The sequence below is a fragment of the Coturnix japonica genome, chromosome 1 (genome assembly GCF_001577835.2).
Source record: "Coturnix japonica isolate 7356 chromosome 1, Coturnix japonica 2.1, whole genome shotgun sequence".
In the NCBI taxonomy this organism is placed as follows: Eukaryota; Metazoa; Chordata; class Aves; order Galliformes; family Phasianidae; genus Coturnix; species Coturnix japonica.
Genome location: NC_029516.1, coordinates 144,571,558 through 144,643,646, shown reverse-complemented (window position 1 = coordinate 144,643,646; position 72,089 = coordinate 144,571,558). Strand labels below are relative to the sequence as shown.

The 72,089-nt window shown below is 34.9% G+C and overlaps 1 long non-coding RNA gene across 1 annotated transcript; it reads right to left on the bottom strand.

The window, feature by feature from the left end:
• Positions 1 to 24,639: 24,639 nt before the first annotated feature.
• LOC107308093 lies at positions 24,640 to 51,811 on the bottom strand. Its single transcript, XR_001552636.1, has 3 exons — positions 51,707 to 51,811; positions 42,106 to 42,202; positions 24,640 to 24,739 (listed from the first exon to the last, which is right to left on the bottom strand). It is a non-coding gene; the product is annotated as an uncharacterized LOC107308093 (long non-coding RNA).
• Positions 51,812 to 72,089: the final 20,278 nt, after the last annotated feature.

Below are 72,089 nucleotides of genomic sequence, written 5' to 3'. Positions count from 1 at the left end.
AAGCTTGAGAACATAAATAATTTCCTGCACTACAGAAGACAATGTGGTGTTTAGCAATTGGCTGTAGGAAACTTGACATATGGGGAATATTTATTGAAACTCCTGGATTTAAGGTGTTTTCATTCTCATTGAATCTAGTGCTTGCAGTTCCTCCCTGAAGACTGATATAGGAAAATCACTCTTGTAAAGAAGTTCTTGACCGACAGTGCACAATAATTTAGTCCAGTGATTATAAGTTATGGCCCGGAAACTGCTGAAGGAGTGTAATTTCTCCTACATAGTCCAAGAAGGAATGACTGAAAAAAGCAAGATTATTGTCAGTAGCTAAAATTCATAGTGCAGGAGTCTGCACTTCCATGAGAATGGTTTAAGTATCTGTAAATTGTAGAAGATGAAGAAATATTAGCTTGTCAGTTGTGATATTTACTCGAGAAATTGAGGTCTTGGATTCTGTGCTTGTCTCAGGAATATTATATCGTGGACATTGGCTGTGGCTATTAACTATGGAATAAGCAGGAAAATTCTCTTGACTTTCTGTTCAAAATGGGCCATTCTATATCCAGGAATGAGAAAGTCAAGAAACCAGAAGGAAAACTAGCAGAAATTGTATGACTCTAAAATAGAGACTGAAGATATCACAGAACTAACGGGAGATTTAACAGCAGTAAGTCACTGACTAGTACATAGAGAAAGTCTGTTTTGCATTTGGGCATCTAGACAATATAATGCACTGTACATTAGTAAAAAAATTCTAAAACCTTTCAAGCCATATGAAAGAAAGAAATCAAAATGTAATAAGGTACATATTACAGAATCCTGGATGAATAAATACATTGTAGTATGGTAATATCCTATAAATCTTCCAGAATTGGAAAATTTGAAAAAAATAAAGGAAGAGAAATAAATAGCAAAATAGCAATTTGTATTTCTGGGCTTGTGGAGTGATTCACCATAATTTGCAGTATTTATTTATTTTATTTATTTACCGTAGAAAGAAAACCCTCTGCCCTGTCTTCATGATTTGGATAGGCAAAAGTTTTGACTGTGCACTTCTTGACTTCCTACAATGCACTGGAACATATTATGTCCTATTAAAGCATTGTCTTTCATGTGAAATATTTTTTAACATAATGTTCACAAGTATAAATATGTTTTTTTTAAGATAAAATTATTTTTTCCTGATTGGTAACACTTTATTCAATTAAGCATTTTACTCATGTTCAGTGAAAAACAGTAACTTTTGCTGGGTCAGGATTTTATGTAACCACATCAGCATGACAAATGAAATTACAGGATTGAAATCTAACTTGGAAAAATATTTTATCTTGTTAGAATGTTCTTTGTCCAGAATAAGTCTAAATCTGTAATGAATCATCCAAATTGCAGAGTGATACTTCAGCTATTTGTTGAATTTTACATATGTAGAAAAATTACAGCTCAAATACAAAGTGTAAGTAGTGAGATTGTTTACTTCTACATAGTTTTGCTTATGAAGCTGTCTATTTCACTTTTTTTATTATTTTCTTATAGGATCAGAATTACGAGCAAATTATGCTTTTCAAAACACAGTGTTTTCTTCCTATGTAAGTTATAGAATTATTTTTTTAAAGACTGTCATCTTCAATCAGACCTAGATAGAATAATGCCTCTCTAAAGAAAAATGCTTTATTGAATGATCAATCAAAAAATTAATAAAAGGTGACATTTTGTTTATGAGCAACAACATTCCACTGAGTAAGCAAATGACACTTCTCATAATCTCTCTGAAAAAGAAATACACATGAATTAAGAAGAGCGAATCTCATGAACCTTCATTGCATTTTCCTATTTTGCTGGTACATCTCCTCAGCCTAAAGCTCTCTCTTTTATGTAATAACTTTAAACACTTGCTTATCAGAATTTTAATTTAATTTAACTGACACTTATTGAAACAGTTTTTTCAGTCTGAGAACATTACATGAGAGGCTTTTAAAGAAGGATCTTACCTCTGTTAATAAATTCAGTTGCTAAAATACTGTTTGTTCCTACCTTCAAAGAGAAAATACAATTGAAAGGAATTAAGACCTTGCATGTAGAAGAAAATGCATTAGGAAGTATTGTGTTAGAACACAAGCTCACAAGTGTAGAATCAGGTTAGACACTGTTAGAACAAGGTCCTCTATTGCCATGTACACTGTCAACCTACGTAATCTGTTTTCTGCTGCTTTACCAGCAGGGACTCAGTTCTGATTCAGAAGGCCCACCTTCATCACAGAGAGAATTAAGCTGTTCCCGTTCATTCCCTGGTCTGCCCCTTGAGATTGTTAAGGAAGATGTCACTAAGTACTTAGAGTGGTAGGACTGTGAACACCTGGTATGAGATGGATTGATGCCTATAGCACATATTCACTTTGAGTGTATGCTGGCTGAACCATTGAGCTAGGACTGAAGTGATGACTAAATGATGTGATGACTAGATTACTAAATATCCGCAGCAGGTCATATAATTCAAAATTATTACCAGTCAAAATTAAGATAAAATGATGACTGAGGAAAAAAAAAAAAAAAAAAAAAAGTTAGAGAGGAAAAAAAAGACAAAGTATATATGATAGCTCACCTGCACAGCTGATGTTGGTGCAAACAAGGATGTAAAGATATCAAAGAAATTTTCCCCCAGAGCTGTAGCATGAACTTTTCAGAAAGGGTAGAAATCTTACATATTGAACTAATGCTCACATTTACATCCACATATTCTTCCTAACAGATTTCCTGTGATAGTGCAAGTAGAAAGTGAGGTCATTACCAGTGGGACTTAATTTACAGTGTATTGTGTATGAACACATATTTATCAAGCAATCATAAATTATAACCTCAAACCTTATAGTAAAAAATAAAGCATTATTTGAAGAAAAATAAAAATTGTGTATAAATACTTATATATTACATACCACTATAACCTAGTTTTTTTTATTTATTCTTTATTTTCAAATCCTGAAGATTTTAGACATGTCTACTCAAGCAAAATGAGGCAAATCTTATTTAGTCTTTGTTGTGCATGAATCCGAGTATGTTCTTTGTGTGAGCTAATAAACTGCAAAGTGGAAAGCTATCCAAGTTCCAATGTAATGCCTCCCTAATGTGGTGGTGAGTTTATAGGACAAAATTGTCTCACTCCAGAAGAATCCAGATGTATGTAGCCTAGTGGACAGATCTGAATACTGTTGGTCCAAATTCTGGATATCTGCAGCATTGCTATTATGTTCTCTCTTTTCTGTTATCCAGCATTTTAAAAATGCCTATTCAGCTGCTCTTTTATTGTGGATGTAATAATTAATGTACTTGTACAATATTAAATATTGTCTAGTTGCTTCTCAGTTCCATTCTACTTTGCTCAATTTTGTTCCAGAAATCAAATGAGATAATGTAATGTAATATTAAAAGAGTTAAGCTATTTTTTTTCTTTCTCAAGTAGGTGTTGATTTTTTTTAAAATTTTTGTTTACTTTGTTTCTTCCTTTTTTTCTTTTTCTTTCTTTTTGTTTTTCTTTTTTTTTTTCTTAATTTTTTTTTCTTTTTCTCCCTTTTCTTCTCTTTATTCCTCATTTTGTTTCTCACTTTCTCTTTTTCTTTTTCTTCTTATTTTTCAATTTCATTTTTATTTTTGGCTTTTTGTTTTTCTTATTTTTCCTTTCACTTTTGCTTTCTTTTTGTCTTAACTTTTACTTTTTATCTCATTTTATTACATATATATATATTTATTTATTTATTTGGAGTTTTTTTGTTTGTTTGTTTGATTGTTTGTTTTGAAAAAAACAAGGACAGGCTGAAATAATTGGGGCTGTTCAGCCTGGAGAAGAGAAGGCTCTAGGGAGACCTGATTGCAGACTTCTCAATCTCTAAAGTGGGTGCTATAAGTAAGAAAGGACAGACTCTTTGGCAGAGTCTGTTGTGTTAGGATAAGGGAAAAGTGTTTCAAACTAAAAGAGGGGAGACTTAGACTGGATAGAAGGGAAAAGTTTTTATGATAAGGGTAGTGATGTACTTGAACAGGTTGCCCACAGAAGTGGTGGACGTCCCATCCCTGGGGATATTCAAGGTCAGGATGGACCAATCTCTGAGCAACCTGATTTAGCTGCAGGTGTTACTCTCTGTTCATTGCAGGGGAGTTGGACTGCATGACCTTTGAAGATCCTTTCCAACTCAAATGATTCTGTTTTTCTGTGAAATAGAGTGAAGATGTCCATGGAATCTAGGAAGTCATCTTTTGGTTTTCTACATGACAATTTTGTGTTCCTGATTTCTATAATCTTACTGTTGCAAAAAGAATATTCATTATGCATGGCATTTAAAATAAATTCATCTTTTGTGTAAAATATTCACAAAGCATGTAAGAACTCTGAGAGTTTAATGACTGTGTATGCTTATTTCATGCAGTCTAATTAAATGAATCCTAGAAAATGCATCAGGGAAGTGTATTATCAGTGACAACTGAAAAACTACCACATGATGTGAATTATTTCTCAGAACATATTTCTGTGCTGACAGGTAACTCTTATAAGGAAGAAGATGATGTATTACGTGAAGTTGTCCTGAGAGCCTTTGTATATATTTCTTTTACCAGGGACAGTTGCAATTTAATAGTGCATTATAAGACCATGTGGTGTGCCATTTGTCATGTAGTGTGTTTATATAATCTAAGCTACAAGTTCCTGCGTGAGCCCTAATTAATCTAGCAGCCACCTCATTAACTTTTAGAAAAGCTTCACTCTAACTTGAGGTTAATTATTTAGCACTTTTGGCATCACTGTTACACTACCTACATATGTGCTTATTTTTCTCTGTTTATAAGGTCCACTTAAAAGTGAAAAGCTAATTCATGACTAATGAAAGTTTTGCAGAACAGAAAAGTTGAATAAGTAATTGATTTCATTCTTTTACAATACAAAACCAAATAAATAAATAAGACACACAGCTATGACAAGGAGGATTGATTTATCCCTATTTATACAGCTTGTCACCCCAGTCTCCTTTCTCAGCCAAAGGACAGAATAGACACTGCTAAGGACAGTCATTTTGTGGTGTACTCATCTGACAGATCAGTTGTGTTTTGCTTTCTCTGCAGCTTATAAAATGATACCTTGTAAAATCAGATGTAAATATCCACAGTGTAGAGTCTGAAGTCAAGCAAGATTAATCCTATTTAAGTTGTGTTTATTTATTATACACATAATTGATGCATATAACCATTAAACAATCATGTAATTACTTTTTGACATACTGAAATACTCTTGTAGATGATCAACTATTCATTAAATATATATATATAAAACATCTCTTAGTACTGTTACTTGAAAACAAACATTTTCTGTTTAAATGTGTCATTTATATTGATAACTACTTTGGAATCCTCTCTCCCTCTCTCCTGTCTTTCTTTTTTTCCTTCTCTCCATACCTTCTGACCACCTTCATTACTTCCCTTTTTTTAAATAAATAAATAAATAAAATTTCAGACTATTGGTATACTTCTGGCATTGTTTAGACTTGTCAAGTGAACAGAAACACTCTATTTCATTTCATTTTATTTTTTTATTTAATGAAAAAAACCTATACATAGAATAAGCCTATGTGAAAGGTCAATATCATTGATACATGAACCAGAAATTATTATTTTTATTTTAAGTCAAAGTTTTGCAATTAGTATGATAATAAGTGTTAAACCTACTTATTTTTTCCTGTTATGTGATCTGCTTTCTATAATTAAATTTCTTTATCTCAAACCTAAACTGAATCTACATGGATACAGTGCTTATTTGTATGTGAAATCCATTTTCAATTTTAAAACCTGGGTCTCTGAGTCATAGTGATTCTTGTACCCACTCACAGGCTGATGGAACTTACAAAGCGTGTCTTTTTTTATAGCTACTTTAACAGTACTGCCTGGCTTTTAAAAATTAATAAAATCACAAGAATGTTAGGTGTATATATATTGTGAGTAAGTCAGCAAAAGTGGGGCATGTGTGGTAGCTCTGGCTCTCTCCAAGCCATCTATCAAGTGGGTTTATGATTGATTTTCTCTAAAGTATTCTGCATTGCAGTGCTGTGGCAGCACTCTGCTTTTACAGCGGATTTTCTGCCTGTGCCCCAGCTGGACTCATAGGGCAATTCAGCAATCTGGTGCAGATTGTCATTCCTCCCCTTTACGGACGGTGAGAACAGATGCTGATACTTTGTCCTTCAGACTGAGATATGAAACTCAATCCTTCTATCTCAAATTCCTATGAACAACTATATCAGGATCTAATAATCCTTTTTTTTCTTTTTTTTTTTTTTTTTATTTCTCTACTTTTTCGTAGGAAACCAATTGAGATTACTTTTAGATTTTTAACTTGTCTTTCCTCTTTTAAATCTCAAGTTCCTATTAAAACAAAATATTACCAGGATTCACAAAGCTCAGTGTAACTATTTTAATTGATTTGAGAATCTCATACAAATATATCCATTTTATTTCATCCTAGATAAAACTAATTCCATGCTAATTAAGCAAAGTGTTCTTTTTTTTTTTCATTTTCAATATTAATCCTCATATAAATTCCACCAATACTGATATGAAAAAAAAAAAAAAAAAAAAAAAGGACAAAGAAAAAAAATATATATTTTTATTATCTCAAAGGAAACCAAGTATGTACTCAGAAACTTACAGTGCTCTGTGCTATAAAATATATCTTTTTTCAGATATGGTATTCTGTACTCTGTATTCATATTTTATTCGTTTCTACAAGTAAGAACCTTAAAGGGGAAAGAAAGCAGGGAAGAAAACCTGGCATGTATCCTACCTTCTGGACCATTGTCTTAAGCAATGTTTTACCTAGATGCTGGCCTTACAAGGAAGAAGTTATTAATGTGACAAAACTTCCATTCTCAGCAAGTCGATAGAGACATTATAGAACTTTGGAGTAAATTAAAATTAATGAATCAGGTAAAATAGTCCATGTACAGATCACTAAAGTTCTGTAATTGCTTTAGAATGCATGGGACACGTGCATGTCTCTGATAGAAGTTATATAATACCTAGAGATAGCCATGTTCCCTCAAAAGTCAGGCAATGACAAGTTTTGAAAGGAAATCTAAATGTGTAGTATTTGTCTGTGTCTAAGCAGTCTGTAGGACTTCTGACTGAAAAATAAATGAATGACTTAGATAAGCTACCAAGATAGGGAGTCTTCTAATATTGCTATATCTATTTGGGGTGCTTTTATTTCTATATGGATGACAAGTAGGTGGATTAAATTTTACCTGCAGTTATTTGATTATTCTGAGTATCTGGGCATCATTTGATTATTTACCAGTTAAATCTGTTTAAGTGGTATTAACATTTTTTATGTTTAAATTTACAGTATGACTAGCATGTATAGATGTATGGAAATTACTGGTAATATTCTTCATGAAATAATTTGGTCAGTACATGCTATCTTATCTTAAATAAAGTAATTTTTTTGTTTTGTATTAGTTTTTGTTGCTGCTGTTTTGTATTCATAGGGAAAAAATCTAATTCTGTTTAAATAAATTTAAGCATGTTATTGACTCAGAGAAAGTAAAAGGAAAAAAAAAACCTTGTGAGTATACATGTTTTTTTTTTTTTGTTTTTTTTTTTTTTTTCTTTTTTTCTCTCTCTATGTTTTTCTTGGAGAAGTAGATATCTCATGTTCTTACAGATGCATTAAATAATGCTTTACATGTTTTATACAGACACACAAATATTAGAGTTTTAAGAACCTTAAGAAGAAACTAATGATTTGTATCCATGACTACTTTGAGCCTTGTTTGGTTTTTTTTGGTTTATTTGTTTGTTTTTGTTTGTTTTTAATTCTCCTGTTAGACTGCATAATTTTATGAGCAAAAGCAAACATTTTTCTTCTTTCCATCAGTGTCCTCCTCCTCCCCCCCAGTCAACTGCAATTATTATTTATTATTACTTTCTTCTCTTGAAGATGTAGAACAGGCTACATATTAGGTTGTTTAAACAATCAACTATTTTAAAGCAGGCTATAAGTGTACATCACAACAGATGGCAGAAGTGAAGAAAACTAAGTTGTGTAATGGAATATGCAGCTCCTAGCAACAACAACTTGAATGTTTTGACACTACACAAATTATTAATTAATTAGGTTACATTGGTAAAATTTCAAAATATCGATAGTACTTGATTACCCCCTACTAATATCTTCTGATTTCATTCTGAACTCCAATATATTTCCCCAAATTTATGTAAAGAAAATACCAAACTAATAACATCTACCAGTGCTCAGAGCTGTAGACTGTAATAACCACAAATTATCCTATACGTTACTTTATGCTGTTGTCTAATGCTGTCAGAATGTCAGCTGCCAGTCTGACTATGATGCATCCATTGTAACATCAGTAAAGATTCAGTGCAGGAACTATCTGCACTATGTAGTTTCTGAGCCTACAGAAAGCTGTGATCAGTAAATACACTTGCCTTTGGATTATCTTATTAAAATAATAATAATTAAAAAGCAAACAAAACAAACAAAAAAACCCAACAACAAAAAACAACAACAACAACAAAAAAAAAAACAAAACAAAACAAAAAAAAACAAAAAACTGATCTATGACTGGGAATGGATTATAAGAAAAGAAGGGCCAGCACAGTTCTGAAACTGCCAGAAGTTTCCCTGAAGCACTATAACCCTACTCCAGCACTGTAAGTTCCTGTTCTGTGGTTAGTGGGTAGCAACAAAGAGGAAAAACACCCATCTCGGGTGCATGAGTGTGCTGTTAGGAACAATTGCTCAATAGCAAGTGCATTAATGGATATTGTTTAATATGATACTGTTAATTAATCAACATCACACTTTGATCTAAACTAAAGGAACTGATCAGTTGGTTTTTTTTTCCTGGAACAAGGTCACTGTCTTAATGCAGTGATATATAGAATTTAACAATTAAACCGATTCTGTATTACTGCTATGGAAAATGCCACATTCAAAAAAACTGCAAAACAAACAAACAAACCAACAAAAAACCCAAACCTCATATTTATCAAATTATAAGGTTTTCCAAAATCTCAGTGTGTGGATTTGCAATAAAAATGGGTATAAGTTGACTCTGAAGCCACAGTTTAGCACTGCAAGTTCTGTATTAGAGGCTTGCAATCCTGCAGTTGCAGGTGACAAAACTGCTGAGAGTCCAGACAGAAAAACTAAGGGAATTAAGCATATTGGATTTCTCTTCAGGCATGTTAAAGATGAGCAAACAGCCAGCAACAGCCAGCATGTATTACTGTGTAAAGATCACGCTTTACCAGCCTGATTGCTTTTTACTGGCAGGCCATGTGACTCAGCAATACTTTTGCAATTTTTATTGTTATCACTCTCTCTTGAAAACTGACAAATTATGAGCTGGATCGATGTACTGTCAAATGGGCTGAAAATTGTCTGGACTCCATTTGGTAGCTGGTAACAAGAAGAATAACTTCAAATCAAATCTTGTTTTGTTATTGTACAATAACATAATGAACAACCCTGAAAATGACATGCACAGCAAACCTAAGGACAGTACCAAATATGAATGCTTTAACAATAAAAGAGAGCACAAATATGAATCTCACAAAACTATTTTTTTCTCATAAAAGAAATCTGTTGTCAAATGTTAGGAATCCTGGAGTATATCACAGAGGAGATATGGGAGCTTTAAGACTGCAAAACCCTCTACTGTGGCTTTGGAAGATTCTAAATGAATGGACAGAATGTAAGGGCTCTTTTTTACTCTACTTTGAGTTACTCCTTTAAAAATAATTCCCCAGATGTTGTTAAAATATTTTGGGGGTTTGTTTTTGCTTTTCATGCTTATTCATATTGGAAAATCCAAGGCCCAGAAATGAATTGATACAAAAATAAATAAATAAAAATATAAATAAAATTAAATAAATAAAATGAGCCACTGTTTCTTAATCTGCATGTCATATTCCTTTGTTTCATTGTTGTTGTTAATTTTGTTTTGTTTTGTTTTGTTTTGTTTGTCTCAGAAGCAGAGAAAAGCTATTTTAATTCAAACAAGAGAAAAAATCACATTCAGTGATGTCAGTGAAGGTAATTAATTGAAATGGAGTTAGCATGCTCAGGTAAGGTAAGATTTTTTTTAATAATAAGCATATCTAGGCTGCCTATTTGTAGTCATATAGAAACACTCGTTTGCTGTACATTACACTAAATTCCCTTCTTCTTTCTTTCAGCCACTTTTATCTGAATCTAACTTACATGGCTACAATCACACTAGAACTCTGGAACACTTGAAGTATTTCTCCCTCTCTTAAAAACTATGAAGAGGGGGCTTGCTCAAGATGAATTCTACATTCACACTACCCTGACTATACCTCTGTAAAGGATGGTGATGATTCCCATCTGTCAGAAACATACATATATTAACAGAATAACAGTTTTTTGCTTTTGCATACAGTGTAAAAAATATCTGCCCATTTTGTGACCCTTGTAGTTCCTTGATACAATATGCAAATATAACTTTCTGGCTTCTCCGTGGAAATATTCAGTAAAAAACATGACTATAAAAACAAGTCACCAATATAACCGATTGAGTAGTACAAAATTACTCTAATCCATTTGCTTAAGTTATTTTACTATAGGAACAAGTACTCTTCAGAAATTACACCATGTCTTCTGACACTGATTTCTAGCAACTCAGTGGCAATTATTGAAAACAGTTCTGTTGGCCAGCTTGGTAAGCCACTAAAGATCAAACTGTATTTATAGCAAACAAGCCATTAAATAAATAAATAAATAAATAAAAAGAGAAAAAAAAAAGAAAAGAAAGGAAAGGAAAGAGAAAAAAGAAAAGAAAGAAAAGAGAAGAGAGAAGAGAGAAGAGAGAAGAGAGAAGAGAGAAGAGAGAAGAGAGAAGAGAGAAGAGAGGGGAAGGGAAGGGAAGGGAAGGGAAGGGAAGGGAAGGGAAGGGAAGGGAAGGGAAGGGAAGCGAGGGAAGGGAAGGGAAGGGAAGGGAAGGGAAGGAGGAAGGGATAAGGGAAGGGAATGCAAAGGAAAGGAAAAGAAGGAAAAGGAAAGGGAAAGGAAAGGAAAGGAAAGGAAAGGAAGGAAAGGAAAGGAAAAGGAAAGGAAAGAAAGGAAAGGAAAGGAAAAGGAAAGGAGGAAAAGAAAGGAAAGCAAAGGTAAGTATGAAAGGAAAGGAAAGGAAAGGACAGGGAAAGGAAAGGAAAGGAAAGGAAAGGAAAGGAAAGGAAGGGAAAGGAAGGGAATAGAAAAGAAAGGAAAGGAAGATATAATGGAAAGGAAAGGAAAGGAAGAGGAAAAGGAAAGGAAAGGAAGGAAAAGAAAAGAAAAGAAAAGAAAAGAAAAGAAAAGAAAAGAAAAGAAAAGAAAAGAAAAGAAAAGAAAAGAAAAGAAAAGAAAGGAAAAGAAAAGAAAAGAAAAGAAAAGAAAAGAAAAGAAAAGAAAAGAAAGGAAAAGAAAAGAAAGGAAAAGAAAAGAAAAAAAAGAAAAGGGTTATTTTCATCTTCTCTTATCCCTAATCTAGTCTCCAATTCCTCTGCCAGCTAAACTGATGTACACCTGGGTTGCCTTAGCTTTACTTGTAGCAAATAATTATGTTCCTCTGTTTGATAGTTGTCGGTCATACTTGACCATTCTTTCTTTCCTCCTTCAAAGTGGCCAACAACAAATACATTGCAAGGATATCATCCTTCAGATCAGATTAAAGCCAGGCACTCACAAGAGCCACAATGAATAAATAAATAAATAAATAGATAGATAAATAAATGAGTTTATTGCTCCAGTTTCCTATCAGACATCATTGCTCTGAGAATGCTTTTTTGTGATTTTAGCTGTACCTTTTACAGTGACAAGGTAGAAACAAATTTGTATAGTTTCAAACAGTATAATAAAAATTAGCTATTTAATCAATCACATAGAAATATCTGTATAATCATTTAAGTTTGTATGTTTGTTTTTGTACTTCTTTTGGTCATTTTTTCATAGGCTTTCTATTTCTCTGGGCATTGGCAAGTTTTTTTTATTGTTGCTTTGCAGTCTTACAGTTTTCAAACATTTATTTCTGGAAAACATACTCATAAAGTCAATAGATATTTTCTACAGTTTTGAACAGACAGAAATGTTTAACAAATATGCATCCCAATCTTATATAAAAGTCAACAAATTTTTTATTTGGAAACTGTCTTTCTGTGAGATGACTGAAAAATGGCAGATGTGAGGTGTACCTTAGCTCAAACTCTGCTACAAATTTGATCCTAACTGCTTAAGCAGTAAGAATGTTTTTCTTTTAGTTTTACAGATACAGAATAAAAAATAGGGGAAAAAAAATAAAAAATGGACTAACAAAATAATAGAAGTTGAAATATGCATACGTAGAAGTTGCAACAAGACTGGAAATCTGTGTTGCCTCAAAAATTGCTAAAAAGAGACTGCTTATAGCAGTCTTCCAGTACCTTCAGGGGGCCTGCAGGAAAGTTGGGGATAGACTTTCTAGAAGGGCATGTAGCAACAGGATGAAGGAAATGGTTCACTGTGAGGGTGGTGAAACACTGGAACAGGTAGCCCAGTTAGGGGGATACCCCCTCCCTGGAAGCATTCAAGGCCAGACTGGGTAGGGCTTTGAGCAACCTGGTCTAGAGGGCACTGTCCCTGCCTATAGAAGGGGTTGGAACTAGGTGTTCTTGAAGGTCCCTTCTGAATCAAATCAATCTCTGATTATATGATAAAGCAGCTTGGGATCTTTCAACAGATTCCAAGGTAAACTGTGGGATAGATGAGTGGACAGTGAGGTGGGTTGACAACTGGCTGACTGGCAGAGCACATAGGGTTGTCATTGGTGGTGCAGTGTCTGGTTGGAGACCTGTAACTAGTGGTGTTCCCCAGGGGTCGGAACTGGGTCCAGCCTTGTTCAACATCTTCATCAATGACCTTGATGAGGGGATAGTGTCCACCCTCAGCAAGTTTGCTGATGTTACGAAGTTGGGAGGATTGGCTGGCATGCCTGAAGGCTGTGCTGCCATTCAGCGAGACCTGGACAGGCTTGAGAGCTGGGCGGTAAGAAACCAGATGAGGTTTAACAAAAGCAAGTGTAGAGTCTTGCACCTAGGGAGGAATAATTGCATGTACCAGTACAGGTTGGGGGATGACCTGCTGGAGAGGAGCTCTTTAGAGAGGGACCTGGGCGTCCTGGTGGGTGACAGGTTGGCCATGAGCCAGCAGTGTGCCCTCGTGGCCAAAAAGGCCAATGGTGTTTTGGGGTGCATTAAAAAGAGCATGGCCAGCAGGTCGAGGGAGGTGATCTTCCCCCTCTACCTTCCCTGGTAAGGCCTCATCTGGAATACTGTGTCCAGTTCAGGGATCCCCAGAAAGAGTCCAGCAGACGGCCACAAAGATGTTGAAGGTCCTGGAGCATCTCCCCCATGAAGAAAGGCTAAGTGAACTGGGTCTGTTTAGTCTTGAAAGAAGAAGACTGAGAGGGGACCTGATCCATGTCTATAAATATCTGAGGTGTGTGGGGGCAAAGTGGCAAGGCCAGGCTCTTTTCAGCAGTGTGTGGAGGAAGGACAAGGATAAATGGCCAGAAACTGGAGCATAAGAAGTTCCGCATTAATGTGCATATTAACTTCTTTACAGTGAGGGTGATGGAGAACTGAAACAAACTACCAAGTGGGGTTGTGGAGTCTCCTTCTCTGAAGATATTCAAGACCCACATGGATGCCTACCTGTGCCACCTGGTATAGGAAACCTGTTTTGGCAGGGGGTTGGAATTGATGATCTCTGGAGGTCCCTCCCAACCCCTACAATTCTGTGATTCAAAGCCTAGAGATGTGAGATAGTCTACGGAGGAGAGATTTACTAATTATCATCTGAAATACCTTTGAGTGTCTGCACTAGGAGTAAGTGACAGATGTCACTCTTTCAAAGTAACTTGTAAAGGTATAGCATAAGTCCTATACATGAACTGACTGCAAATTGTAATGAATACAGTCCACCATGGAATGTGCTGTAAATCTGAATGGCAGAAAGTTAATGCCTATCAGTGGAAGTGTTTCTGCAGTAAGAAAAAACGGTTTTAAATGGGAAGTTACACTATCCTAAATTGTCTGGAATGGTACATTTCAGCATTTTGTGTGAAGTCATTTTCTGGATGTATTTACTCATTGACAAATGAAGGGACCTTCTAGGATTAGCCTAAACTTAACATGCTATTTTGGGTCATTATGTAGCCTGTGAGAAAAACCTATGATGCAATCAATCACTTTAGTTTCAATTTTTGTATTGTATTGTATAGCAAATTCATAACATTCTATAGAAGGAATGGTGTTTACTTTTCTAAATGTATTCAGTTTTATGTAGTATTTGTGTAGCTTTTATTCTTACAGTGATACTATCAAATTACAGTTTAGGGAACTGATTTGTAGATGAGGAGATGGAGGGTTGTATTTTGCTGCGTGATGTTAAACAATGAAGTGAGATAAAAATATACTATTGTTTACACAAAAGATGTCAAATATTTAACTATTTTAGAACAAAAAAAAATCAGTTTTCTGGAGTGGCAGTCTGAGCTGAAATGCTGGTCTTGAATGAAAGAGACAGCAGTATTTGAAACCTATAATTCACTCCTTCTTTCACTGGCATATTTTATTTTTCAGTGAAATGGGATGGTGAATATCTTTAGGGAAATATTAATTTTAAACAACCTGATTCAAAATTAATTACATTGAATTCACTGAAAATACTTTGTGGAATATAATTGTGCAAACACTATTATCTTATTTATTTATTTATTCATTTATTTGCATATTGCTTGTAATCACAGCAATTTCAGAAATCCCTTATAGTATATGAAGTCAGTTTTCTCTACTGTGCATCCACAGAAAAACAAGCTATTAAATTATTACTATCCAGAACATTATACAAAAGAAGGAAATTACTGAAATGAAGCAGTTTTTGCCTTTCTATAGTATTTCCCACTTAGCAGTGTACAACATCATTTCCTGCTTGGGAAAATACAAAACTATTTTCAGAAGGTCCTTCATTGTCAAAAAGAAAATCTTATAGTCTACTGAGAAATTTCAGTTACACAGGGATGGATATGAGAATTTCAAAGAGGAAAATGTTGGCTTGAGATACTGGGAAAATATTTCTACTGTCATAAAGAAGCAGGACATTACTTAAAATATGCTCTTGATCAATTGATTAAGTCTTTACACAAATAAAATACATCTTACTTAAAAAAAAAATCACATTCATTTTAGGAAGGATGTAGAAAAGGATTAAAAAAAAAAAAAAGATTATTTAATTTTTACTTTTTCTTTATTTTCCAGTCTCAGAGAGGAAACAATAATGTGTTTCTGTTATTTAAACAAGAATGAACCTGGCATACAAGAAATATTGCTCATTTGCAAATTTGTTGCTATTGGTATGTCTATTGAATGTTTAAGTAGCATCTACGATATGTAGAGAAAGTGCATATGAATGTAGACTTAATGGAGGAGTAGCGTAGTTTTTTTTCTGACCTTTCCTTCATACTTGAATCAGAGGTATTATAAAGCTATGAGTCCAAAGTAGAAGGACAAGATCTGATATGCTGAAATTTGAAAGACGCCATAAATTAGAATAAAATGTTACAATTCTTATGAACTGGAGTAAGAAGACCTATACATACTAGGTAGAGTTCAAGAAGCTTGGAGGCATGATTTGAGTACTTCAGTGGTTTGTGAAATGACCAATTCTATCTAATTGGGTTATGAAAACAAAGCTCGCAAAGTTCAGCAGTTTACCACAGGGTGTCACAATGTTTCTTCATGGACACTGGAGCATACTGAAGTGATCTTGCTCCTGATGGCTATCCTGTGAGCTTATAACATCAAGGGGAGTAAAACAGATTTTTAATAGGTACGAGGAGGGCTAGGTCTGCCCTCAACAGTAAGATATAGGCTTTATTTTGGTCTTGAGTCAACACCTCCACCTGTATCAGGGCATGTCCTGGTCTTCAGTACTACATGCTTTGGACTGATATCTGTGGCCAAATCATTATATCAGGTACCAAAGGGGAGGGGGATTCTAATTTGCCACATGGACTTGATTAATATCTCCTTTGCAATGAAAACAGGGGTGTCAGTTACTACCTCTGCTGGGCATGCACTGATTACTGAAGGGTTTACTGATCTGCCAGCTTCCAACAATCTCCCCCAAGGTGCAAGGAGACCACACCATTTTAGTCCTGCTTGCACCTTCCAAGGCCATTTTACCTAGTGTATCCTAGGCTCTAGGTCCTCAGGGGCAGGGAGCAGAAGATTATTTATGATGCCAGCTTATGCCCAGAGATGTGGTATGCTAGTATGGTTTTCTGCCTAACCACGTTCAACCCACATATCTTTGTCCCAGATAGATTGGACATGGATAGTTCATTCCTTCCTCTGAAAATTTCATCAAGTCTGGGCTCTCAAAATCCTCTTCATAGATTGCCTTCTTCATGCTTATTATTTCTCAAATGTAGGTTTGTTAGTCCTCCATAGAGGACCACAGGCTGATATTTAATGGTATGTCATTCTTATTTGGCCATGTTATATGACACACAGCCATAAATCATTCACTGATCAAATGGCTATCCTCATTATGTTGGACAGAGCATACAGTCTTTGCCTGAGGGCAGGGTGAGTAGTAATGGATGTCAGTTTTGAAATTTCCAGTCCATTCACCACAGCGCTTTCTGCCTCCATGTCCCATAACCAGAGCAGCTATGCTGGCATGCTCTCTTGGTTTCTGTCTAAACCACTGTACTATATCCATCAGTTCAGCTGCCACGTATGGGCGAGCTGTTACATTTAATGTGCTCTGGGCAGGGGACCATTGGTCAGGGGGCAGCCATGCTGGCTGTCCTGCATTTTTTTGTTGTTGTTGTCTTGGTTTTTTTTTTGAGTTACAACTGGTCGAATCTCAAAAGCTCTAGTGGAGCCCCAAAATCTGATTTTCTATTGCCTTCATTTACAGAGTCCATTTTATACAGATTCCCTTGTACAGGGTCCCCATGGTCTTCCAGAGAGATGTTCCTGATCTTCCATAGGAGAATGATTGAATTAGGTTTTTTCCCCATCAAAACTGCCACCTGTCTTTCCAGTTTTTCAACACTATCATTCAATAGCTGATTTGCATCAGCCTGAGCCTCTTCAGTTATGTTCAGACAGTTCAAGGCCATCAGCTAACTGCTGTTCTCGAGTAGTGAGTACGTTTTTGTTAAGACTATTGAAATACTCAACCAGGTGGGCTGGAGACTCCTGAACATTTCTTCAGTCCCACAGGGGGCTCCATTTTTCAACTATACAAGCAATCCCATTTTACAGAGATCCTAGGAATCCCAGGACATGCCCTGACAAAAGGTCATTCAAAGGGGTAGTCTTTCCCCATCCAAAGCACCATACAAAAATGTTGTTCAAAAATGCCATGGTGATTATTTTAGGAGGCTTATAATTGGGTACCTTTAAAGATGTTTGGCGGCCTGGCTTGCCAAAATGTAGAACGAATGAAGGCAATAACAAAGACTTTATTTCAGAAATAGACATTATAGAAAAAGACATTGACAAGATTTTAACTCACCCCTCCTGGTAACAGTTTGGTGAAAGAGATGAGCTGAGGAATATGACCCTCCCCCTTTCATACCATCACACCACCAGAGAGAAGGGCGGGGGAAAAGGGGGACCCATGCAGACTCAGATTGCATGGGAAGTATTGCGGAGACAGAAGGGGTGGCTCCAGACATCCCCCAGCCACTGCTCGAGGCAGCCATGCACTCATGTAGGTCACTCATTGGTTCAGGCTGTGATCTTGGAATTCCACTACATTGTTAATTATACACTCACATTTTTAGAATCTCTAGGAGAGAATCCAATAAAGCTAAAGACACAACTCAGTTAATCTGTTTGCTATAAAACCAGGAAGAAAAAAAAAAAAAAAAAAAAAAAGGAAAGAAAAAAAAAGCAAAGAAAAAAAAAAAAAAAAAAAAAAAAGGAAAGAAAAGGAAAGAAAAGCAAAGCAAGAAAGAGGACTTTCATCAAGTCTTGAAATCTTGTATTAAAAACTATTAAATTGATAAAATAATCTTTTTCCAAAACTGAAGCCCATGTTTTATATCCAAATCAATAAACTAGTTGTGTGTATGTAATATTTTGGTTAATATTTTTTTCATTCATCACCAAGGAGATTAAGATTCTCCAGCCTCCCTCTCCAACACAAGAAAGATCAATACACAAAAACTCCAATATTAGTAAGGTAAATATAAGAGAATTTATTTGAACAGTGCTTTGTTATTACATTCATAATATTTTGAGGAAATAAATAGATATTGTAAATACATTTTTTTTTCTTTAACGTTTTATGTGAATTTTAAACATCTGTTGGAATCTGACAGTCGCTAATATATTCTGGAAAACTCTGAGATAGTACACGCAGTCACGCAAGGCTTATAAAATGTTGATTATAAATTGCACGTCCTCGAATCTCTAAGATTTCCCTGTGGTATATCATGGCTGCACAATTATGTTAATCACTGCTGTTATGGTGGAGTTGTCAAATACTTCTCATTAGACAATCTTCTAATATGTATTTGTTTTAATTTTTTTTTTATTAGAATGTTATGTGTAACAAACTGAAGTATAAGAGAGAAAAAGAAAACAAAAAACAAACAAACAAACAAAAACTTTTTTCAATACCCTTTGCAAATAAATTAATGGCTATATAGTTTCCAAACTTTGAATAAAATATTCAGATGCAATTTTTCACAGGCAGATAATTAATTACCACAGATGAAATGCAGTAGTGAGAAGTGAATGCAAAATTACAACAGTGTAATTTTGCTTTGCAAAATTCAGTGGGACTATTTTGAATATTACATAGATGTTTCAGTTCAGACACATCCAAGTGACTCAAATTTATAGAAATGTAAGCTTACTAGCTGCATCGTGTTTGAAATGAATATCTCTGTGCTCATGCATTTGAACAAAGAAATTCAGATGACCATTAATGATCTTGAACAGAAATCTGACAGCTTTCTTTTTTTGTAGACTGTTTATGAGACAGAAAAAGTATATTTAATTAACAAGAAGTAATGTGCCATCATAGAAAAGATATGCTATTTGACTCTGTATATTAGATACATTTTCATTTTTAAAAAAATAGTGCTTGAGTTGACTTCATTTTTTCATATGCTTTGGAAGGCTTTGAAGTTTACTTGATGAAACCTAGAGCTCCTTTTTTTTTTTTTTCTTATGAAAATGTACATGAAACTTATAGTCAGGTTCAAGAAACTGGGTTCTAGTCATCAGAAAGTTAAGGGAAACCTTTAGAGTGTACCTTGTCATTTCCTTTCTCTGTACTTCTGTACTTACAGTCCACAGAGAAGACTCAAAATGTAGAGATCTGTTTCTTTTTTGTTGTTGTTTTGTTTTGTTTTCACTTTGATGATAATTTAGGCACAAAGTAAAACAGTGTCTGTGTTTGTTGCTTGTTTATTAATTTGTGTTTCTTTATTTTCTTGCTTGTTTTATTTTACATGTATTCATGTACCTTTCTTTCTTCAAGTGTATTTTATCTTAGCATATCTAAATGGTTCCAATGAATTCAACCAAATAAATAAATAAATAAATCCAAAATAGCTATGCTTGTCACTGTTAAAAACAAAAACCAAAACCAACCAAACAAAAACACACACACACGAAAAAAAGAAACCAAAAAAACCCCACTACTATTGTCACATTTAATTTTTGAGAGGGAAAGAAAAGAAAAAGGCAAGGCAAAGCAAAAGGAAGGACAAAAGGCAAGGCAAGGAAAGAGGAAGGGGAAGGGGAAGAAGGTAAGGAAAGGAAAAATATATATCCCTTATGTCCTCTTAGACACCTTCAAGAAGAGTTAACAATTTGCAGCTATGTTGAAGTGTGAAATCCCAATTCAAGCCCCCAAAGGCTTTACAACAGTAATTGCAACATACAGCATCTAAAGGTCAGGGTACATCTCATGAAAGCCCATTGATGACAGCTGTCATTACAACTTCACTACTAAGAAAACTGTAGTTATGAAGGCACTCAAGGGGAATTGAAGGCATTTAAGCACCAAGGTTTTACTGCTGGTGTTATTTTTACATGTCAGGTTTTCTTACAAAAAGACCAGTAAGCAAAATAAATGATGAGAATACCTGTAACCAATTGACAGCTCCTGCTTTTATTTTAGCTTAAAGTTTGGCATTTCACATATTCAAAATCTACAAGGCATTCATTACTATATTCAAAACTATAATATAAGCAAAGTTTGGGATAGACATTTGTTTCAGAAGGTTAATAAATTGATTGATTACATAAACACCTTCAAAAATATTTCCATAACTGATCATAGAATTTGAAAAAAAAACCACAACTACTTTCCAGTTCGATGCTGCTCTCTTTTATATTTACTGCTAGTATGTTGTTATACTAAAAATAAATAAATAAATAAATAAATAAATAATAATATAATTATGCAAGACATTATTCAACATATACTAAAGACCTGTCCCTTTTTTTTCTTACAGTAACAACTATGATTCTATCACTGCTTCTACTAGTACTAGAATTAATATTATTACAGATTTCCAAAGTGTCTAAGCACTTTTAGAAAACAGAGAAGGAGGTATAAAGGACACAGTCACTACTGCAGATCCAGTCTGGATGGAATTTTCAGTAACTCTGACATTTTTCCATCTTGTTATTTTGAAGGAGTTAGTCCTATGTGGGTCCTATGTAGAAGTCTTTTTATCATTCCATCGTGAGATCCTTTTCATTGGAATTAATCATTTTGTTATTGCTCTTGCTTTAATTATCTCATGCCCTATGTCTTCTACAACTTAATTTATAACCAAACATGTTTATTTAAGTTTATTTTATTTTAATTTTCAGGAAAATTCTGGACAGAAATACCCCTTAACCTTCTCTCTTGACTATGAAATGTATATCTAAGAAAAAATAAAAACAAAAAAAAAAACCTACAGTGTTTTTACATTTGTATTTTCTGTAACTTTGTCTGTGATCATTTTTCTTCTGACTTGTAGACTGTATTTTTTGTACAGCAACTTCTAAATAAGGCTGCCAGATTTGTTGTGATATAACATATAGAGTAATGAGTAGAAACTTATCTTGGACTAGTATGATACATCCTTATAACTAAAATTCTCTGAGACCTGGCTACATATCCTTCATTCTAGGATTATATCTCTTCTATCACCTATCTTTACTTTAATACATCTACTCCAATATATATTTCACCAAAAAATAAAAAAATCTCATTTTCTTTTTTTTCTTCTTTTCCTTCTATTTATGACATCACCTCCCATGCATTATTTAAAAAAAAAAAAAAAAAAAAAGGAATTTTTCGTCTCTAAATCCCTATATATTACATTGAGCTCTTTGTATGATAGCTGATTGTATTTTCTATTTTACACCAAAATTCTAATCAGTCTAGATAGGAATCTCCCTGCTTAACTTTAGAAATCTTTAAAGATTCATTAATATTTTTGTGTACCCTTAATAGTCAGTGGGAAAGAAAGGGAATAAGTCAGAACATAAAATGCGTATGTATATACTTTTTTTTTTTTCAATAATAGTAAAAACAATAATAAAATATTTGTGTATTTTTCTCTAAAAGTTAGAGGCTAATAAATATTGATCTAGAAGCTAGGTGACTATATTTTTTTTGGTGGATTGTACCCTTATGTATCATAAAGGCTGCTAATATACACTTCTGAATTATTTTTGACTTCTACTAAGACTTTGATCAGCAATTGTTTAAAAACATACAAACAAACAACAACAACGGCAAAACTACACTTTTTGGTGACATTTTACTTATTAATGAAGAACAAAATTACATAGAATTGCAGAATCGTGGAATGGCAGGATTTGGTATGAACCTCAAGAGATCATCAAGTCCAAACCCCTTGCTAAAGCAGATACTCTACAATAGGTCACACAGGTTTGCATCCAGATGGATCTTGAATACCTCCATAGAAGGAAACAACATAGTCTCTCTGGGCAACCTGTTCCAGTGCTCTGTCACTCTTACTGAAAAGAAGTCATTCTTCATGTTAGTATGGAACTTCCTACATTCAAGTTTTAGGCCATTACTCCTTGTCCTATTGCTATGCCCCACCAAGAAGATACTGGTCTCATCCATTTGCCTCCCACCTCCCTTCAGATATTTATAAACATTAATCAGATCCCCCCTCAGTCTTCTTTTCCCCAGGCTGAACTCATGCTCTGGGCCCTTAATCATCTTTGTGGCCCTCTGTTGGACTCCTAGGACAGCCTGAAAGTTAAGTGTATTAAGTTTGTTTAATCAGGGATAAAATGCTATTGATAAATGTGAAGATGTTACTAATACCAGTTAATTCCCACTAAACCAAAGGAAGTATCCTATAAGCAAGCTACTTCTAACTTACTAAGATGAGAAAAGTAATGTAAATCATGACTATTTTATTTTATTTTATTTTATTTTATTTTATTTTATTTTATTTATTTTATTTTATTTTATTATTTTACTTTTATCTATTTTTCAAATATGATTTTATGTTCTTACTGGAAATTTTAAATAATTTGGAGTTAACTGCAGATATTGCTGGTCAGATGTTCAAGTACTTACAGTCCTATTACATAAGGAAATACTCAGTTTCTAGAATTCTCAGTTTCTAAAACACATGCTTAACCTCATTTTAGGCAACTTTGGACAGACAACCTGAGCTCCAACTTTCATTCTAGAAAAGGGGAAGTTTAGCACAATATTTAGTCATTTTCTTAAGCACTGTGAGAATATCTCAGAAAAGGTGGGGGAAAAAAAAGAAAAAAAAGAAAAAGAAAAAAAAAAAAAAGAAAGCACTGGATACAGATGTCTAAGGACCTGAATATTTTCTACTTTGTGTGTACTAATGCAGTCTGATTGTTGCTGGATTTTATTTTATTGTTGTTCTTGGTTTTGTATTCTTTTGTTTTTAAAATTATGTTTGTTTTTATATTCAGTTGCATGTTTAATGTGAACTTTAGAATCAGTTTTTTACATAATGTTTTCATCTTTCATTACTTAGCAGTTTAAAATTAGCTTTCACCATTATTTAATGATTTGGTAGACTTTAATGTAATTTAAGTAACATGCTTAACTTCTAATCATAGACATTTTTACTTTATTTTTTATTTTTAATATGTGTTAAAATCCTTTTCTATTCAGAAAGAAGTCTTTGTTCTGCAAATCTGAATGTAACTTTTTGATATCTTTCCATTTCCAGAAATGTACTGTATGCAATTGAGGTACAATGACAAAATTTTATCAGTAAATGCAAAAAGATTAACATTTCTAATAACTCTTCCAACCTTCCTAATAATCTTTAATAATAATTGTCAGTGTTTTATGGGCTGGTTTGTCCTGGTTCCATGACTAGCAGGGTGGCAGGACCCATGGACCCACACCCCAGGAAAGGAAAAAAGGTGAAAAGGGAAAAGGGTAGAGAGATGGGCCTAAAAACAAAACAGTGGCAATGATCTGAGAAGAAACAAACTAATTTACTAAATAAGATATCAGAATGCAAGATAACACACTATAAGGCTGGATGTAGCTCTGAGCAGCCTGGTTTAGTGGTTGGTGACCCTGCACATAGCCAGGGGATTGAAACTAGATGATCATTGTGGCTCTTTTCAACCCAGGCCATTTTACGACTCTTATGATTCTATCATAATACAATATAATTAGAATTGAAGCTAGTAAATCAAATAATATGAGAAAGATTGCCTGAAAGACAAAGGCCTTACTCTAATGCTGAGCTGAGACAATCTAGTAAACACCTATGCTGCTAAGATCAAAAAGGGAAAGGAAGTTAAAATGACTTTTTGTCTTTTCCCTCTAACAGCAAACAGTCCTCTGGGGGCTGTAGTTCTTCCTCTCTTCTGGGACAGGTACCTGGAACTTGAGCATTAACATTAACTCCCAGCATACTGCATGATGTTATGAAGTGGAATACCGATGACCAAAAATCATAAAACCATAACAATAATTAAATCTTAATCTGGAGTAATAAAATAAATCGTGAAAGAATTTATAATAATGAAAACATTCTTGGATACATTCTGCTTTTGATTGAGAAACTTTGTATTGGTATTTGTCTAAGAATGTATTTTCAATTTATAGCATCATTGCACACTCACATCTCAAAAAGAATATGCCAAATGTATATGTAAGTTGTGAAATGCTGTACTTTGCATACACAAATTCATTCATAATATAAGTTTACTGCTACAAAGACACAAGTATTCAATTTTGATGACATACAGAAACACTTAAAACACGACCATATTCTATCTTTCTGGAAAGAAATATGAAAAAATAACATCAGTAACATCAATGAATTTGGTACGCATTTCACAGAAAAATCCCCACAATCGGTATTTTTATCTAAAAGATCTTTAAATAATAATCTTTTTAATTTTTTCCTTTTTTTTTTTTAAGAAAAAGAACAATAAAAATAAGCAAAGTAACAACAATAGCAACAACAAAACAACAGATGAAACCAAAACAAATGAACACAGAACACCAAATACATACTTTCACTGTGTCATAGTTTACAGGTATGACAGTTCATTCCAATATTTCCTATTGCTTATAGACAATGTACTTATAATGACTTTCCAGATCTTCATTTCTGAAAGTAATTTGCTGAGAAAAAAAAAAAAAAAAAAGATACTGAGCTACATATAATGTCCATATCATAAAAGTGTATTATTAAAAGGTCTTGTCCTTTGAGGAGACAGTTTCAATGATTGTTTGATTCCTGTCTTTACAATCTCCCATTTTTTCAACAGTCATAACTTATAATTTCAAAGGGCTATTAAACGTTTAACAAAAAGAACAACTCCAGTAAAAATAATTTCTCAAAAATGACATAAAAAATAATGCAGAAGATTAGCAGTTATTTTAAATTTATAAAATATTAATAAAATATTAATAACATTTTATATGAATAGAAGCACATGTTTATAATCAGATTTATTATTTCCTTTGAGACCCATTAGATACCAAAAATGTGTTAATTGCATATATTAGCATATTATAAACAGTTATCATTAAATTTTCACATGTCATACGTCAAATATCGTAAATCCAGGAAATAAATAAATAAATGAGCAATAACAATCCAAAGGAGTTCCTAGTCTGAATTCAATATTTTGGACAATTAAACACTTGAAAGATTAAGTATAAAACTGCATGATAAAATGGTGATTTTCCCATTTCCCAAGAAGGGAAGCTAATACACTTTGGATTTCTTGTCAGTAGAAGGTAACAGCTAAGTATGTGTCTTACCAAGTAAAAAATGAACTCTTTCTACTAATGTAACACTTGTTAAATACACTTTAATTTTTTATTATTACTGTTGTGGAGATACCCCTACTGTCAAGCTCTGTAATGACAAAATCATCTAAATATTGTTAAGGCATTAGATGGACAACAGGTAAGTAGTGTGTAAGCAACAGAAACCACAGTTGCTATGATCATTATTCTTATGATATAAGAACTGTGGATTCTGTTGCTATGATCATTATTCTTGCTTACATAAGTCAGTAGTTAAAATGCATTCAGTACTAGCCTTTCTATTTTCCATAAAGTCAAGTCTGATAGCAAAGTCTTCTTAAACATTCATTTAGAAAGAATACATTTATTTATATAGCTCAGGTATGTCTACAGTTTAAAGCAACTACTTTTAATGTTTAGGTATCCAATAAAATCAGACATTTTCATTTCACTTTCTTGTGTGATGCAAAGTTTGTTTCTGAATTTAGCCTCAACTTAGGCCAACAATTTCTATTTCACACTGAGAAGTAGACACATATAGAAACACACATGGTCAAGTACATACTTACAGTACGTGATCTGGATTAAAATAAACGTTAAATCATACAGCATAACTGCTTGTCCCAATATTCACTAATAATCTGAAAAAAAGTTTTTGGTGGTGGAGGTGTTTTTTTAAATGATTTACAGCTATTCTTTTGAAGATTTAATCCCAAAATTTCTGATCATCTCAACTCTGAAATATTATGAGTGAAAAAATCCAATTGTATCTCCTTTCTTGCATGCTATCATTTTTTTTCAAGTCACCACAGCTGTGCCTTCATTTAAAGGACCAAGCAGGATGCAGTCCTGGGGAAAGATACCAGCATTTTGTGTCACCTAAAGAAATTTAAAACTATGATCTTGCTTTCCCTTGAGGAATTTTAAGACTTTTTAATAAAAGTGTATTGCAGTTTTTCATTTTGTTATTAAAGAAGCTGCAGATGAAACATCTAACTTTCCTGCATTGCCCTTGAGAATTGTGCCTATAACACATTTTCAGAAGTTGAGTTTAATGTATTGAGCTATCTAAATTGCTTTGAAAATATCACACAATACTGTATACTCCTGACAAGGAGACAGGAATAAACATGCACATACATATTTTTCAATGAAAAATACTTTAGTATCTTTACATTTATTTTTTTCTATTGGAACAGCTGAACAAATTCTTAGTCAAAATTTATTCCTCATTATGTTATTTATTCTCATGGGTCAATGACTGTCAGACAATACAACTCTTTCACAATGATAATATTACAAAAGGACAGTTTTGTGTTGGTTTTTATTTATTTATTTATTTATTTATTTGTGAAACTGATGAGATAAATGATATGGCATTTCATTAAAATATAACATATAACTATATTAACATTCAGGGACACTGTTTGTTCATAAATATGTAGTACAACAAAATCTGACAATGTTTCCATTACTGACAGCAATAGATTTAACTACTGTATTAGTTATTATAAATGTTGAAATATTGTTCAGCCTTGTTTGGGAAAATTCAGATGAGTGCCCGGAAAGTAAATTGGATGGAACCATATCTCTGATTTGATTGCTTTTCATTGAAATAATGAAAGGAGAGGGATGTATTTTATTTTTTGTAGCAGTTGCACCTCTTCAAGGAGAAAAACTTCCTGAGACACAGACAAAAGCAGAAAGTGAATCATAGTACAGAGCTTGGAGGCCGTCTGACTATGCAGAGACTAAACAACTTGAGTAAGTAACAACGACCAGAAGGTCCTTGTATTATCTTCCCTAAGTTATCCAAGTTTTTTTAATCTAAGAAGTTAAATATCCTAGTTTATAAAATTTTTCATCTTGACTTTTAGCTTGCTTGATCTTCACTAAGGAAAATGCTATAAGACAGATGCGCCTCTATATCATTAATAAATTGTTAAGTATATACATATATATGCTGATATGTATATTTACGGAGTTATTATTATGTTAAGGGGTGAACATATGCTGGTGATAAATACCCTGCCTGCAGAGCACAAGGAAGTACCAAGAATATGAATGATTCAGCTGACCACAAATGCATTCAATTATGGAATACCTCCACAGAGATGTCTGTGTTTCCCAGGGAAGCACTTGGTATAACCCTGTGTGTAGATTCTACCCAATTGGTATCCATATGTGCAGGGCTCTCCTTTTGACTGATCCTAGGAAATCAATGATGTCCACTCAACTTGCGGTTTTTTTCCCCAGAATTCTTTCTCTGTTAAAGCATTTCTATACTATTTTCTTAGTTTCAGGTGTAATTTTAGTGGCTCTAGCCATATTCATATTTGTTGTGAAATTTGTGGTGTCTCAGAAAAGCTGCTAACTCGGGGTGACAATTATATTCTTTATCAGTTTCATCATACCACCAAGTTTCCATCCATGCTTTGTTTTCACAGAGATTGGCCATGGTGTTCACACTCTGTACCTCTCTCCATTTTTTATCTCTTAGAGTCAACATACCAAACTCCAGTATTTATACCAACATGTAAGCTTTGCAGATCTTATGTTGCTTAGGGAATGATCATGAAATAGATTCCTTGCACATTAACCACATTCCATCCTGGAGGTTTCCTCTGCAATGAAAATTCTCTTGGGAGGTAGATATCTCAAGAAGTCACCCCCAGTAATTATTCTTCACAATCCACCTTGAGACTATAATGACTCAAGCTTATGAAGAAGGATAATTCAAGCTTCCATGAAAGAATTGGAGAGGTCACATGTAGTCCTATTATGAGGTTTATAGCTCAAAGGGCTCTTGGCCCGCTCACCATTTACAGACTAAGATGACTGATTGATTCATAGTTAGTATTTAGCAAGACAATGCTATCAGTCCTGAGAAAGGCTTTAGGTGTTACAGACAGGCCAAAGAATGAGGCTGGGGACAAGAGGGAGCACATTTTCACAGTTATACAATTAAGTTTCAAATTGGATAGATGTGCTCCTACCAGATGTTTCAATAAAACTATTTTGGAGTCAAACTATCTCAGTTTTCACTTCATTTCTGGTGCTCTGCCCAAGAACATTGCTGAAACATGCAATCACAGAGCCAAGAGCTTGTCACAGGTCTGCTTAGGTTAACCCATACTTACAGTTTAGAATGGATACAACACATATTCCTTCTCATAACTCATTCATCTGGAGAGTATACTCTCAAATTCTTCCTTTGGTTGATAGTTGCAACTATGGGGAACCTTTTCTGATGATAAAGAGCATTCCAAAACTTGTAATATAACCTTATTGAAATGAAGCTGTTGATGTGGAAAGCTTTGAAAGCTAAGAAATTAAGATGATTTCATTGCCTTGCCAAATATGCATATACACCTTCAAATATCATGATAAATGGAACAATGAATTAAATGAAGCAATGTTAATCTTGCTTTGCTTTAATTTGTCTCTTTATGCTGGCACTCTAACGCACAAGAATCTATTCCTTTTTGGCTGTTCCACAGGTCTGCTAGACATCTTTGGCCAAGACAGTTTTCCTTGGCATATGTTCTCCCAGCCAATGCAGTTAATGATCCTGACCTCTTTTTAAAAATGATTTGCGATCCTTGCTTGGGTGAAAAGTTCTCCCTAAAGGCTTAGTAGTTTATTATTATATCCATTATATAGTTACACTATTCAAGGTCAGTAGACCTATATAACTGAGCAAAATGAGATAGTATGACTATCAGTACTATGCGGTAAGTGCACTCAAAAGTATCCAATTGAATGTTTAGCCCAAATGAACCCATATTTAGTATGGCTTCACATACTGTTGTTGAAGTTTGATGCACTGGATCTTGAACTTCCTTTGATTATGATTCTGCAGTGACTTCCTAAAACTTTTTAATTCATTGGCTGCTGCCCCCAAGGGATTCGTGCGGATTGGGTAAGAAAAGAATGACATCGATATCTCATAATGAAATTCTATCCAAGATGTCCAATATTCTTATGCCTTCAACTCTGTTATTGTGTTGGATTCTTTGACTGATTTGTTCCAGTTATGGCAAAAAGGGAGGGCAAAAAGGGGCACCATCGCCTTTTGCTGCTAGACAAAGTAAAGACTTCTGAGCGATACCCATTATTCCTTACTGTAGGCTCCAATACAATGTCTTTATTTAAGAAAGTTTTAGACCATTATGTGAGACTCCAAAACTTTCATCAATAGCTCCCTTTCAGCCAATCAGATGATCCTTCAGCATATAATACTAATAAATAAATATCTTCTCTCATTATTTCCATTTTACAAAGGTCTGCAACCTCTGATTTGTGTGTTCCATCAGCTGATATAATGACATCTTACTATTACATCCTTATTACTCCTTCTCTCTTCAAGAGGCTGCCTTTCTCTGCTATTTCGAATACACATTGTCTTATGTCTTTAGAAACTACAGTATTTCTGTCATTGGAAAACATCCAGGAAAGCACTTAAGCAAAAAGCTTCACACTAAGCTAGCAGATGTCTAGTGTTTGTTAGATGACTTGAACTGAAGCTTAAGGACACTGTTTAGTCATTGGGATGAAGTTTCCAGTCAGCTCCTTCCATTCAACTGTCATGATGTTCAATGAGGACACTAGTAAGGAGGTAATTAAACTAAACAGATGCTCTTGGTCTAAGTTCTCAATGTAACTACTTCATATTCTTTTCTACAATTTTTTCACTATTTGAGAAGTATTTAGTTTTAAAATATTTTTCTTACAGAATAGACTAATTGCATCAAGCTTTGCTTTTGAATCATAAGCTTCTGTTTGTTTCTGTTTGGTTGGTAGTTTTTTTTTCTTGTTTGATGGTTGTTGTTGATTATTTATTTATTTATTCATTCATTCATCTTTTGGACCATAAGCAAGAAATACAGTTGATAAGCAGTTCAAATTACAAAAACAAAAACAAAAAAACAAAACAAAGTAAAAAAACAACACAGAACAATGAGTAAGAAAGTAAATCAATAATGAGTGCATACTTTACAGATCACACAGCAAATTTAAGGGTGTGTTTACATCCACTACATCTGTGCCAGGCTGTCTGAAAGTTAAAGATGGTTTTCAATGAATAAATATTTTACAGTGCATGCTTTGCATATGTTCTTCAAATTTAAGCCACAATACTTTCTATTTGGTTTAGTGGTAGTAAGTACAAAATTAAATGGCTGTGCTTGTGTTGATCTTGCAAATAAACCACTTAAATAAACAGTAGTGGGTTTGACATATTCTTTTTCTGGAGATTAAATTAGTAGTGTGCTTTTAGACAAGAATAGACTCTGTTCATTTAGCATGCATAATGTTACGGTTATGTCTGATAGAGTCCAAATAATTAACTCTTATCCATAAAAGTTGTTCATACCTACTATTTGCTTTCAAAGAATCTACTTCTTTTAATAGTGTGTACTAGAATTCAGGCCTAATAACATAATAATTCTATATTAATATCTATGTTGCATTCTTGTTTAGCATCTTCTATTCCATTTCAGATTTGCTTTCCAGGACACATTTTCATGAAGTAGTAGTAAGGAGTGACTATGAACTACAAAGCTGAAATTTTATTGACAGTAGGAATAGTAGAGGAAAATCCTCTCATTAATATCCATATAGATACCTGTTAGCTGAGAATCTACTAAATATTGCATTGCTCTACCTTTACTGAAAAGCCTGGTACATAATACAAAATGAATACTACTTGAAAAAAAAGTATCTATCTATCAGTCTATCTGTTTATCTATCTATGTATGCATGTGTTAAACTATGGGCTATTCTATTTAATTCCTATTTGTAGAATACAAGATTTCTAAGAAAGGATAAATACACTAAACCCTTTTTTATCTATAGACTATACTCCTGTGTTACTAAGTGAATAAATAGTCCTGCAGATGCACATTGTTCTTCAGCTCTTCAAAAATATTCTTCTGTCTGGATGGCAGGGTCTGAAGAGTTGTGGTCAGTGCAGTTAAATCTGAATGGCGGCCGGTCATGAGCATTGTCCCCCAGGGCTCAGTACTGGGGCGACTTCTATTTAACATCTTCATTAATTATATTAACAAGGGGATAGACTGCAGCCTCAGTAAGTTTGGAGACAACACCAAGTTGAGTGGGAGTGTTGATCTGCCAGAGGGGAAGGGCACTACAGAGAGACTTGGATAGACTGGATATACGGGCCAAGGCAAACTGTATGAATTTCAGTAGGGCCAAGTGTCAGGTCCTGCATTTTGGTCACAACAACCCCAGGCAACCCTACAGGCTTGGGGAGGAGTGGCTGGAAAGCTGCCTGATGGTAAGAGACCTTGGCGTACTGATAGACAGTTGGCTGAATATGAGCCAGCAGTGTGCCCAAGTGGCCAAGAAGGCCAACGGCATCTTGGCTAGTATCAGGAATGGTGTGGTGAGCAAGCACTTGGCATTGGTGAGGCCTCACCTTGAGTACAGTGTTCAGTTATGGGCACCTCAGTACAGAAGGGACATTGAAGTGCTGGAGCAGATCCTAAGAAGGGCAACAGGGCTTGTGAATGGCTTGGAGAATATATCCTACGAGGAGCGACTGAAGGAACTGGGACTGTTTAGTTTGGGGAAAAGGAAGCTGAGGAGAGACCTTATTGCTCTCTTCCAGTATCTGAAAGGTGCTTACAGCAAGAGTGGGATTGTTCTCTTCTCACTGCTGACAGGTGACAGGATGAGCGGAAATGGCCTAAAGTTACATCAGGGTAAGTTTAGTTTGGATATCAGGAAAAATGTCTTTACAGAAAAGGTTATTAAGCACTGGAATAGGCTCCCCAGGGAGATGGCTGAGTCACCATCCCTGAATGTGTTTAAAAACTATTTGGATGTGGTGCGGAAGGACATGATTTAGCAGACAGCTGTTTGTTAGTGTAGTGTGGTTAGGCCAGGGTTGGACTCAATGATCTTATGGTCTTTTACAATCTGTCTGATTCTATGATTCTACGATAAAATGATCTCATAAAGAAGAATGCATGAACTGTACGTAATAGACATATTTCAAACTACCAGCAGAGCCCTTTTTTAACTGTAAGCTTTTCAATCAAGTTGGAAGGATATGAAAGTGAGGAAAAACTGAAAGAAAATTAATTTGCTGAGGAATAGCTACTGCATTCTCACAGACATTTTTTTCCCAAAGATTTTCTGTCTTGTGTCATGTTCTCTGGCTCCTAGACAAAGAGTTTTTATTTAATTAATTTGATTGTTTTCTTTAATTTGTATGTCTTTCACCCTTTTCATTTCAGCTGCCTATTGAATATTCATTCTGTTATCCCACTTTAAAAATCAATGACCTCATGGCAAACTCTGATCTCCTAGAGTGTCAGCTAGAAGTACTGCATAATAAAAAGCAGATCTTCAGAAAAATGGCAGTTTCAGTTCAGTGAAATTGCACAGGAAGGTGAAAAATTCTTTTTTGTATGGTGTAATAACACCTACCTCTAATATTAAAAAGAGGATACAAAATCTCATTTAATCATTTCTTTCCCAAACACACAGTTAGGATAACGGCTCTGTCTTTTAAGTCCCACTAATTTCTGAGAGTGAGATTCACTTCTGCTGCAAAATGACTAAAAATTGCAATGGCAGCCTTTCAAGGAACACTTCCAACTCTCCTAATACTACAGTGCTCTGTTCTTGATCTGTCTTTGAGAAAGCTAAATGCTCTGCAGACCTGCTGAAGGATGAGTTCTGTATTAATAAGCCTTGTTTTGCTGTACGTAGATGTGATAAGAATATAGAATTGTTTGAATATTTTAAACCTTGATAAGGCAAAAGGGTCTCTTCATTGGTATGTGCAGCCATTACATTCCTATCACACATGTTTTATGAAAATGTATGTTTTACTTCATATATATTCGCACATAAATGTGATAAATAACTTAATATCAAATATTTTTGTCCAAAACAAGCTAGATTTGATGATTTTTTTCTGCCTGTAGGGAATATCTGCCATAAAATCTTCTTTGGATTCTTGTTGCACTGCCTAAAGATTCAGTATGTTTTACAGCTGCACATTAAAATAGATTCATATTGCAGCCTTTGCCAAAGATAACATTGAATCATCCAGGGTACCAGCTCATACAATATGCCAGGGCTGGGCAGACACCATGCCTGCAATATCTGGAAGATTTTGTTCTAACTGCTCGAAAAGACTAGCATCTTTAGTAGCTGTAGAGTGAAATAAGTGCATGTCCCAGGCATGCATCAGAACACAAATCAGTTCAGAAAAAAATTTGTTTGTGGAGACTTGTTAAGAATTTTAGTAAATTGAAGTTTTCATCAAGTTTTCCTTTTTATTCTGTTCAAGATCAAACATCAGTTTTCCACATCCAACCATGATGAAGATGTGGATAAGACACTTTATGGACAGTTGGGTGAGGCGTCACAGTCTCTACCCCTTGCTCTCATGGGAGATTTCAACTTCCTAGAAGTCTGCTGGAATTATTATGTGGCAGAAAGGGAACAGTCCCAGAAGTTTCTAGTGCAGGAGATAACTTCCTGACACAGCTGGTGAAGGAGCCAACAAGAGCAAGTAAAATCCTGGACCTGCTGTTGGATAGCAGAGAAGGTCTTGTGGGGGATGTAAAGGCTAGAGGCCATTTGGGGGTGACTGATCATGAAATGATAAATTCTTGCTGAACCACAGAGGGGAGTCAGAAGAATTGCCACCTTGTACTTCCAGGGGGCAGACGCTGGTCTCTTTTGGATCATGGTTGACTGGGTCCCTTGGGAGGTAGTTTTGGAGAGCATGGGAGATCAGGAAGGTTGGGAATAATTTAAGGAAGTTATTTTAAAGGTGCAGGAGCTGACCATCCCCAAGTTATGGAAGATGAGCTGACAGGCAAAGAGGCCGGACAGGCAAAGAGACCCTTGACTGGATCTCAAGAACAAAAGTTTATGATATCTGGAAGAGTGAACAAACTACTTCTTATGATTACAGGTATGTAGTGAAGCTGTGCAGGGAGAAAATTAGAAAAGTCAAAGACCAGCTAAAACTGAACTTGGTTGTCAGCAGCTTACAGGCTGCTCCAGCCTGGTTCCATGACAACTGGGACAGAGTGATTTCACAAAATCCATGCCTCCGGAAAAGGGAAACAGAGGACCCCAAAATAATTAAAAACAGCAGCAACAATCTGAGGAGAAACAAACTAATTTACTGAATATGGTATCGGAATGCAAGATAACTCACTATAATACAATATAATTAGAATTGAAGCTAATAAATCACATATAATGAGAGTGAGACTGTCCAAAAAGCTGAAGGCCTTACACTGATACTGAAGTGATGCATGCAGTTGGGACGAGCAGCAGCGAGGAGAAGTGAAGAGTGCCAAGACGAAAAGCCCCATCAGGTGACCTTGCCAGGAGTTATATCTTCTCTCTGACTGCAAAGCCCCCTGGAGAATGTAGTTCTTCTTCTCCTCCAGGCAGGTACCTGACACTGGAGCATTAACACTTTAACTCCCAGTGCACTACATGATGTTATTGTGTGGAATACCAGTAACCAAAAATCATAAAACCATGGCACAGGTAAAAGACAACAATAAATATTTCTATAAATACATCAACAATAAGAGGGCTGGAGAGAATCTCCATCCTTGTTAGATGCAGAGGGCAACATGGTGACTAACGGTCAGTATAAGGCTGAGGTGCTTAATGTTTTCTTTACCTCATGGTTTAATAGTAAGACTAGTTACTCCATGGCCAAACAACCCCTTGCACTACTAGATAGGGATGGGGAACAGAATAGGCCCTGCATAATCAGGTTTTGGAGTCAGATGGATTACATCCTGGAGAGCTGACGGAGATGGTGGATGTGGTAGCCAAGCCACATCATTCTTCAGCAGTCCTGGCTAACAGGGAATGACCTGTAGACTGGTGACTGGCAATCGTGACACCAGTCTTCAAAAAGGGCTGGAAAGATGATCCTGGTAGTTACAGACCTATCAATTTCACCTCAGAGTCAGAGAAGGTTATGGAATGGATAATCTATGGAGCCATCATGGAACAATTAAGAATCAAAAAGGGGATCAGGCTCAGTCAACATGGGTTCATGAATGGTAGATCCTGCTTGACAATCCTGATTTTTTTCTACAAGGTACCCACCTAGACGATGAAGGTAAGGCTGTCGATGAAGTTTGCCTGGACTTCAGAAAGGCCTTTGACACTATCCCCTACAACATCTTTGTGTAGAAGCTGGCCTCACACAGTTTGGATGGGTGTATGCTCAGCTGGGTGAAACACTGACTGGATGGCAGGGCCCAAAGAGTTGTGGTCAGTGCAGTTAAATCCAGATGGCGGCCAGTCATGAGCATTGTCCCCCCAGGCTCGGTACTTGTGCTGCTTCAATTTAACACCTTTATTAATTATACTGATGAGAGGATTGACTGCACCCTCAGTAAGTTTGCAGACAACACTAAGTTGGAAGGGAGTGTTGATCTGCCAGAGGGGAGAAAGGCACTACAGAGGGACATAGATAGACTGGATCAATGGGCAAAGATAAGCTATGAGTTTCAACAGAGCCAAGTGTCAGGTCCTGCATTTTGGTCACAACAACCCTAGGCAATCCTACAGACTTGGGAGGAGAGTCTGGAAAGCTGCCTAATAGAAAGAGACTTTAATGTCCTGACAGGCAGTTGGCTGAATATGAGCCAGCAGTGTGCCCAGGTGGCCAAGAAGGCCAACGACATCCTAGCTTGTATCAGGAATGGTGTGGTGAGCAGGACCATGAGAAGTAATACTGCCCCTGTATTTGGCACTGGTGAGGCCTCACCTCAAGTACTGTGTGTTCAGTACCAAACAGATACTGAGGTGCTGGAGCAGGTCCAAAGAGGGGCAACAAGGCTTGTGAATGGCTTGGAGAATATACCCTGTGAGGAGTGACTGAAGGAATTGGAGTTCATTCATCTGGGGAAGGGGAGGCAGAGGGAGACCTTATTTCTCTCTTTGAATATCTGTAAGGTGCTTACTGTGAGAGCAGGACTGGTCACTTCTCATTGGTGACAGGTGACAAGACAAGAGGAAAAGGCCTCAAGTTGTGTCAGGGGAGATTTAGTCTGGATATCAGGAAAATCTTTACAGAAAAGGTTGTTCAGCACTGAAATAGGCTCCCTAGGGAGATGGTTGAGTCACCAACCCTGAATGTGTTTAAAGACCATTTGGATGTGGTTCTCAAGGACGTGATTTAGCAAAGGGTTGTTAGAGTTAGGATAGTATGGTTACATTGTGGTTGGACTTACTGATCTTTAAGGCCTTTTTCAACCTGAGCAATTCTATGATTCTATGGCACTTGAATCTCATTGCTTTGGCAGACATATTGAAATCACTGTTGAAGAAAAGATGGTAGAAACTCTTTTGTTGACCCTACTATTTTCCTTCTACTAAATTGGCTTTATGTTCTAAGAACTTATGTATAAGAATATATTTTCATTTTGGACTCTGTTTTGTAATTTCTAATATAGACCGTTAGCGTCTGTTGATACTGCAATCTTTTGGGATGTCAGCAAAAGTAAATAATAGCGATGAACAAGTGCTGAACATACCACATACGGGGCTTAGTTCTAATTAATACCATGTTTCCATAATTAGGAGTGGGCTGGCCTTGAGATAATGATGATTTACTCCACTGAGAACCTCATTCTTTACCTAGCAAGTCACAGCACACTCCTTAAGTGGTATTAGTGCAGTTTATAGCATTTTTACCTGGCCACTGGATGTCACTGTTCATTCACTTTTAACTTGCAACTATATAGATTTTTTTTTTTCCCCTTTTATTTTTAGAATAATACTATAAGTTGTTTTATTTATAAAAGCTTTTAAGGTCAAGAAAGTCATGTTAGAAATGGTTCTAGTTCTAGTGAAAAGTTTTAGTGAAAATCTTTGGGATATTTTAGCTCTACATTCACATCACACTTTATTATGTAATCAGCATTGTCCCACCACAGCAGCCAATTACACACATAGCATTAACTCATTGACATCTAAGCTCAGTGATTCATATGGTTCAAAACAGCATATAGATCTGTTGCAAATTATCCTTACAAGAAAAGTATGTTTTCTGTTGTTCTTTATGTGGCTCAGTGGCTTAGTAAGCGAATGTTAAGTAACATTAAGATTGACACACTAAAAAAAGAAAAAAAAAAAACAAAAAAAAACAACTGTGCCTCACACCTTAGGCTTTTTTTTTTTTTTTTTTTTCCCATTTCATTTACTGGTCTTTCACAAGGAAGTAACAAGAAACCCAGGCTTCCTTCATGCATAGGAAGTCATGAATGAAGAGATTTAGCCTTACCATGCTACCTGTTTGTAGATCAGGAAGTAAATCCTAGCTATGTATATCTGCATAAAACTGTTGTTTCACTATCAAATGATCCAAAGGAGAAACATAAATTATTTCAGCGTTACCATCATTACTTTTACAGCTGCTTTTTGTTTTGTTTTGTTTTTTTTTAGTTTAGTTTGTTTTTATTTTTTTTATTTTTTATTTTTGGTAAGCTGCTGTGTATTGCAGAACATTCCTGTAAATGCATTTTTCAACACAATACCAAGAGTCTGCAGGATCTTCTGTGATACACTGGAAATGCTAATATCAAGTCTATTTAAAGAAAATCACTAAAGTAATTAAGAGGTTTTTTTATTTCCAGATGGACCAACACAAAAATTCCTGTTTCCATTTCTGTCAATTCCAAGAATGTTCTTATTGGTGAAAACTGGTTTAACTGTGTGAACTTTCAGGAATATCATAGCTGTTTGTTGTCAAATGCATCAATACAATATCTTGCAATATGTAACACCCTTTCACCATGGAAATCATGTACTAGCATTGACTGCATTGTGTTAGCATGGTACTAGCATTGGTGGTATTCCATGACTGTTTTATTAGTATTACCAGGGAGAAAATATCTTCTTGTGATAAAATATATAAGAAAAACAAATGCAGGTGTGTGTGATTCTATTGTTTCTTTTCTCTTTTTAATTTTTTCTTCTTAACAATTTAGTGGCATGTAAGAGTTAACTTGAATTGAATCAGAGAATATGTTTACTATATTTACTACCAAAGGAAGAGTTTTCAGCTCTAAATTTTGTCCAGATGGAGTTGAATTATAGACATTTTTAATAAATGCTATTATTATGTTTAGTATGCTGAAAATCTCTCATTTCACTTATCACAGCAGATACCGTCTCACAAAAATAATTTCAAGTGTGATGATTTTATATTTTTAGGAGTATTGCATTTTCAAAACCATCCTGTGCCACCAATGCCAAAATTCTATAATATATTTTATTTAATATGTTCAATTAAAAACAAATCTGAACTAAATTCTTCACCATGTCTGTATACCTACCTGTATCAGTTAGCTAAGTATTAGCTACTAGCTTATTTTACCCTGTTATATCTGTACCACTTCAAGCAATACATCTGCCAAACAAAATGTTGTACAGAATATTATTTGTAATACATCTATTTGCTCTCAGTTAGCTAAGTGTTAGCTGCTAGGTTATTTTACTCTTTTATATCTTTACCACATAAAGCAATATATCCGCCAAGTAAAATGTTGTACGAAATATTATTTGAAATACATGTATTTGCTCCAGTAGCTAATATACATCATTGAAACATTAATAATATTTTACCTTTAAAACAGGCATTCTAGAAACAGAACCTGTCGTATTTTTATCAACCACAGTAAAGTACTACTCTCACAAAAGCTAATCCTCAGCACATATTCTTCATAATTAATATACAATCCATGGAAAATCACTTCAGTTCCTAAACTAAAAATACACTGTTAAATCAAGATTTAAGTTTCCTGATATATCTTCGGTGAACCAGAAATCTGGGGAGAATCATCCAAACCATGAAATAAGATTACTGGGTCACAACTCAGATGTTACATGGATTTAAACAGAAGTTAAGGTTACAAATATCACTACAATAAATGAAGAAAGTAAAATATTTTTATCTGAGAGACTCTCTGCAACTTCCATTTTTTTCCCAATACTACTAAGCTGACTGCACTGAGCAAGATGACTGTTTCCTCAACTTTGAATTCATGAATGATTATTGAAGATTACAGCTACACAACAACTTGTGTTTCACTTCCTATGACTGTTTAAGTTATCCAACCCTAATAATATTATTTTCTATATGTGTATATGATTTATTGATATATTATTATCTGAACAGATGACAAACACAGTTATCTTGCTTTAGCATCTGGTACAGATGTGTACAACTGATACATAAGTAACTTGTAATGACTGTATGCTGGCATAATTCCTTTCTTTAGCTCACATAAACATGCACATATACAAATAATCTCTTCTGATTGTTTTTTTTTGTTTTGTTTTGTTTTGTGTTTGTATGTGTAATTTATTTCTTATCAGTCTTATTTCCTTTGGCTTTAGACAATAACAGAAACATAAACAGTAAACTATGTCAGAACAACTATCTCTGTGTAATGAAGCGTGTAAAGTCATAATGAAATGGATTACTTACACTTTACAAAGAAAAGGCTCTCCCTACTGCATCAGGAGCCCCCTAGGCCATTGCAATGTTGGTGCATATTATATTACCAGATTTATGTCATTCCGATAAGATAGTCCACTAGAAGTAGCCTTTGAGCTAAAAATAAGACATTAGGTTGAAGGAAGCAGCAATTTGAGGTTATTGGTGTAAGGATAATTAGAGACTGGCAGGTATCCATTGTCATTAAGAGAAGGTTGCTGTAGGGCAAACAGAACAACTGCCTGTTTTCTTCAGTGCCACAAACCATGGATCTGTCTTAATTCAAACTAGTTTTATTTTTAGCTTACATCTGCTTCCTAACATCTTGGGACTTTTCAGAGCTGTTACAGAACTTAGGCTTTTCCAGCTTTCTATCATTCAATCCAAATTCCAAATGAGTTCCATTATAAAGAGCATGTAATCTCTTACAATAATCTGTCTTTCACAGTGACATGGATAGTCACCGTGGATAGTGGTTATATGTTTTTGTTATTGCTTTGTTTAAATTTGATTTTAGTCACTGTATTTTGATTCTCGGTGTTCTGCTTTATTCCATTTTCTTAACAATGTTCAGTTATTAAATATCTGTAGTACCAGTATATGTTATCATATCTGCAGTTTATAACTAATAGATATTTTAATTTTTTAACTAGCATTTTTGAAACTTATTTCTCAAAGTTAGCTGCAAAGAAAAATAAATTAAAAAGGACAGATGTCTGGTTGCAGCTGACTGGAAAGGAAAATGACTTTTCTTTGCTCTGTATCTCTAGCATTGTCCATGCTAGCAGATTGTGGCCTATTTCTCATGTCTAGGGCCTGAGCTATGTCCAGAAGATGTCAAGGAAAAGACAGGACACTGGAGGAGAGCTTTTGGACCTCCCCTCAACTGGCCTGAGAGCCCTAAGTTTCCAAGACCTTCAGTTGCCCTTCCCCTAGGACTCCAGCCCACAACAGATGTATCAAAGAGACAGGTTGTATAACCTTTCCTACCCTAATTTACCTTCCCCAGAATTTGTATAACCTTACCCAACCTAATTTACCCTTACCTACCCTAATTTACTTTTCCACTCCACCCCTAGAACACTGATTAGTCATAGGCTAACACATTGTTTGCTTAGCATACATGCGATTACAGATCATATGTGCAACAGCTCACTCAGAATACATTTAATAAATAAATTACATTTAGTAGATTGTTTTGGTGCACCTGATCTGCATCAGTGAAGTAAACAATAGTCACTTTCTTTTTACTGAGCCAATCAAACGGGGTGGGAAAATAAATGAAGATAAAAAATTCTACATCAAGGAATTGCAGGTAGTTTATCAAGCTCAAAGTGCTTTTAGATAGTATGATAAATACAATATGAAAGCTTGGTTTTGCAAATTTCTTAGCAGTGTAGAATGGCAGAAAGACCACAGTCTTAGAAACCTTCTCCTAATGAATTAGAACTAACCAGAGTAATTTTTGTGCCAAAAGTGTATAGCTGATTGATAGTAGGAAATTCTGTGTTGAGAACTGTGATGTGTACCATACATCCCAAGTAGAAAAAGTACTGGCCTGGTCTGGATCTAAGGATCTGCATAGACACATTATCATAGTGGTTTTCTTGACATATCTTTGGAAAATCTTAAATTCATCATGCAATTTTCACCTGCTACAGAATATTACTGATGTGAAACAGGTTATTAGCATATATGATACTCAAGGATCTGGAAAAAAAATTCTCTAATTTTGAAACATTGGACCTTTTTAGTAGCTTTTTAGAGGGATTACAAGAGAAGAAGTTTTGAGTTAACATGTCAATGGCACTTTACCAAATTTAGCCACAAAGTTCTTTCTTGTCAGTTATCAAAATTTCTTCCAATGGAGTCCAGAAAGGCTTAGCTATCTAACATCATAAATCTACTACATAAATCTACTTATTCTAATAAGGATTATTTAAGGCTCTCTTGTGAAGTATATTGCTAAGCAGTACTGATCAATTGCATACTGCCATAGGATGATCTCAGGCATACAAAATCAATTTAATATACTACTCAACTGTTGGAATTGCCCTTTGTAATGTTTGTGGTCCAGGACAATAGTCAGTTTGCCAGGCAATTATTGGGCAATGTTTGATTTAACATAGACCAAGGAATGCTCACAAAGCACAGTTTGGCTTTGGTCTTTCTGGTTTGGGAAATAACATAATTTAAATATACATACAAGTGATGTTCTTTACCAGTTGGTTGCACTTCCAGAGGCAGACAATGAAATTCACTGGAGTAGACATAGTCATTGATTTTGTGAATAATTCTGGTCCCTGTTAGGTTACAAAATAATCACGGACAAGGAGAAAGATAAGATGTCAGAAAATTAGGACATTTAGAACAATTAGAACAAATTGTTAATTTTGTAGTACTGTAGTGATAGTATGGAAGAAATGAGGGGTGAAATTAACAGTCTTTTTAACTTAGAAGAAAAATCTGTATGATAGGATATCACAGACCCACTTTGATAAGGAATATGCAATCAAGTTTTGATGACACATCTACAACATTTTCAAGGCAACGTAGATGCAGCAAACTCCTTAAATTAAATTCAATGCCTCTGTGCACTGCATGCTTTCCAGAAAACTGTGAGAATGAATATTAGAAGTTGAAGATGATAGGGAAATATATTAGCTACTCTGAGCTCTAAGATATAAAAAGATGATATGTTTATCTACTATAAGGATAGGTCCAAGAATTCTCAGAATCCTTCATTCATGCGACCTATGTGATGGTGAAACATCAGGATCCTATGCTTGCTCTTGTTGAACTGCATCAGGTTCCTCGACTCCCTGCTCTCCATTATATCTAGATCTGGTTGAATGGTAGAATAGCTTTCTTGTGTGTCAGATGCTCTGCCCAGCTTTCTGTCATCAGCAAACTTGCTGAGGTTGCACTCTATCCACTCATCCAGGTCACTGCTGAAAATGTTGAACAAATCTGGACCCAGCACTGAGCCCTGCGGAACACAGCTTGTTACAGGTCACCAACCATTCTCTGTGCCACTGAACACTATACTCTGAACTCTGCCAGTCAGCCAGTTCTCAGCCCACCTCATCTGTCATCCACTCTCAGCCCACTCATCTGTCCCACACTCTGTAAGCTTCATTACAACGGTGTTGTGGGAGACAGTGTCAAAAGCCTTGCTGAAGACAAAGTACACAACATTAACTGCTCTCCTCTCATCCACTCAGCCAGATATGACAACATAGAAAGCTACCACTTTGGTTGAGCATGATTTCCCCTTAGTGAATCCACACTGACTACTCCTTATAACCTTCTTTTCTTCTACTTGTATGGAGATGACATCCAGAAGAATTTGTTGCATCACCTTCCCAGGACTGGAGGTGAAGCTGACTAGTCTGTAGCATCATGGCTCCTCCTTATTGCTTTTTTCAAAGAATAGAGTAATATTGGCTATCCTCCAGTCTTCAGACAGTTTTCCCGTCAACTAAGACCTTTCAAAGGTTCAGTAATCACCTCCCCCAGCTCCCTCAGCACAGATGAGTTCATCTACTTGAGGCCCATGGATTTGTTTACATTAATTTTGGCTTGATGCCCTCTGACCAGATCCTTCTGGATCAGGAGGAAGCCTTCCATTCCCCAGATTCTCCCTCTTACCTCCAGGGTCTTGGATTCCTGAGGGCTAGTCTTAGCATTAAACACTGAAGCAAAGAAAGCATTCAAATCTCAACCTTCTGAGTGTTCCCTTTCACCAGTGTACCCACCTTGTTTAGTAGATAACCCATATTTTCACTAGACTTCCTTTTATTGTTGACATACTTAAAACCAAAACCAAACCAAACCAAAACACCTTTCTTGTCATCCTTTAACTCCTTTGCAAGTTTAACTTCAAGAGGGCGTTATCCTTCCTCATTGAAGGGTTTCAAGAATAATTTTTTTGGTAACACATGAAGATCAGAACACTCTTTTACTCTTTACAGGGCTTGACTTGGTTTTCTTGATCGGTTCCTTTTTTCTGCAAGATATAAGTTTTCTTTTTACCTATGCTCCCTTTGTCATAAAAAAAAAAAAAAAAAAAAAAAGAAAAAAAAGAAAAGGAAGCAGGTGATGATGGGTAATGGCAGATATGAACAATGATAACATTTCTTCTAGTTATGATGGAGATTGCTAAATACTGGAAAAGCAAAAAACCAAAAACTTGAATTTACAGCCCAAATTCTAAGTCCAAGAGTTCAGGACTTGTTCTAGAACTCAGAGTTCATGGTCATATAGTGTACAGGATTAATTCTGTGGTGAAGCCAAATATATATATATATTTGTGGGGCATATATTTACTCATTCATTTTACTAATTTGCAGCATAATTGTGACCTGAAATGTAAACAGGTCCATTGGGCCAGATGTGACTCACAAGATGGTGCTGAGGAAGCTGGCAAAGGTTATTACTCAACTGCTTTCTATGATATATCAGCATTCCTGGTCAGAGGTTCCAGAGAACTGGAGGATTGCCAGCTTCACTCTCATGTAGAATATAAGGAGAATCCAAGGAACTACAGGCCTGTTACCCTGAGCTTGATGGCAGAAGCTATGGAACAGATCATCTTCAGAGAGATTACTCACTATTTGAGAGACAACTGAGGGATCAGACCCAGCCAGCATGGGTTCATGAAGGGCAAGTCCTGCTTGATCAACTTGATCTACTCCCATGTACAACTGACCTGCCTTGTGGATGAGGAAAGGTTTTTGTTGTAGTCTACCTAGTCTCCAGCAAAGCCTTCAACACTATCTTCTGGAGAAGCTCACAGCTGTTGGCTTGGACAGGTAAGGTCTTTGCTTGGTAAAGAAGTGGTTGGATGCCTGGGCCTGGATAGTGATGGTGAATGGAATTAAATCCAACTGCCAACTAGTCATGAGTAATGTTTTCCGGGGGTCAGCACTAGGGGCATGTCCTGTTCAATATTTTTACTGAAGACCTGGAGGAAGACACTGAATGTACCCTCATTAAGTTTGCAGATGACAACAAGTTGGGAGGAAGTGTCAATCTGCCTGCACGTAGGATGCGCTACAGAGGGATCTGGAAGGCTGGATTGCTGGGCTGAGGCCTATGGGATCAAGTTCAAGAAGACCAAGTGCTAGAACTTGCACTTTGGACACAACAACCCCAGGCAATACAACAGGCTTGGGGCAGAGTGACCAGAAGACTGTGTAGAAGAAACTGAGCTGGGAGTGGTGGTTGATAGTCATCTGAATGTGAGCCAGCAGTGTGCCCAGGCAGCCAAGAAGGCCAATAACATCCTGGCTTGTATCAGAAACAATGTTGTTAGCAGCAGCAGAAAAGTGATCCGTCCTCTATTCAGCCCTGGTGAAGTGGTACTTTGCGTCCTGAGTTCAGTTTTGGGCCCCTCACTACAAAAAAGATGTAGTGGCACTGACAGAGAAGAGCAATGATGCTGGTGAGGGGTCTGGAGCACAAGTTTTGTGAGGAGTGGCTGTGAGTAAGCTGGAACTGTCTAGTCTGGAGGAGGCTCAAGGGTGACCTTACTGCTCTCTAAAACTAACTGAAAGAAGGTTGTCTTGAGGTGGGTCTTGGCTTCTTTTCCAGTGTAACAAGCAATAGGACTAGAGGGATTGGCTTCAAATAGCTCCAGAGGAGATTCAGATTGGATGTTAGGAAACACTTCTCTGAGGGAGTGGTCAGGCACTGGAACAGACTGACTGGTGAGGTGACAGTCATCAAGCCTAGAGGTGTCTGAGAAACATTCAGATATGATATCGAGGGACATGTTTTTGTGGGAAAATATTGGTAGATGGTGGGCGGTTGGACTGGATGACTTTGGAGGACTATTCCAACTTTAGTGGTTCTATGATTCTGTATATGGTATACATATATAGGGAGAAATAGTATGTGTTCGTCTCACTATATATGAGCATCTCACTATATATCAGCGTCTGGATAGGGAGCTAGGAGATATGGTTTAGTGTTTTTCTGTAGGTATGGTAAAGGAAAGATGGTTGGACTAGATGATCTTGTAGGTCCTTTCCATCCTTGTGATTCTATGATTCTATGTGTAAATATACATATATAAACATGTATATATATATATATGCAAATGTATGTATGTGTGCCTACATTTGGTGTGTATGCTGTGCACATACTAATGTGTATGTATGTATATATATACAAGACACATATAGAGTAAGTAACTTTCTCAGCAAATCCTTCCTGCCTTCTAGCCCCTGTTCAGCAGGAGACTGCAAAACTTAGTATAACATCACCTTAGAGAAATGTCTCTGAGTAGTAACAGTTTGAAAGGGGCACTGCTACCTACTCTTTCAAATAGAAAATGTATGTTTTCTGTCCTGTGAAATTTTTCCAGCTACAGGCTTTGACTGAACATATTTGGAAAACATCAGTAACAGCAATAAAGCAAAAACAAACTAAAACAACAGCAAAAAAAGGCACACTAACCCTTCTGAGTCTGATGTGAGTATACAAAGTGTAAGTTAAAAAACCTGTATTTCTCAATTGGGAAAAACAAAATGAAACATATCAAACAAATCAAACAAAGAGATGTTTTTCAACAAAGTTTTAAAATTCTGATGTTTTTTGGTGGTCATGCGGTTCTTTTTGAAGTATGTAATATTGATGAAATTCTCTGATGTTTTTTCTTTCGTTTAATTAAAACATTTATAAAATTCCCTTTTCATCTCTTTCCCATTCCTCTCTGGAGCAGAAACTCATGGCTCAGAATCAAGAGCAAAGTGTAGACAAATGAGTGATGCCAGGGCTTAAACCAAAGTCTTCATGAACAGATTGTCTAACAGACTGGAGTAATAATCTTCAGAGCCATCACGCTGGCTTGCAGATTGCTGTTTTAAGTGCCTTTGATTATTATGGTTATTTGGCAGCAGATCTTAAGTTGGAGTTTGGGCTTTAGAAACCAGCTGTACTACCTGAGACTAATTGAATTCTCTTGCATGGGGAGGATGAGCAGCAGAACAGATTCCTTTGGTTAAAACTGAAGTCATGATTAGTTAACTTGTTAATCATCAGTACTTGTTACTTGGGGGGAATAAGGGGGAGGGAGGAGGAGAAAGAAAGGTATAAAGTATATGCACAGCTGATTAATTCCACATGAGTAAATACCAAAGTAACTCATTAATTTATAGGTATAAACCATTTTACAGGTACAAATCTATTTTAAAACTTCAAGAACTTCACTGATGTCTCTTTATGGTTCAGGGGGTTCAAATTTATACAAAATTTATGTGGTATTTGGCAAACAAAACAGGGAAAAAAAAACAGAGGAATTAGTATTGGTGTTTGTGTATTTGTGTACACACAAACACTGTGTGGTAAACCTGCTTTTTGAAAGAAACAGATGGGAGAACATGAGGCAGTGTAAAACAATAACAACAAGAACAACAACAAGGTGTAATTACAGGTCTGTGGAACTTCAGGTACTCAACGCTGGAAGAACAACCTGGTTACTAGCAGAGTTTGCCTAGTCCAGTAACAATGATCACATTGTTATTCCCATTTAAAAATGTGTGTGGAAGTTTGTGGGCCATATGTGTCTCATGAGGGTTAGGAGGACCTGAAAATTGAAATTTGAGCGCACAATACTCTTGCACTGGAGCAAATAAAGATGTTGCATCTGACTGGTCATCTCTTCACTTGTCACAGAACATGAAAAAAGTATCTTTGACTTAATCAATAGAAGTAGACCATAACACAATTTTCAGATACAAAATAATAGTTTATTATGTAATTTTTAACAGGTGAAAGCTCTAAAAATATAATTCACTGACGCTATAAAAATATAATTGACTGACACAGTATATAGGGTTAAAAAGAAAACAAGGAGGTGGGATACACTAGTATTTCTCAGCTTTTCAAATGCATATTGAATTTGGAGCAGGAGATCTGAAAGGAACAGGAAAGTTTGTGTTTTGGCTTGGTTTGTTTGTTTGTTTGTTTTTTTACATAGTCCTTGTATGGAGAGTAATAATCATACTACAGATGAGATAAACAGAAAATAAAATAATAATAATAATAATAATAATAATAATAATAATAATAATAATAATAATAATAAAGTAGTTACAAATAGAGAAATAGAGAAAAATATTATCTACTATTTAGGACCTTTGGTGGGAAATATCTGCTTAGCTGTATATCACTATCAGAGGATAAGCACAATGCCAAGTCAGATATGTTGGCAGTTAATCACAAAGACCATGCCTTTGTGTGCCACTAGAACTGAGTTACATTAAAGTGCCCACTTGCTAAGTGTGGTGCTTGGCAGGCTTTGACTGAAGTGGATTTACTTAATAATTCACTGGTTCTGAACTAGATAAGAAAGTGGCTTTACGTGAATATAAGTGTGAGTGTATGTAGTTGTTTTTAACCACAATCTTCATCTGATGATAATGAAAAATGCAGATTCATAATATAGTAATAATTCAGTGTTCTTCAGGAGGCTGTCTATAAAAATGTAACTTGCATCTTAATATAAAGGAACCCTGAATCTAAGTGAATTATAATACTAATACAAATTACTCTAAGATTCAGAACTGTGTACACTGAAACTTCTAAGTTTCCAGCTAAGAAAAATCAGATACTGTGCAATCATCTGCTGTGAATAAAATAAAAATAAAAAATTAAGCTCCTCTTAAAACAAGAAGCTTTTCATTGTTCCCAGTACCTTTTCCAAAATAAATGGTTGAAATATTCATGCGAATATAAAAATAACATATTTTAGATTCTTTATTAACTGGTATGAATGGGGGAAATATTAAAAAGTTAATGTAAGAAATGTAAAACATTCAAATAAATTGTAAAGGTAGATTTCAAACACACTGAAATATGCATACTTATCTAGGTCAAATAAAAAAGGCAACTAAACCAAAGAAAACAGAACAAAAACAAAAAAAAAACCACAAAAAACAAACGAGGCTTGAACCTCTTTTACTGGGCACAATAGAAAATGAGTGAAAATTCTATTACCAATAGTAGAGCTATATATTAAATATATAAAAATAATAATAAATAATAATAGAATCAGAATCTTGCCTATAATATCTAAAAACATTATCCAGTTTGTAAGTTTGTTTAAAATATGACAGCCCTAGGGATGATTTGGAGTGTGCTAGCACTCCTACCCCAGGAAGATGTTAAATAGCTAGACACTGCTGCTAGGAAAACTTTTTCCACAGTTCGGCATATGTTATTTTCCTCCCAAAGAGAAAATGTAACACATTATATTGCTTCTATTTTAGATTTATCTATTTATTTATTTATTTAATATTAGGTTGTTAAACTAACAAATTCATTAACAAGGTTAAAGATATAATGTTTCATTCTGTATGTCACTTTTCCTCAAAGTTATTCTTTTTGCTATGCAAAATGTACTACAAGTTTACATTTGTCCATGTAGTGCATATAAATCTCTACCCTTTGCTTTTGCTCTAACCTGAATAAAAATATGATGACAATTTACTCAGCATTTCTAGATTATGTTTCTATTTGAGTTGAATGATGCTTGATGTCTTTTGCAACTTTTCAGTGAAATAGATTGCTAAAAATTATGTAGAACTATGATGTTGATGATCACGATGATGCTGAAAATGTTTAAATTGGAGACTGCTCAGATAAATTAAGAAAAATTGAAATAATATAATAATAATTGTCCAGAAAGTTTCATATCCAAATTTCAAAGAGCAAAAGAAGAGGCTCGCAGTTAATCTCAGACAAAGCGAAATATGTTTTCTTAATTGAAAGTGTTTTTGATGCCTATATTTCCATCACTATTAAAGAAATGAATGGAATGTATTTATAAGGACTCTCATACTCATTTTGCTAATAGATCTGTTAATAAGAAAACATAATATACTTAATTATCTGTGAAGTTACTTGGTGGTGCAACTTCCCTATCTTCTCTCATAAGGGTGATGGATCAGAACTTTGAGGCACCACATTAACACATCTCCTTCTTCTCACGCTGTTGTGTGGGAACAATTGTGGGATAAATAATCTCATAACAACCGTTGTCCATCTGCCTGGAACTGCCAGCCCCATGGAAGGTTGCTTGGAATTTATGGGACTGACAAACTACATGCAGTAATATTTGAGACCAGCAAATTTCACTGGGGCAAGTACAGAAAAGTACATGGCCAAAGTCAGGCCCTGCATGCAGCAGAACTAAGATAGACCCTTCGAGCTCTCCTGGACTGCAGGAGGTTGTGATCAACATCTGCCCTGGTTTGAGACACTTCTCAGGTACTACCAAACCCCTGAAGCCATCTACTGACAGAGGCCAGGGCAAAAGTGAACCCACTTGAGACAGTTGAGTCAGCCTCCATACAGCCCACTGAGGAATGCAGATCTGGAATTATTTGCTGTAAACTTGAATAGAGGGAATTTTTCCTGCGATATCAGTTAAGTTATTAAATAAATTTTTATTGTATACCAAATAATATCAAGAGCAGTGTTTCCTGGAATGGGATCTCTATCACTAAAGAAACTCATGTATATTATTTTAGTAATGCTTTTACAAGTCTTTTAAGCTGCAATAAACTACTGATAATATTGATGAGTTTGTAGTTTTCTGAGTAGCAGATGGTCTCCACCATGTACATTTCTTTCTTTATTTTTAATTAACTGGAAACTTCAGAAAGAAAATTAATGGGAAATATCTAGGCATATTCTGGCAGTTTTGAATATACATTAAAATCAGTTCAGGGGCAAACCTTGTATTTTGATGAAGTTAATGGAAGCAATGATAAAGAAGAACCTGGACCTAATAATAGTTCTGCTGGCAATAACACTCAATATCCTACTTATTTTTATTCCTTTAAATTACTATCATTACCATATCAGAAAGATCTTATTCACTAATTTCTTCAGTTATTACAGACTGAATTGTGCAGGAAATATGTTCAGTTCCACAACTATCTTCCAATTTAGTTGAAGTGTCATGAAACTTTTTGCTCTTGACTTCTTCTGATAGGCATGTATCATAAAAATTTTACTTAAAAATCATACTTCTGTATCCCTTTATATTATTGTGTTTTTATCTGAAATTTAGAATCAGGGAATCACAGAATAATAAGGGTTAGAAGGGACCTCTTGAGATTATCTGTTTCACTCCCCTTCTAAAGAAGGTTCCTCTACATTAGGTGACACAAGAAAGCATCAAGGTGCATTCTGGATATCTCCAGAGAAGATCACATCTTCTCAGGAAAGCCTATTCCAGATAACATAACAGATAACAGAACATAATCTAAACACTGAAAACCTCCTAATACTTTTTTAAGCTACAGAAATCTTGTGTTTTGCAATTACTCCATTTATACTTCCCAGAAATACACTGTTATTCTCTGATCAAGTGATAGGCTGCCAAGAAGATGTGTGAGGGAAAAAAAAATTGTAACTTTTCTTAGAAAGAAAAAAATTAGGAATCCTCAACAGATCTTTTCATGGAAACAATTTGACTATGCATATTAGTGTCTCTTAATTTCGGAACTGAGGACTTGAAAAGTCTCTCCATTCTTGATTCAGGACAGGGATGGGTATAAAAAAAATAATTAAAACAAACAAACAAACAAACAAAACAAAACAAAAAAAAACCAAAACAAAAAATGGAAAAAAAACAAACAAACAGAAGCAGTGGCAACGTTATGAGAAGGAATATTAATTTACTAACTATGATCACAGAATGCAAGATACTACAATACAACATAATACAATTGGAACTGAGACCAACAAATCAAACAAAATGTGAGAAAGAGTGTCCAAAACTGAGGCCTTACTCTGTAGACTGCAGGCAAAAGCAGACAGGGACCACGTGGTTCTCCACTGCAGACCAAGGGAGAGCCAGCAAGAGACAGTTTGTTGTCCTTCCTCCACCTTTCTTCCTCTGAGCACAGAGTCCTCTGGGGAATGCTGCCCCTCCCCTCCAAGAACCAGAATGGCCCAAAAAAGGCAGTCCACAGAACCAGAACATTAACTCTTTAACTCCCACTGCTTTACACGTTGTTATGATGTGGAATGATGACGACAAAAAATCAAAAGAACAAAACAATTACAATAGTTACAATTGGAAAGCAGATGAACAAAAGCTTTCACTTGCAGTTCTACTAACAGGATGATCACTGTCATGCCTCAATTTCTATCAAGAGACAGTAGCCAAAATTACCTGTTGGTCTTCATCCTCAGGTATGAGCAGAATTCAAACAGTAGTGTTTCCAGGTTGGTGGATTGCAATCTGAGAGATTTTGTATTACATAGTGCAGGATTTCCTAGTCATATAGACGGCCGTAGATATTGTCCTGCAATCCTCATGTAATTTCCTGAGGAAAAATAAATAAATAAATAAACAAATAGAATGACTGTCAGTTTTGTCAGGGAGGAATGGATGGCAGTGTCATATGATAATACAATTAAAAGATGAAGAGAGAAAGGCTAAATTCACTGCAGTTTGGCTGAGCCATTCAAATATATAATGATTGCATTTTGAACTGAACTAACAATGTTTCATATCTGAATAGTTCCTATGATTCAGTGCATCATGATAAGAATACGCATCTGCATTTTGGGGATTTTTGTAAGTCCTGCACTAGATCTCTTGATTACAAATACATATAGTACTCCAGTTTAAAAAAAAAAAAAAAAAAAAAAAAAAGTTTGTGTAAGAATTAAATATTTAAATATTATTTTTATTGTTTTCTTTGAAGGTCTTCTCTCAAATTATTTCAATAAACAGATAGTAGCTATTTTGAGCAAAACATTATAAAGTTTCCTTTTTCTTCTAAAATAAAAGGGCAATTCACTAATATCTAATATTATCTTTGTGTAGTATGTTCAGTGTCTGCACTATTTTCTTAAGTTTTTACTTTCACCTAAATGTTTAATATAAAAATTTCTTAATAGAATTATTTGTCTCAGAAAGAATGATACTTAAAAGAATCTTGGACTGAAAAGATATAAAGGTAGAAAAGATCTTTTTTTTTCCTTTTTTTTTTTTTTTTTTATGTATGTGTGTGTGTGTGTGTCTTACAATTATCTTTTACGGAAAGAAAAAAAAAAAAAAAAAAAAAAAAAAGAAGTAGAATGGCATCTGTTTTTTTCTCTCTTCCTATACCTGCATGTGTTCCCATTTTAAACCACAAGGAACACGTAAGTCCAATACAAAAGGAAGAGTAATAAAACCAAATGAAAGGTATCGAGTGTTACCATGTTGCGTTGCACTGAAATGTCATAAAACCTTTTATAAAGACAAATTTCCCCTCAAGAGCAGTAATACAGTCAGAGCAGAAAAAGAAACAAAAAACCCAATCTTTATTTTATATACTTCTTAACCTCAGAGGAAAAATACCAAAAAGAATTCTGGTGCTGCTCATAGCAGATAAAACCTGTTCAGAGGGGAAATTTCCTCTTTAGTGCTGGGGCAAGGTAGAATTGGAAAACAACATGAAGAATAATGGACAGAATTAATTGAAATCAGATTTTAGAAAAGAATTCTTTGATATTTATTTTCCAGTTACATTACTACCTTTTTATTCCCTGAACTCTGACTTTGTCATGATCCTGCTCTTACTAGAGCTAGTTAAGTTTTTCTGTGCTTTTGTTCCTTTGCTGGTTTTGTAAGCTGTTATTGATTAGCTTACTAATACAAAAGGTCTCAGGTGTAATCTGCTGAGGTTTTTACAAAAGGTCTCAGGTGTAATCTACAGGGGTTTTATTTTGTTCTCTTTATCTCCTGTATAATGCTTGTGACCCTGGTTTCACTGCAAATTCTGAAACTTCTTTGAAAGACCTAATCAATCATCTACTTAAATATGCTGTAACCATGTTAGTAATTTAGCTAGATTGACATTGTGATTATTAGGTCACTTGCTGAAAATCAGTATTGTGTTGTTTCCGCTCATTTTTTACTTCTAAGGAATGTTTCTAGATGATTTTGCTCAGGTTCTTTCATAATTATTGCTTGTAGCAATAAGCAGCTATTAAAAATGTTAATAGGTTACATATTATATTGTATTTTTCATATCCATGTTTTCCATTATGCATATTTAGGTACAGATACTTTTCAGGATGATCTGACAACTGCCATGCCATTGGAAATTACCCTATCACAGAATCATGGAATTGCAGGAGTTGAAAGGGACCTCCGAGGAATGTCAGAGTCCAACATTCCTGCTAAAACAGGTTTCTAAGAGTACTAAGAGTAAAATTTACAAGGAAGTGTCCAGAAAGGTCTTTAATATCTCCAGAGAAAGAGTCTCCACAACCTCTCTGGCTAGCTTGTTTCAAGTGCTCTATCATTCTCACCATAAAGTTCTTCCTCATATTTGTATGGAGCTTGCTGTATCACAGTTTTTGTCCATTGCCCCCACACCTGTGGAAAGAGCCCAGGCTCATCCACTTGACTCCTGCACTTCAGATGTTTGTAAATAGGGTTGAGATCCCCTCTCAGTTTTATCCAGGCTTGGGGCTTTTATCCAGTATTGGGGCTTTCAGACTTTTCCCATGTGGGAGATGCTCTAGGGCCTTTATCATCTTTGAGGTGCTCCTCTGGACTCTTTCTAGAAATTACCTGCCTTTCTTAAATGGAGGAGCCCAAACTGAACACTGTACTCCATAGGTGTCCTCACCACAGCAGAGTAGAGGGGGAGGATCACCTCCTTCAACCTGCTGGCTGCGCTCTTTTTAATGCACCCCAGGAATACCATTTGCCTTCTTGATCACAATGGCACATTACTGGCTCATGATCAACACGTTCATTAGAACCACTGAGTGCTTCTCTGCAGAGTTCCTCTCCAGCAGGTGTAAGAGATTATTCTTTTGCACCATTGTCTCAAAGCTTGCTGAGGACACAGATGGACAAGTCCAGACAAGTCCTGGTCAAAATTGGCAAAATCATTTGTTTGAAGATTTGCAGGCCAGGGGAAAGGAGAGAGAGAAGCAGTCTTTTTGCGAGTTTATATCGAGGGAGATAGCCACCTCAGGGATACTGCACATGACTCTTACCATGTGCCTGAGAATGCCATGTTGGCAGAAGAAGAAGGATAAAAAAGGAACCAACAACCACAAGATTTAGGTTTTCTGACAGCAGACTCCTCAGGATGTGATGCCTGCATGCTGAAGAAGAAGAAAGTGTCTCTGACATCAGAAGCCTCACAAACGGATGCCTACGCTGGCATGCTCTCCTGGGCCTGCTACCCGAGATCTGCCTCTTCCTCCTAGACTTACTCTGTCCTGCTTGCTGCCCAAGGCTGGCCATGCTGTTGCTGCTCTCCCGCTGTGCTTTTGCCTCAGACCATCGGAACAGTGTACAAAGGGATGCTGCTGGATCTTGGTGGTGACTATCCACGCTTTTTGCAATTCTTTCTTCTTTCCTATCATTTCTATCACTTGCTTTCCCTTCCCCATCACCCTAATCCATAATAGTTGCGCTTCTCCCCTTTCCCGTCTCCCTGATTAAGATTTGTAACAAATTGGTCAGACCAGTATTTGAACCATTGTTTCTTAATCTCACATCAGGTATACATATACCAAAGAACCTCCTCTTCCTCCGATAAATTGAAGAGAGACAGCAGGTCATCCCCTAGCCTGTACTTATGCATGCAGTTCTTCCTCCCCAGGTGCAGGATCCTATGCTTGCTCTTGTTGAACTGCATCAGGTTCCTCTAGCCCCAGCTGCCCATTATGTCCAGATCTGGTTGAATGGTAGAATAGCTTTCTTGTGTGTCAGATGCTCCGCCCAGCTTTCTGTCAACTTGCTGAGGTTGCACTCTGTCCGCTCATCCAGGTCACTGATGAAGATGTTGAACAAGTCTGGACCCAGCACTGAGCCCTGTGGAGCACAGCTTGTTACAGGCCACCAACCATTCTCTGTGCCACTGAACACTATACTCTGAACTCTGCCAGTCAGCCAGTTCTCAGCCCACCTCATTATCCACTCATCTATCCCACACTCTGTAAACTTCATTACAACGGTGTTGTGGGAGGCAGTGTCAAAAGCCTCGCTGAAGACAAAGTACACAACATTCACTGCTCTCATCTAGTCAGCCAGATATGACAACATAGAAAGCTACCATATTGGTTGAGCATTCCCCTTATATTTCCCCTTAGTGAATCCACACTGACTACTCCTTATAACCTTCTTCTCTTCTACTTGTATGGAAATGACATCCAGAATAATTTGTTTCATCACCTTTCCCTTATATCATAACATCCAGCCCTCTGCAGGTGTCTTCAATATTTTATTGAATTGCCAAAAGACCTAAAGGATATGCCTCCAATAGTTTGAGGTGAGAATAGCGGGTGACTAAACCTGCAGTTAAGAAAAATAGCTGAAAGTAAGTGAAATTACCTCAGACAAAGGATTGTATTATTTTTCCATTTCTCAATTCTTACTCAAAGTTAGGGAGAAGTTCATTCAGGATCTGTATACATGAAACGTTTGTTAAACAAAAAATTCCACATGCTTCCACAACCAAAAATACACCTAACATTGAAACTATTTCTGAACAAATCACAAAATTGTCTTAGTTTTCATTTTATATATGGTTACAAGTAGAAAAAATGATTTTTTTTTTTTTTTTTTTTTTTTTTTTTTTTTTTTCCCCAGGAGTTTTGGATACATCCTTAAGTTTAACTTAAGCTGTATTTATTTCTTCTTAATTACCTAAACTTTCCTTTAAGGCACATATGAAAAACAAGAGCTTGAGGGAGCCTAAAGAAATGATACACATATGTACTTTATTTTCAAACTGTTGAGGGTTTTTTGTTTGTTTGTTTGGTTGGTTGGTTGTTTTTGTTTTGTTTTTTTCTTTTGTTCAATTTTTGTTATTATTATTTTTTTAAAGACTGCTATCAGAGGCAGAATGGTAAACAAGGACAAACTGGAAGGATGGTTCTAATTTAAAATATTGTATAATATTTTCTAGTTACTCTGTTAGAGGACTCTCAAAAGCAGCCCCTCAATTATCTACCTTCATATGAGTTTTCTAGAAACAAGTGTGAATATAATTTCCTTAAGTCACTCTGTGATTATAGTAGTGGCATTGATAAACTATGTCCCTGGTAGAAAATGGTGATGATCAAGGTACTTTCTTTTCCTGTTAATTTATCATTTTACAACCTTCCCTGGAAATGACAACTTACTGTTGTTTTTGTTTATTTTTGTTTTGTTTCTGAAACCTAATACTGCTCAATACAAGCATTAACTTTTTTTTTTTTCCAATAAATAGTTGTTTTATAACATTAATTGCTATTTTTCAATAAACATTTATCATAACTACTCCACTAGTTTTTCACTAAATTGTTATCTCTTGCCCATTCATTCTACTTTAGTATATAGAAATAACAGGCAACATACAATATATAGAAATTACTAAATGCATAGTCTCTACCCAAGAAAAATACAAAGGTGTTCATTTTTCTTTACATATTTTCCTTCCTCAGAAAAATATGTTCTTTAGTATTAAAGAATTAAAATTATAGAATTCTTAAAATGCATATAAAAAGCAAAGTGATTAATACTATCAAAACAGTCCATAGGCCCAGGTGAGCTCATAATCTTCCTTCTGTGAATCTGTATCCAGAAGAGATCTTGGTACAGTGTGATACATTGAGCATTTAGGATATAAAGTGAAGAAAATCAGAATTACTAGCCATAAATATGTCAAAGATGTAACATCTTTGACAGAGTATGAAATTCAGGGGACTTATGTCCAAGTTTACATATTTGCTACTTTGATTAAGTACAAGGTTAACGCTGATAAGCAAAGTTCTGTATGTTCAATGTAGTGAATTATACCATTTTTAAAATACATTTTCAGATAGACTTTCCAATTAATTACTATAGAAAATGATTTTGCAAATGACACTGAAGTTTTATAATGGATAATGTATTTAGTATTAATTAATGTATACCAACATATTTTCTCTTTCAACTAAATTGATGACACCTTACCAATGAAAAAGCTATGGCTTTTTACATTTTTTTTGCCTGGACAGTTGGTCTTACCCGTTTTTTCATTAAGTCAGCCGTCATTCAAGTCAGACCTTTAACTTACTGTAGCATAAATACTGTTTGAGTACTGTTAGATTTGCACTTGTCATCTCATGGTCATGAATGGCTCATAAACAACTTGAGCCAAACATTGGATGCTTTGTGAATAATTTACATTACTTTTTCTCTAAAGAAATTTCTGTAACAAGGAAGTTGTTTTCTATTTGAGTGGTTTCAAAATGTTTCTATTTGCTGAAGGGGTTTATGACCAAGTGCCTTGTGCCAGTTCTGAAGATACTGAGAAAATAAAATATTCTTTCTCTTGTTATTCCTATTGAAAACATCTATCCCTCCAATTAAAACCAAAGTAAAAATGAAAGCATACAAACTAGCAAACCAACAAAGACATACAAAAAATGTCATGTAATATTTTGAGAATGATTTTTAGACAATTTCCACTCTTTGTCATTTCACCAAATTATAACACTTAAAACTCAAAACTATTACATTTTTTAAGAATGTCCAGTTTATTTTTTATTTTATTTTATTTTATTTTATTTTATTTTATTTTATTTTATTTTATTTTATTTTATTTTATTTTATTTTATTTATTTTATTATTTATTTTTGCCAGTAGACCTTCTCATTTATTCCTTATCTGTCTTACTTGTCTTAATTCCCTTGTCTCAAATTCCTTGAACCCCATGTTGGGTACCAGAAGGACATTGTTTTTTCTCACTGATAGACAAGTAATTTTCACTCTCTCATTCTCTTTCCTCAACAGTTCAGAGGAAGAAAGTATGAAAAAATAGTGAGTTGAGACAAAGAGGAGTTTAACTGGGGGCTGGGGGAGGGAAGCATGGAAGCAACAAGTGAAAATCATTATTCTTTAATTCCCATAAGCAAGCAGTGTCCAGCCACATTTCAGAAACTGGGGACTCAATATACATAGCAGTTACTCAAGAAGACAGGTGCCTTTATAATGAGAGTACCTCCCCCCTTCTCTTACCCCTTACTCAACTTTTATTGTTGAATATGCTGGCATGGAATGTCCTTTTGGTCTGTCTAGGTCAGCTGCCCTGGTAATGTCTTCTTCTCTTGACTCCTCCCAGTGTACAGGATTTTGTGAGCTTTGGAAAGTGTTTGTATGCTGTGCTAGCACTGTTCACCTAGACAAAACAATGATATGATGTGCCAGCTCTGTTATAGCTAAAAGAGCTATGTAGTTTCTTGTTGGGAAAGTTAACTACATCCTAGCCAAACACAGTAAAATGCATGATACAGTAGGAAAAATCTGAAATGCAATAATGAAAAAGCTACAGTTTTCATGAATTTTACAAATATTTTAAAAGCAATAAAAGATGTATAGCAACTGAGGAAGATAGGAAGATTTGACAATTCAAACAAAAGCCTGTCAAAAGCCTGCCACTGTGTCCTCTATGATTGCTCTGTTTGGCAGTAGAAGACAGCAATTATTTCATTTATTTATTTATTTATTTATTTATTTATTTATTTATTTATTTATTCCTGTACTTTCCCCTCTCCAAGTTAAACAAACTACATCTCTTCTGCCTTTCCTTGTATATCATTTCCTCTGGAGACTTGATGCTTTTAATGATTCTGTATTAGATATTGTCATGTGTATTGATCTTTTCATTACATCGAGAAGCTCAAATCTAGATTCAGTGTTACATATGTGACTACATCAGATCTGGGCCAAGTGTCATCAGTTCTCACAACCTGTTGGCACATTTGCTAATTCAGTGTAGTTAGACTTTATTGTTCATTCTGATCATTCTGCTTTCTAAATTCCAAAAGTGCCTTCAGTTCTTTTTCTGCAAAGCTGGCTTTAGCCAATCTTTTACACATTTGCCCTGATGCCAGCAGATGCTCTGAGGGGCACAGTTTGGCATTTTCTTTTCTGAACTTCAAAAGGTTCTCCTGATGCATTTCTTTTACTTCTTCAGGTACCTCTGAATGGCAACTCTGCTCTCTAGCACATTGTTTTGTGTCTGTTTACAGAGATGAAAATTATGCATTTTGCCACATATTTTAAGTTGTTGTGGACATTAAATATTGTCAATTTCGGTACTGACGCAAGCATGGTATTCAAACCTCACTGTATAGAACTTCAAATACTTGATGCAGTACATTCATCCAAATCATTTTTTCTCGGTTTTCATGCCACTTAGTTACGTCAATAACCTTGCTAATGTCAAGGTTAAAAAACCCTCCACTAACTCTCTTAACTCACTGTTTAGTCATAGAAGTCATGACTGTCAAGCACGATTTCTCCTTGCTAAGACCTTGCTTTCTATTCCCTTTTATGTCTTGTCCTTCATGTCCTTTCATAAGATCTACTGAATCATATGATTTAAAATTGTGAAAACTCCCAGTAGGTAAAATTGCAGTGTGGTATTATTTCAGGTAGAATTAACAGGTTGTACAAGATGATTGTCAGAGAAATCCAGTGGGTCACTTTATATTAATATAAATGGAGATATGTTAACATTAACTAGATATAACCAACTACATTGGTTACTTCTCCTAAAAACAAACAAACAAACAAAACACCAAACAAACCTGTGAAATGCATTTGAATATACAATTAGGCTGGAAAATCTTGCCTGTTCTTCTTTGAAGACAAGAACCACAGGGATCATTATGCCTGAATAGCTGTAGAACAGGAAAAAAGAAATCTTCCTTGCTTCTTCAACTTCAATGATATCCCCAGAGGACTGGAAACAACTGGAAACTGTGTCTAAGATATTGTACTAGCAATGAAAGCTGAGATGGTATTATGGTCTTTGTTCTGTTTGAATAATGTGTCTTTATGTTTTTTTGAAGATGTTGAAGGATTTTTACAGTAACAGACTGCATAATGATCATGACGTTTGTTTTTTTGTTTGTTTGTTTTGTTTTGTTTGTTTTTAAGTTAGTGAATACAATAACAATTATACTTGATCTCCCTGCGTGCCTCAGAAAGAAGATAGCTGCAGAGTTTGATGTAGGTCATATTTCTTCAGATCATCTGTTCCTTAAGTTGTCTCAAAATGCATGCATTTAATATCACCATTCTTTCTGTCAGTTGTATTTTGGGAAGCAAACCTTGTGGTGCAATTCAGTACGTTTTTTAAGGATGAAAAAATGTTACCTGTTTGTCAAATAGATCAAACAAATATAGATCATAACATTGTTTATTCTTTTTTCTCTTTCAGTGCAACAATTAACCACAGAAAACAGTAATGACAGTCAGATACGGATAATTCTTCTAGACCATCTTAGCAATTATTTTTGGCATATCTCATTTCAAATGTCAGTGACCCTTCCTCTAAAATTAATAGTTTGGATTCCATACACATGATGATCCACCCTGGCGGAAAAACAAAACGAAACAAAAACAAACAAGCAAACAAACACTATCTTTTTAATTCTACCACAGTTGTCTGATTCCTTTGGGTTGCATCCTAAATTCTTCAAGCAGAAATTCATTACTTGATCTATAGTGCTAAGTACTAACTAGATGCAGATATAGCACTCAAACTTTGTGTTCATCATTTTATAACAGCTTAAAGAAGAAAAGCTAAATGTTAGTAATTATTTATTTCTTTTTAAGTAGACTTTCTAGCCTTTAATTGGACAAGCTGTGCAGAGGTGTATTGAGAGGAATTGTATCACAGACCTAATTAAATTGCAGAATGATTATATCCACTGCCTTCTCTTCATTCACCATGCAGGTAACTTTATCATGGAATATAATCAAATTATTAGGGCAGGACCTTACCTGAGGACATAAATACACACACACACACACACACCAAAAAAAAAAAAAAAAGCATTCCATTTTTTTTTTTTGTACTAAACAAGTGGGCAATATTGGTGGTTAGCGGACAGTTTGACTAGATGATCTTAGAAATCTTTTCCAACCTTAATGACTTTTATGATTCTATGATTCTAATGAGCTAATATCATTAGAATTGACTGAACACATCTCCTTGCAAAGGCATTTAATTATCTAAGAGTTTGAAGTGATTTAAATTTCTTCTGAATAATGATTCACACAGAACTGATCGACTTCCATCCAGCTGAAAAATACTATTGGGATTTCCTAACTACAGTCAGCTTGGAATTAGTTATGCAGTTCCATTACTTATGTGGCTGGATGGATAGACATTGAGGTGGACTAAAAACTGGCTGAACAACCAGGCTGAGAGTGTGGTGATCCATGGTACAATGTCTAGGTAACATATGGAGTGCTTCAGAGGTCAAAATTCCATTGAGACCCATTTAACATCGTCATTAATGTTCTGGATAAATGAGCAGAAGATATTCTCAGCAGGTTTGCAGTTGATACAAAACTTCAAGGAATGGCTATTATGCCAGAGTGTTGTTATCCAGAGGCATCAGGAGAAACTGAAGAAATGGATAGGAATTAACCTCAAGAGGTTTGAAGAGGAAAAGTGCAGAGTCCTTAACTTGGGGAGGAACTACTCCATGCACCAGTACATGCTGTGAGCCACTCAGTTGGAAAGCAGTGTGGCTGAAAATGAGTGGAGTAATTATGATGATAACAAAGATGAGTATGAGTCAGCAACACATCTTTGCCACCAATGCCTTGGGCAGCATTAGGAAAAGTATTCCAAAAAGGCTGGGAGAGGTGAGCCCTCTGCTCTGTTTGGCACTTGTAAAGCTTCATTTGGAGTACTATGCCCAGTTCTGGACTCCTTAGTGAAAAAGGAAATGTGGACAAAAGTTTGTCAGATTAAAGAAGGACTGAAGAGTTGCTTAAAGGTACTGGATCATGAACTCTAAAATATTTAGGACCATGACTAGTTCCCTGGGAACCCTGTTCTAGCATTTCACCACGCATTCAGTGAATATCTATTTCCAAATATCTGATTTGAACTTCTCTTGACTCGGCTTTTAACTGTTCTTTCATGTCCTATCACTGGCAGCCAGAGAAGGAGCAGTAGTACCTCCATCTCTATTAGGTCTCATGAGGAAGACAATAAGAAGTCTTCTTCTCTCAGTCTTCTCTAATGTGGAAAAAACAAATATCCTCAGGTGCTTCTTTTACATTATACACTCTGATACTTTCACCATCTTTGTGGCCATTCTCTGAACACATTCTAATACTTGTAGATCCTTATCTTGGGAAGCCGAAAATTGTGATCATAGCTAAGGATTCTGTGACCTCCCTTCAGTGAAAATGAACAGCTAGTAAAATGAAAGGAGTACTAACAATTTAAAGTACTTCTGTTGCTATTGATTAGTAGTTTTATTTGTCCAATAGATCTTACTAGGGAGAAAAATGATTAAAATATAGAACTTCGCCTTGTTACATTTGTCCCCATTAGGTTTCAATGCAAGGAACTGTGAGGTTTATTTGGTTTGTTGATTTGCTTGTTTACTTTTTTGCACTTTAGTGGAAAATATTAATAACAATTTGTGAAATATTTACGGATTTATGAACAATCTTAATATTTCATTACAGATCGATTTCCTGAAAATAGGAAAAAAAAGAAAAAAAAAAAAAAAAAAAAGAAGAAGAAGAAGAAGAACATATATTCTATGAATACTTTCATCATTCACATCTATTACTCTAGGAAAAGATGCTGTGAAACTCTCACTTATCACATACTAAAAGCCAGTATGATAATTTATATTGATTTTCCAATTTTAAATCAATGCATATGGATATGTTCCTAAAAAAATATTCCTGTATTGCAACAAATACAGTAACGACAAATATCACAAGGGTCCATCCAAATTCTTCTTTTTTTTCTAAATCTCTATACTGAAACTTCCTGTGATTTGTTCTTTTTTGAAAATAAATACTTGATTTCAGTCTGCTGGTCCTTTAATCTATCACAGTTTATTTGAGGATTTCATTCTCTTCACTTCTTTTTTTCTGCCGTGAACAAAACTCAGAAGTTTGGGACTTTCTCTGACCTGGATATAAATAACAAAGATCACTGACCCGAAGTCTGCTCTTCTTTCTTTATCAGCATTTAATGGAAAAGAGAGAGAGAATGGGGAAATGCATGCTGTTAGCTATTATCTTTACAAATGACTTGCTAGCCTTTTATTTGTCTTCTCATGCTTCAAACACTCAAAGGACATTTTCAGAATTTCACTAGATGAAGGTTCAATCCTGAGATGACTTGACAAGCTGTATCTTCCTTAAGAGATTTTGACATGATATTAAGCCATAGTTACAAGCCAATACTTGAATGTGGAGCCCTGGGGAAATCTTTCAAAAGTGGAACACAACATTTACAGCAGGAGGCAGGTGTCTGCACCACTGAAGCAAACAACAATATGATATATTTAGTATCGAAAATGGAAGCAAAACTACTGTCTCTTTACCACTGGGGACAACGGAAGAGGTTGAATGAGAAAAAAAGCATCCTTTTCAGCCCTGGAGAATTTTAATTTACTGACAGAATGAAATATAGTCTCATCACGGCAGGTGCAGCAAGTGCCAGGTGCTGTTTGCAATATTGTCTTTGAATTTATGTGTTTTTGTAGCACCAAGAGGATGTGAAGCAGCTGCACTGGCCATGTGGAGAGAAAGCAAAGAGCTTTTAATTAGCAATAAGAGGGCTGTTAATTTCTTTTAGGAGTCGTCTTTGCTTTGCACCCGTATCAGAATCTCAGCAGGAGCTCTGTGCAGATCCAAACATACAAAGAAAATCAAGTAAGCCATGTGTTACAGCAGATTTAACACAGAAGTAAAACAAAGGTCTAGTTTTCAACTAAAGACTCTCTGCAATTTTGGTTGTCAATTTGATAAATAAGGTTCACGGTTTAAATAAAATGCAAAAAGATTTTAAAATCTTGGTCAAATCCCTATCCCAAGTAATTTAGAAACATAAAATTTAGAAAATACAGTACAAAATGTAGCAGTTCTGTAATGGAATTCCTACTGAAACCTAACATAGCAATTTGAGCTAAAGTAAACAATGGAAAATTAACACGGAGGTAAATCATAGTCTAATAGATTCTCCAGAAAGATAAGTCTGTAATACTAAACCTCTGGAACAAATGTTAGCTTCAGCTTGGGGAAAGAGGTTAACAGTTCTGAAGTAAATCTGGCATGATTTGACATTATCCAGTCTCTCTGGACAAAGCACAGACTACTGCCCACTGGAGAGAGTCAGAAAAAAGTGATTATTTAAAATGCTGTCAATTTATAAATGTTAAAAAGGTGTACTTTTTCTGATGTATCATTTACATTTATGCTGAAGGCATAAATAGCACATGAGCCGCATGAGTGTCTGCCCATTCTTGCCCATTCTTAATTTAGGGACTTACTTATCTGACTTTGGAAGACTTGAAATCTAAGGAGCAATTCCTACTCCTAATGAGATTAATGGAAAAATAAAATAAAATTAAAAATTAAAAAAATCACACAGGTTTAACTTTTAAGTGAAACTCTTTCTGTTCAAAAAATTTTTAACAGAAAGGAAGATTGTCAGTATTTTGTGTTGAAGCTAATTTGGTAACCAATTAAGCTAATAAAAAATCTGAAGACAAGCATGGAATCAAACTGCATGTTTCCATGGAAAATCAATATATAATTAAAGGAAAACTGCAATTTGTAAACATCTCTTACCACACTTTGAAATTTGAGGGTTGAGAGAGCATTTCTATCGGAAAATTATTTATTATATTCTCATGTTCTAGAAGCTACTAATCAGCCCACAAATTGGTCACTAAAAGCTCATATCTACCTCTAGTATCTTATACTTCACGCTATACAATATGGTATTGGAAAGTAGTATAATAAGAGAATAAAAAGTATAAAACAGTTATGAATGTGTAAGTAGTCTAACATGAACCTTTCCTTGTACTTCATATGTTTGCTGCTTTGTAAATCCTCTTATGCTTGGTCTATCTGAAAACCAAAGTACTTGATTTTCAGAATGCATGACTGTATACAGGAGATCTGTATTTAATATTTTCTCAAGTTCCCATTCCTAAATGAAAATAACTAATTGATATTTCTTTGTGTAGTATGAAAGACTATTCTAATGCAGAAAGTTAAACATGTTCATGAGTTTTTTGCAGAGTAGGGAACTAAATATTAAATTCATGCAAATAAGAATGTTATATTAGGTCAGGACTGAAGCTTTTAATCTAATCTTTAATAATTCAGCAGCAATTAGCATACTTAATTTATGGTGACACAAAAATGTAAGTGGAGAATAACTGATCCCCATGGACACCCTTACAAGGTATGACAGGAGTTTAATAAATGACTTTGTCAAGTCAAATGTCCATCTGTCTTCACATTCTTACCTAGCACATATTAAGTTTAGCCTGTTTTTTAACATATGAAATTCACTTAATTTCACATATTCATTTTCCAACTTTATTAAATATATAATTATAGCTCTAGAACAGGGTTAATTAGACTGCCTTCTGATGTGATATTAAAAATGTGCTTTATGTCATTAATGTAAATAAATAGAAGGGTACAACTTTAGCCACCATATATTTTCATGTTGTCCTGAGACATCAAACAATATATTATATAGTTAAATATTTATATACTTATATACTTAAATATTTATATAAATTGAAGAAATGAATTAGAGATATTTTTAACAAACCCAAATTTATTAGGATTTATAATTAGGAAAGAGACCTACAATTACACATGTAATAACATATCTAGGTATAGACCTATTTTGAACAAGGGTGTGCTAAGGTTTTGTTCATATGATTGCTATTGTAAGATGCTACGTTCAGGATTTTGTTCTTCATTGGTGTTGAAAGAATTTCCACCGTGTTTAGTAGAAACCATAGAGAGCCTGTTTGCTTTGTGCTACTCCATAGCTTGCCATTAATAAAGCCACTTGATTCGGTTTTTTGCTAGGTGCTTTTATTTGGGTGTCTGCAAGTACAACATCCCATTCCATCAAAAGAAAATAAGTACTTTGAAAGACTGAAAGCAAAGAGACAAATTATGCATAAACTTGGTGGTGAGAAAGTCTGTGAATCTGAACAGACAATAAGAGCACTACGAAACCTGAATTAATGTGATCATCTCTAACCTCAGAGAACAATGCTGATGTAAATCAAGGAGATGTATAAAAGTTAAGCTAAGACGCAAGTTCTCTGCCAGATATTTTCTTTATCATGAAGTAAACAAGATAGGAAAATGCAGGTGTTACTGCGTCTTCATGTGTGCCAAACCAAGACATTATGAAATGCTGGATGTTAAAATAACTTTTAAACAAAAGCAATAAGTATTGTTTTCCTATTTCAGTTGCACAGGAAAGAACACAAAATCATGAAGAAACTAACATTTTAATTCTGAGTTATATCATTAATATCTGCAATTTCTGTGATTTCTGGACAGATCATATTACATGATTGTCTCACTTTTGAACTTCCAGAAAGTGTAATTCAGAATTGTATCTGATTTTTGCCTTTACTGTTAAATTAGTATAACAATATTTATGATCCTGGGTATCACAAGAACTTGCATTTGCCAGAATTTATAATGAGGGACAAAACTGAAATCCCTCAACAACTGAAGGACAGGTGGAGGCTACCAAGATAAGCATCTTCACTTTGACTATCTAAAAACTTCATTTCTGAATATGCAACTCCTTATTATTGCACTATCCATGCAAGAAGAATTCTTAGATGTGGAGAATGGGGGAACAGTCAATCAGCATAGTCCTATCATTAATTTTGGGTTTTATATTATATTCAGGGATTGATTGTTCTTAGAATTAATGTTCTTGTTACAGAAATAATTTACATCATGCACTGTTCCTATTTTCCTACAGTTATGTAGTGACAACTAGGCAAATGCAAGAGATTTATATTTATGCTCTGAAGTTTCCAAAAATGTGTAATTTAGTCTGACCTGTATATAATTCTTTTTTGCAAATTTTCTTTCCTTTCTAGAACAGACTGCTTCATTGTATGATACAATATTTCCATACTGATGATTAAAAACAATTTAGGCTAATAGAAATGATGCAATACAGTATCAGAGAATCATATAACATCTGAGGTTGGAAGACGTATTAGCTAACACCTGTTTCCAAAACCTACCCATGAAAGAGTTCCCAACCACCAGTCTGCCCAGGGCCCCGTGCAACTTGATGTTGAATACACACCATTTATTTACTCTCTCTCTTTTTCTTTTCTCAGGTTCATTGACTTTTTGTCTACTCCTAAAGACAAGCCTCTAGTCCGAAAAATGTAATAGAAGAAGTACCATCGAGGAATGCCTGTGCAACTTTTCTCAGTAATACAAAAATATCTCAGCTAACAAAACAACCAAAACATTCTTTGATAAGCTTTCCTCAAAACACATTCCATGCAATGGAGCAATACTTTCATGCCCTTGCTTTTATCCAGTGTTCTTAATTTATTTATTTATTTTCACTCCTTAAATCTTTTTCGTTTTCTTTTCCTTTTCATGCCCTAAATCAAACATTTCCAAAAATAATGCACTAATCTTGCAAGAAGCTTTCTCTAGAGAAACCATTTACAACTGCAGAGTGGTCTGCTGAAGTCATTTGCTATTATATCAGTATGTAGCCAACAAGAAAATTATTTAAATGTATTTCATAGTAAAACTTTCTAAAAAATTATAAATTTGTTAATTCAATAAAGCATTTAAGCATTAATTTGGATTTAAATGTTCTCTAATTAACTGTAATACACTGCAAGAAGATTATTTATCTAATCTTTTACTCTATAACTAATATCAAAAGCCAAACTCTGAGGTTTATGAGATTTTGGTCAGTGTAGCCATATACAGTGCTGAATGTTATGATTATAAATAAATAAGATAAAGATGATAAATAATATTTCTTAGCATATAAGACCTAAGTACCATTTAAGTATTCTGAACATTTAGTTCAGGAACTTGCAAAAATCAATAGTTTAACAAGCTGCTTTATTTCAGCTGAGATACAGAAACTGCTTATGAAACAGAACTTAGGTTGCAGCAAACATAAAATGAAGCAAATTAACTTATATCTCAGTGACTGTTTAAACAAATTTTACCTCATATTTTAGGAGAAAAAATGCCACGAATGTTTGCCTGTCATGTGAATTTAATGACACATAATGTCTTGATAAGCTGCAAAAAGTTTTGTTTGAATCCTCTGTCAGGGTTAAGCCCTCAGAAACCCTAGAAAGTATCAAAGTGAAATTTACAACTACTGATTTTTGTGCAGCAGAAATCTAATAATTTGTTTGTCAAATATTCAGTATTTTTCATTTTAGTTTTCCCAACTTAAATAGCTGGATAATGAGTAGAAAATGGCAGACACACACACGCACATCTGAGTTTTCCCTGTTCTCCCAAAGCGTATCTTTAAAGTCACCTAATTGTTTTGCTGCTTTTAATCACTGAATTCTGTAAATCATGATGCATGTCTACTATCTGCATTCTTTTCAATGTAACAGAAAGTCCTCATTTCACTGATGACACAAGGACCTTTCAAAGTAACTGTCATTCTTATAATATCTTTGGAGTGGAACCTAATTGGAGTGGAACCTAATGGATCCTTAATCCAATAGCTTGAGGCTATTAACTTGAACAGTGCCACGTGAACAATGTAACCTCTCATCCAGCACTAACATCCTAACATCCTTTATTGACCAAATAAATAAAATATTTTTTCAGAAATAAATAAATAAATAAATAGATAAAAATCCCATTTGTCAGTTTTCCTAATATGTAAGTATGCATGTATGTATGTCTGTATATGCATACAACTTAATACATACAGTACATTTGCAGCAATGGTTGAACTTTATGACTTTAGAGATGTTTTGAATGATTCTATGATATACATACAATATATAAATAAATATATATATACACATACATATATAAACATACATTCTTGTATATAGATATGCATTTGAAAAAAATAAAACATAGTTTTTGTTTTTTTTTAATATTTACTTTCACATAGATGGATTAACCCTTTATGATGAGGTATTTGATGAATACAGAGGTGCAAAGTTTGCAGCCAAATTAGATTTTCTGTGTGAACTGTACTAGATTCACATGATAGCTCTGCAATAACTATTAGATCTGAAAGAAATCTGAAAGTTATTTGATTTACATCTCAACTGATCTCCTTATACGCCACTTACAACAGTCACTAAGAAAAAAGTTCCTCAAGATGATACTTCTGACCTGTTTTAAATGTCTGTCTCAAAATAACATAAATCATCCTCTTGAAGTGACTATTTCTTTTCCTACACTTCTCAAATGAGTAGCTCGGTAGCAGATAACTAATGTGACATCCAAAGTTAAATTACATTTCAACATCTATAGGAGTTAAAATAAAGTCATGGGAAAATTCAGTTTACTCTGAAAAATCAATTCATGATATTCAATTCATATATTGAACCTTTAAGATAATATATGATATTCAGCAGCTTAAATGTCTTGTGCCTTCTGAGTCTGGTCATTGATATTCCTATGAAGATTCCTTTCTGAAGTGTCTGAATGTCTCCTGTGCATTTTGTGTATTATATACCAGTTTCGTTCAGGACTATTGGACAGGTTATCATCTTGTTGTCTTGGAAAATTTATTCACTGTGGATTTTAAACTGTTAATATACAGGTACACACTAATAATTAATGTTTATGTAATATACCTTAAAGTTTATGATTGGGAAAATGCTGTAAATCTTACAGGGGATAATGTATGTACACTAATTGCCCCAATTGCCAAACATATTTTGCTACTATTATCTGTTTTTATATTCCTTCTTTCTAATATTTACACTGTTAAGAGGTTCAGAGATGTGTATAATTATTCCCTGTGGAAATAATCAAGATAACTAATGTACTTACTTGAAAATATGCAAAGAGTGCCCTGAAAAATGCTTCTCCAAACAATCTATTCTGATTTTAAATGTAAATAACATATAGCAGGCTTAATTCTGCTTACTTTGATATCCATGGGTGCTTCGTGATTAAATTAAATAAAGACAGAATCTTGTTCAATATGAATATTTAAGCAATATATTGAAAGGTAAAATACATAACACTTTACAAATGTAACACTGGCATTTCTGAAGAAGAAAAAATGGAACAGAAAGAAAGAAGGAAAAAGAAAAGCTTTCTTAATTTATCTTGCATTTCTTACTTAAAAGTGTCATTTTTACATTAGCATTGTTGGTCTTAATTTGCTTTTTACATAAAGACTTATAGCTATTTTCAGTTTCTGAAAATTTGGAGACAAATCAATTTTTTTCAGAATTAATTTTTATTGAATTAATTCAATTGCATTCTTGAAGCAAGAAGATATATGGACACCTTTTACTTGCTAAGCATGTTAGTCATGTTCTGAGAGTGAAGAGATCTAAGGATGTACATCAATCAAATCCCTCTAATTTCAAAAGAATCAATGGACAGTGTACTACCTTTGAATACTCTACAGTGTGGCACTCTCCTAGATGTTTATTTCAACACTCTCCTTACTTTTTTTTCTCTCTCTCTTTTTTTTTTCTTCTTTTTTTCCCATATATTCTCTGAAAAGTACATGTTTTCCTCATTCAAGGGTTGTTTCATTTCTCATGTCTGTTTTCTGTCAGTTTTTTAGTATGTTTTATTTTTTTCATTTTTACTGCCTTATTTCTGGCTTTAGTTCTGCTAATTGCAATTGGAATGGCCTTTCATCACTTATAAGTAAAGGTTAGTGATATATAATTCTCAGATCTCCTAATGTTTTGGGCCATTTTAAATTTCTCTTTTTCCAAAATCTGTTAACATGAATGACTAATGTTGAAGAAGACACAATTAGTACTAATCCAAAGCAATCACATATTTAGCTATCTTGTCAATAATGTATCTTTAAAGAAAAGAAAGAAAAAAACAACAACAACAAAAAAGAAACAAACAAACAAACAAACAAAAAAAACCAAACAAACCAGAACAACTCATCTTCTGAACACAAATCTTACTTATACAGTTATAAAAAACATTTTAATGATGAGCGTGTGCATATGATGTTGGAAAGACCAGAGTTTTAGTCTTGTTTCAAAGTATCTCTTTGGTATAAGCCTATAGTACTAAGCTGTAAACAATATAAAAAGAATGTCAAGAAAAGAATGAATTCTCTTAAGATGTTTAGTTATTTAGCAGGTCAGCTCTCTTATCATTCAAATAAGTAA